General features: G+C 45.5%; 2 protein-coding genes across 5 annotated transcripts; one reads left to right on the forward strand and one right to left on the reverse strand.

Moving 5' to 3' along the window:
• The first annotated feature begins 3,144 nt into the window (after positions 1-3,144).
• On the forward strand, positions 3,145-13,011 carry Kctd6 (potassium channel tetramerization domain containing 6). Of its 4 annotated transcripts, XM_051139630.1 has the most exons (4): positions 3,145-3,228; positions 3,774-3,900; positions 9,654-9,725; positions 12,235-13,011. In XM_051139630.1, the coding sequence occupies exons 3-4, from the start codon at positions 9,699-9,701 to the stop codon at positions 12,919-12,921; spliced, it is 714 nt and encodes a 237-aa protein (XP_050995587.1). In that variant the 5' UTR covers positions 3,145-3,228; positions 3,774-3,900; positions 9,654-9,698; the 3' UTR covers positions 12,922-13,011. The 4 variants fall into 4 exon arrangements, with proteins under 4 accessions (XP_050995587.1, XP_050995593.1, XP_050995581.1 ...); XM_051139636.1 differs by lacking the exon at positions 3,774-3,900 and having other exon boundaries at positions 3,159-3,228; XM_051139624.1 differs by lacking the exon at positions 3,145-3,228 and having other exon boundaries at positions 3,457-3,900.
• Positions 13,012-14,663: 1,652 nt separating this feature from the next.
• Acox2 (acyl-CoA oxidase 2) lies at positions 14,664-49,019 on the reverse strand. Its single transcript, XM_051139669.1, has 15 exons — positions 48,863-49,019; positions 46,523-46,768; positions 45,814-45,976; positions 45,443-45,594; positions 44,976-45,083; positions 42,158-42,277; positions 41,582-41,697; positions 40,919-41,091; positions 38,987-39,149; positions 36,459-36,649; positions 34,768-34,947; positions 32,016-32,121; positions 29,574-29,791; positions 21,113-21,245; positions 14,664-14,998 (listed from the first exon to the last, which is right to left on the reverse strand). Exons 2-15 carry the CDS (start codon positions 46,680-46,682, stop codon positions 14,936-14,938), a joined length of 2,046 nt encoding a protein of 681 aa, XP_050995626.1. The 5' UTR covers positions 46,683-46,768; positions 48,863-49,019; the 3' UTR covers positions 14,664-14,935.
• Positions 49,020-70,544: the final 21,525 nt, after the last annotated feature.

The raw sequence follows: 70,544 nt of genomic DNA on the forward strand, positions 1-70,544 counted from the left end.
AGAAACCCCCAGCCTTAGAGAAGCCGCTCAGCTGCACACAACCATTTCTTAATTTTAGAGTCTCAGTTTACTTGGATAGGCAAACCACATAAGGATAAAATAATATATAGAAACAGGCCTATCTCTTTCATAACTATAGAAGCAAAAATCCTAGATAAAATATTGCCCAACAGAGTCTGGCAGTGTATTGAAGAAATAACACACCATGAAGAATTCATGGATGGCTTAACAGCAATTCAAGACCAGAACTCATTGCTTAGCATCCAGAGAGCAAAGCAAATGCCTCCTAACTCTACAAAGATTTCTCTGCCAGAACTGACAGCCACCACCATACTTACTGGTGACATGTTAGAAGCAAAAGAACAAGATAGTGGTGCCTGCTGTCATGGATGGTACTCAGCTTAGCATGGGTGACTTTGATCAGCATAAAAAGGAAAGCAATCAGATGTAAAAGGTTGGTTGGGAGCTCTGGCCGGCCATTACTTTTGGACTCTGGTTATTTATACAGAACAGCTAAACACACCTCTAGTCTTACTAAAAAAAAAGAGTTAAGCTTGCTGAACAAAACGTTACTATACAAAAATCAAAGTCACTTCACTAAATTATAAAATTGAAAATGCAATTTATAATATCTATATAACCTTTAGGACAAGAATTATCAGACCTACCCAGGTGTAGTGGTACACGCCTTTAATCCCAGCACTCAGGGGCAGGAAGATCTCTGTGAGTCTGAAGCCAGCCTGGTTTACTTGGTGATAACCTTGTCCTTAAACAAAACAAAACAAAACAAAACAAAAAACCCAGGCCAGCCATGGTGGTGCACACTTGTAATCCCAGCACTTGGGAGGCAGAGGCAGGTAGATCTCTGTGAGTTCAAGGCCAGCCTGGTCTATAAGGTGAGTCTAGGTCAGCCAGAGCTATACAGAGAAACCCTGTCTCAGGAAAAAAAAGTTTGTATGGTCCTGATACCTTAGTACTAATCCTTAGTACCTTAGTGCTAATGCTTAGTACCACAATGACAAACATCCATACTCATTGTATTTTTCTGACTGTAAATCCAATATCTACATGTTTTAGAAAAGAAATAAAATTCAGAAGAATATTAAGAAGTAATAAGCAGGGACTGGAGAGGTGGCTCAACAGTTATGAGCACTGGCTCCTCTTCCAGGGGACCAGGGTTCTATTCATAGCACCCACATGGTAGCTAACCACACTGTCTATAAGGCCCATTCCAGGGGATGCAGCACCCTCTTATGGCCTCCTTCAGCATTGGGGGTATCACAGCTTAGTACCGTTACATACGTGACAAGCAAAACAGCCATAGGCATATAACATTTGGGAAAAATGGGGGGGGGGGCGGGCTGGAGAGATGGCTCAGTGGTTAAGAGCACTGGCTGCTCATCCAAAGGTCCTGAGTTCAGTTCCCAGCTCACAACCATCTGTAATGAGATCTGATGCCCTCTTCTATCTGATGCTCTCTTCTGTCATGCAGTCATACGTGCAATAGGATGCTTATATACATAAATAAATACATCTTAAAAAAAAAAAAAGAGGCTGAAAAAAGAGGCCAGACGTGGTAGTGCACACTTTTAATGCCAGGATTCAGGAGGCAGAGGCAGGTGGATTGCTGTGAGTTTGAGGCCAGCCTGGTCTACAGAGCAAGTCAAGGATAGCCAGGGTTACACAAGAAATCCTGTTTCGAAAAACCAAAATAAATAAATAAATAAAATAAACAAACAAAAAGAATAAGTCACTGACATTTGTATTTTATTACCTTGGAACACCATGTTCAATGGTTTATGCTTCAAATTTTTGTCTATGTATACACATTTAAGAAAACATTAGAGGGGGTGGAGGTGTGGGGTGTGTGTGTGTGTGTGTGTGTGTGTGTGTGTGTGTGTGTGTGTAGGTGGTGGCACACATCTTTAATCCCAGCACTTGGGAGGCAGAAGCAATGGGATCTCTGAGTTTGAGGGCAGCCTGGTCTACAGAGTGAATTCCAGGACAGCCAGGGCTACACACAGAGAAACAAACCCTGTCTTGAAAAACCAAAACAAAAACAAAAAACTACAAAAAGAAAGAAAAAAACCAACATTAGTATATTGCATATATTATTTTGTGTAATGCTCTGCAGAGGCATTTCCCTTAGTTTGTATGCTCACTTAGTGCACATGTTAGTGTAGCCCTCCACTATGCTGAAATCCGCGTTACTTATTTAACCTATCAATTTGGTTTTGGGAGAAAAATAGATTAAATGACGATTATATTTATAAAACCTAGATTGCAGAACCATCTTACAAACATTTAGATGTGCAAACCAGGTAACTTTCTGTTTTGTTCTTTTGAGACAGAGTCTCATTATGCAACCGCAGCTGGCCTAGAGCTCAGCTATGTAGGCCAGAGTAACCTAGAGCTCACAAGAGACCTGCCTGCCTCTGCCTTTAAGTGCTGGGATTAGGGATTTGTACCGTAATCGCGATCCAGCTAGCTAAATGTATATGGCTCTTGAACTCATCTATCCCTGGAAGTCAATTACCTCTGCAGCCTTGGCCTCCTTCCTGAAGTGGGGACAGGACCCTTGCTCCTCAGAGGTTCTACACAGGATGTTAGCTCTGCCCTTCTGACTGGCTGCTCTTCGCTGCCCAAAAGGCCGTGAAGGTGGTCCCTCAAAGCCATTAATTACAGAACGGCCTCCCTATCATATAAGGCCAGGAGGGGCTCTGGCCATTGACAGATGACTCGCTCGGTCTGAGTAGCTGATGTGCTCCCCAAACCCAGCACTCGATGAGGGCTATCAACTGAGCGAAAACAGCCAAGAAGAAACAGCAGCCCTGAGTACCACAGCCCGGGTGAAGGGGCGGGGTTAGGGCGGGGCTGTGCGGGGCGTGGTTAGGGACGCGTCCAGGGGCGGGGCTTCGGGACTGCAGCAGAGCCCGCCTGACCACGCCGTCCCGGCAGCGCCCAGAGTGCCCGCCGCCGTCCGGCTCCCCGGCCCCTGCCACGCGCCGCCGATAGGAGGCGTCCGCGCTCTCGGCGCCGCGACTCTGCTGAGAAGGCGCCGCCCGCGCCGGGCAGCTGGAGCCGCAACTCCGGGCGCCGGCTCAGTCGTCCCTGCCGCCACCGCCACCTCCACCGCCGCTGCCGCCGCCGGGCGCGGGCTCGCTCGTCCCCGCGCTCGCGCTCTCGGGCCGCCGGCGTCTCCGGCCCGGTGGACTCCGCGCTCGCGTAGTGAGTGGGGCGGGAGCGGGGCCTGCGGGGCCGGGGCTGCGGGAAGTCGGGCTGAGGAGAACGGCGGGAGGCGGCCGCGCGTCCGGGGTCTGGCACTAGCCCGCGCCGGGGCCTGGGCGGGGAGGGGGGACTCCGGGCACGCGCGGCCGCCGCGGGCTTCGGGTGCGGGGCTCGGTGCGCGTGGCCGGCGGGGCTCGGCTTGCAGGGAAGCGCGGAGTGCGCGGCCCGGCCCGGGACCCGCGGGCTCTGCGGGGAAAGGGCTGCTTTTGGGGGAATGGCGCTTGTTAGCCGCCACTGCCCTAGTTTAAAGCTCTGCCTTGGAGGTTTTCTGCACAGATTGCAGCTTTCTGTTGGGATTTTTTGGAATGTCACGGCGTTTTAGTGCTGGGTGTCAGAGGTGATCCCTTGGTGAGGTCGTGGGGAGCCCCTGCAGCACTTGCTGGGCGATGGCAGTGGAGGCTGTGTCTCGGGGGTGGGACGGGAAAACGAAACGTGACTGAGATCCTGTTTGGATATTCTGCTGAAGTTGTCATGTTTCTGTTCAGTACACCAGTTCCACACAGCAAGTTGATAAACCTGGTTGTGGGATTTCGTGATACAAGAGAGATATAGACCTGGGGTGACCTGGTTTGCCTAAGACTGTTTGGGATAGCACAAGCATCTGTTTCCAAGGTACGCCCCTTGGTGGGCTCATCTTTTTTGCTGTAGCAAATATTCTAGTACTGGGAGTAGTGCTGGGGGCAGCAGAGGCCTAAACCCAGAAGTGTTTTCAAAAGAGCAGAGGTCTAGGTGGGCAGGTAGGGTGGAAGAGTGACCCTTTAGATGAAAACCAGGAGCCCCACGGATTCTTGGTTCTTTGTAATGCCATATATGGAAAGATAGCCGTAGATGATGCCATCCATAAGTTTTGTGCTTCGAAATTTCTAAAAGCACATTTTAGGTGAAACAGTGTCACATAAAGCCATCTTATGGTCACTCCTATGAATCCATCGTTGTATCTTGGATTTTAATAGTTGGGGTCTGTTTTAAATGGAACTGCGTATGCTTGTGTTTTGCTTTATTTTGGAGGAGACAACCTGAGTCATGCTTTCTAGAAGTTCCGAGAGCTCACGGGTCCGTTGTGTCTGTGAGCTCTGGACCCCTTTTACCTTTAGTGTTTCCAAACCCCGTTGCTGTGGAAAGTCCTGGAAAGGGAGAGTCCGGGCGGATTGAGAGTACAGACTGGCTGGCCTTCACCACCATGTTTGCCCACTGTGTCTGACTTCATACTCAGATTTTGTTTATGCTGTCAGGAGTAAAGAGCGATTTACTCAGGTTCTTTGCTGGGAGGCTGCATGTGAGTTCAGAGCTCCCTTCCTCATCACGGGCCCTGTCAGCCAGTTTTACCTCTAGGGTGTTTAAATGGTGTGATAACTTTTGACAAGGTCACGATACCACAAATTAGTGGAAACTGAAGGGAAGTGGAATTTTACGGTCTTTACTCTGACAGCACTTTAGTTGGAGTGTGTATTCTTCTGATTCGATACTTTAGAAGATTCATAATTTCTTGTGAGACTTCTACTTTTTGCTTACAATTCCTTTCTTCTAGCCCACATGGTTGAGAGAAGGAGAGAGAGAAAAAAAACTCTCTGGCTTAGTTAGCGGTATTTTAGCTTTATAGTCCTATTATCCTTGTGCACGCTTGGCTTTTACTTGTGCTGGCCTGTATGTGGATGTTACTCAGAAGATGCCTGTAGATGCCACCGAACCAATTACTATAAAAAGGATTTCACTTTCAAACTCCCACGTTCCCAAGAACAGAGAGACTCAGTACAAAGGCGGTTTGGAAGGTAAGTATAGGAGGAGAGAGGATCCCTGGCAAGGAAGGGACTACCGTTGTGTTTACACCACAGCATCTTGGCTGTGATGTGGGAGGAGGACCTTTGCTCTGCCGGGGCTTCTGAGTCTCTAGCAGAAATAAGTCTGGAATATTTGTGCTGTTTAATGCGGCTTTGCCGTGGTAAGGAAGGTTCTCACATATTAAGTTGTTAACTTACTGGATTGTGCATTCTTCAGGTTTAGTAGGTCAGTAAATCTGTCCTTGCCTTCCAGGCCTCTGGAAATTCTTCAGGATATGTTTTTCTTAACTACCTGCTAGCATATTGTCAGAGATTTTTTTTGTTTTGTTTTGTTTTTGTTTTTCAAGACAGCGTCTCTCTGTGTTAGCCTTGGCTGTGCTGGACTCCCTTTGTAGACCACGCTAGCGTCGCACTCACAGCAGTCTACCTGCCTCTGCTTCCAGAGTGCTGGGATTAAAGGCGTGCGCCACCACGGCTGGTTGTCACAGTTTATATCAGTTCCAATGACCTTTGAAACTCAACATTAGGGTGGAGGGACTTCAGGGTTTCCTGACAGCCCTCTTTGTTTTGTTTTGTTTTTCGAGATAGGGTTTCACTGTGTAGCCCTGGCTGTCCTGGACCAGCTTTGTATACCAGGTTGACCTCGAACTCACACAGATCCACCTACTGCTGCTTCCCATGTGCTGGGACTAAAGGGTGTGCGCTACCATGCCCAGCTACCTTACAGTCTTTAGGACGGTAATTTTATTTGTATCAAAAGTCAGATATTTTCAGGTGAACCGATTTTACAAAGTCAGAAAGCTTTCTTTGAACTTTATAATCATTGTTTGGATGTAGTCACTGCCGTAAGAATGATCTTTAGCAAGAGAAGGTCACATATAGGGATATCCCGTTAGAGGAATTTTTATGAGCAATGTCTCACAGGTTTTATGAAATATTACATGTTTCTTTGCCTTCCCTTCAAGTGAAATAGTCCTGTTTGATGCCCACTTGAGGGCCGTCTGTTGCCTGGCTTGTGGTTGTTCGAACTTCTCATTAGGCCCTCCACTGGAGATTGTGCCGGATGGGAGAGAAGATGAAAAGGAAATGAATTGTGAGCACCCTTGGGAAAGAGTTCAGAGACTAAAGCTATTCTGGAAATTCTTTTTGTTTTATTGCATCCATCTCTGAGATGTCAGTGATGGTTATCAGTTCAGAATTCCCTGCTGTTGGATGACCAAGAATCTTGCCCCCTCCCTTACTCTAGATTTGTGTAGAGACACTTCTCTGCAGATGTTTATAAGCAGTGTGCACTGATCAACTTTAAATCATCAAGGCTACTTTTTCCCTTTTTGATTTTTATTAGTGAACAATTTATTACTATTTGTAGATGGTTTAGTTAGTGACTAGTTTTTTATTTTGATATAGCTAACATAACTATAAGGCCTTGAGGCACTTTTTAAGAAACCTGGACTTGCCTGACCGTGCTGATGGTGCCTTTAGTCCCAACACTCGGAAGGCAGAGGCAAACTATCTCTTGAGTGCTGAGATTGAGGCCAGCCTGGTGTACAAAGCGAGTTCCAGGACAGCTAATGCTACACAGAGAAACCCTATATCGAAAAACAAAACAAACAAGAAAGAAACCTGGGCTTGGATCGTGGAGCTAATGTGATAGTTAATGTGCACATCATGGCATGTATGCCCCCAGCCCCCAAACCTACACACAAATAAATAAACAATTGAAAAAAATGTGCATTCTCATGACTGCTTTCCTAAATTAAGCTTGAGGTTATATGTTCATAGCCAGACCTTGGCTTTTGCTGTGAAAGAGATTCAGAAACATCTAAATTTTTTGTTGTTGTTGTTGTTTTAATGATTATACAAGAAGTTATGTTGTTTTGATTTAGACATGAAGACATAAACATGAAAGGCTAATACTGGCATTAGAGAGCGACACTGGTGTCTGATTTGTGTGTGTGTGTGTGTGTGTGTGTGTGTGTGTGTGTTTTGGGCTTCCATTCTTCATTAGCCATTTGAAGTTCATGAACTAGAGTAATTTCTGTCACTTAAGGTGGTCCAGCAGAGCCGGGCATGGTGGCGCACGCCTTTAACCCCAGCACTCAGGAGGCAGAGGCAGTTCAAGGCCAGCCTGGTCTACAAAGTGAGTCTAGGACAACCAAGGCTACACAGAGAAACCCTGTCTTGAAAAACTAAGAGAGAGAGAGAGAGAGAGAGAGAGAGAGAGAGAGAGAAGAGAGAGAGAGAGAAGCGAGAGAGAGAGAGAGAGAGAGAGAGAGAAGAGAGAGAGAAGAGAGAGAGAGAGAAGAGAGAGAGAAGAGAGAGAGAGAAGAGAGAGGAGAGAGAGAGAGAGAGAGAGAGAGAGAGAGAGAAGAGAGAAGAGAGAGGAGAGAGAGAGAGAGAGAGAGAGAGAGAGAGAGAGAGAGAGAGAGAGACAGACAGCACCGTTATTCACACTACTGAGTAGGTCCCTGCCTTTTTTATTTAGTGGTAGAGATTGTACAGACTCATGACTAGTTTTGGTCAAATTGTAAATAAAAAGTGCTATGTGCATAGGGTTAATAGTTGGCTACGGGGAGTCTAAAGTTGAGAAATCTAGACTAGCAATCAGCAAACACAAAGTTCTTGTTAGGTGCCCCCCAGATGTCTTGTGGTCCACTCTGCCTCCTGATTTTGTAACTCTAAATGGTGGTGGGGGTGTGCTTACCAGCAGACAAGCGGTCCCGCCCCCGCCTGTTTAAAATTGTTGCTTGAGTCTACAGCCCCTTCCCTGGTTGTCTGTGTTTCCTTTCAGTATTGCACTGAGTGAGCTCCTCCCTGAAGTTCTCTCCGTTTTCCCATGTGGAGTCTTGGTCTCTTCCTCCTGAGGGCCCCACCAGTCCTCAGCACTTAGCACTGTTTGGACTTGAGTTGTTGTGTGTTGCCTTCCTTTGTAGACTGTAGCTCCCCGAGGGTCAGGGCTGCACTTGCACATTCCTGTGTATCTGTGTTTTGCATAGATCACTGTCATTGGCCGGTGATAGTGAACCGAACATAAATTTTGGTTGAATGATTATTGGGAAAGAATACTTTGAGTATAGGGAAATGCCTTTTAACTGCCCCCATCAATGATTTGTTGTTACCAGTAATGGGACCTACAAATTGGTAAAGCTCATTTCTTCCATTTGCATCAGATGGGGTTTGTGGAGGAAGTCAGAGGAGTGAGAAGGTACCCCAACAGCTCTGTTCTCACGTTTGTTCCGTCTCACTGTAGTATGGAGGCCTGTCCGTCCGCACCCAGCTGCCTGCGAGGAAAGAATGACAGCTGACTCTGTCTTCTTGGGTCCACACTTTAGCTTGCTTGCTTTGAAGAATCTGTAAAGGTGGAGAAATAGCTGCTGCAGGCTCTGATTTCAGCCCCTGCTGGGCTATGCAAATGTTCTCTACATGCCTGAGTGACCTTTTGAGAAAGAGCCTTTGTGATCTTCTGTAGCCAGGGCTTGTCCTTGTTCTGGAAATGGGGGCCAGATGCCTCTAAAAGTGGGGAAAATGGGTCTTCAAAGACCACACACGGAGCTGGTGGTTCTCCTGGGTGAGCACCGACAGGTCTGTGCTTCTCAGCTTCTGTGCTAGCGGTTTTGAAATCTGCTCTGCCGTTTGCTTTGCAAGTTGATTGGGGAACAGAGTGTGTGAGAGGGAACTAATGAAGGCAGGTCATCGGCTGGGCATCTGCTGGCGTGCCCTCGAATTGTAGATAAACACAGATTGAAGCCTGCATCATCAGTGCACGGGCATTTGCCAGTGGCCTGGAACTGGCTCTCCATGGTGCTGGCTGAGTGACCCTAAGCCCCGTAAGGCTCTTTTTGTCCCAAATTGTGCCTTAGCAGTTTGCCACTTGAATTAGTTTATGTTTGTTTTGATTAATGGACAAAGAGAAATACTTCATTATTAAACGCCTGATTTTTTTTTTAATAAGATAATAATATTCTGGTGTGTTTCTCCTGGAAAGTGACTTACCTTTGAAGCTCATGGTTTTAAATGCTTATACTGAGATGCTTTGTTTATACAGCTGGCTTGCTGACCCAAAAGAATTTCTCCCCTTTCCCTTAAGTGACCTTTTTGGTAAAGACAAAAAATTGATTATGAAGGTTGTAGACCTAATCATACTGCTCTCTGAAAATGTAAAAATTACATCTCCAGAGAAGAGTGGCAAACTTGTAATTTTTTAAAAATAACATTTATTCTGTTTGTGTGGGTGCATGTGACTGAGTGTGGAGGTAACAGGACAACGTGTGGAAGTCAGTTTTCTCTTTCCACCATGAGGGTCCCAGGGATCAGGCCCAGGCTGTCAGGCAAGCGGCTCTGCCCACTGAACCATCTTGCCAGCCTAGAGTCATAGAACCTGGATGATCTCTTGCTCTTGCTTTCAGTATAGGCTAGCTCTGTGCCTGGTGGGCTCCCGAGGTGAGGACAGCATGGCATGGCTTTCTTCCCACGTCTGCTCCCCTTGGCCACGTATGAACAGTTTTTGTGAGATTTGACCTACTATGTTGGGCAGAACAGCCTTTATTCTCCTTTGTCATGGTTCTGTGTTTGTTTTTCTTCTTTCAGAGGTCTCCTGGCTCCTGGGCTCCTGAAGACGCAGTGCTGGAGCAGATGGATAATGGAGACTGGGGCTATATGGTGAGTGGTCCCGCAGCACTTTGAAGGCTGGCTCAGGTAGTTTTGATGTCTTTCTCTTCTCGCGTTCATAGGCTTATCTTACAATGATGGAAACTGTGAATTAGGGTTAGATGTACTCAAGGTACCTTTTTTTTTTTTTAACTTGACACTTTTGTGGAAGACTAATGCATATTCTCCCCCAAAATTTTTTTTTTAAAAAATTGTGTTGGGGAAGCAGTGAGTGCAGTGCTCTTGGAGGCCAGAAGAGGGCATTTGATCCCCTGGAGCCACCCAAATGGAGCTCAGGCCCACTGCACTCTCCTGGCCCCCCTAATAACTATTTATAATCACTAACTTCAGGTACACCATGATGGCTTTGGTCTTTGGTATATGTTGTTTTTTAAATTCTCTGATCACGGAGTGGTGATGTGTAAAGGGCTTATAGACTGTTGTAGTAAAGGGCTTAGTGATTTGAAAGCATTTCTTCTCACATGCGGTTTTCTTTTTCTTTCTTTCTTTTTTTTTTAAAATTGTTTTTTGAGAGAGGGTCTCTCTGTGTAGCCTTGGCTGTCCTAGACTTGCCTTGTAGACCAGGCTGGCCTCAAACTCTCAGTGATCCGCCTGCCTCTGCCTGCCGAGTGCTGGATTACAGGCGTGTGCCACCACGCCCAGCTACATGCAGTTTTCTTTTCTTTTTCTTTTTTTGTTTTGTTTTGTTTTGGGGTTTCGAGATAGGATGTGTGTGTGTGTGTGTGTGTGTGTGTGTGTGTGTGTGTGTGTGTGTGTTTGTGTGTGTTTTGGTTTTTCAAGACAGGGTTTCTCTGTAATCTTGACTGTGATGGACTTGCTCTGTAGAGCAGGCTGACCACGAACTCACAGAGAGCCACCTGACTCTGCCTCCCTGAGTGCTGGGATTACCGGTATGCGCCACCATGCCAGGCTCATATGAAATTTTCATATTCTTCTTTATCTGGTAAATATTTTGCTTTCTTAGTACCTGAAGACCATTTTTGTTGTTGTTGTTGTTGTTTTTCCTTAGTAGGATTTCGAAAGCCAAAGGTGTGTTATTTTGAGAAGTTTGCTTCTCAGAATAAAAGTTAGATTGCGATATTAATGTTATGAAAGTGAATACACAAGCAGATTATGCCATTCGAAGCTGCTACCAGCCCTTTTGTATGTGGTAGTTTGGGGCTACAGGTGAGCTAGACTGTTCACCAAACCACATATTTTAATTTAGTCTTTAGAACTTACCTTCTGGGCACGCTGGCATGGGCTTGTAATGTCTGCCCTTGAGAGGGAAAGGCAGGAGGTATGTGAGTTTCTGGGCTGCCTTATCTGCATAGTAAGATGCTGTCTCAACAACAACTATAAAAACTGGGGTAGAGGGGGGAGGGGACTCTTGATTCCATGAAAAAAATTACTAAGATTGATTATAAACACATTTTCTTTTTTAAAAAATATTTTTTTGGGCCTGGAGAGATGGCTCAGCAGGTAAGAGCGCATATGCTCTGGCAGAAGACCAGGGTTTGGTTCCCAGCACCTACCCGCTGGCTTACAACCATTGCAACTCCCAATTCCTAGATCCATACCTTTGGCCTGCATGAGGTACACCTACATACATGCAGGCAAAACACTCACACATAAAGTGAATAGATGAATATTATATATACACAATATACATATATGTGTATGTACATCTCACAGTTGGGTGATGGTGCACACCTGTGGTCTTAGCACTGTCTGCACAGACGAGCAGAGGGCCAGGAGGGTCAGGAATTCTGGACTGTCCTTTGCTATACAGTGAGTGTGAGGCCAGCCTAAGAAATAGGACAAAGTGAAATACTGTCTCCCCTTAAAAAAAAAAAGAGATCTAATGACTATTTCTTTGAGGAGAAAACCCCAAAGAAAATCCCAAAATTAATTGTTGTTACATTATCAGATTTTTTCTAGTTTATGTTAAATTAAAAAAAAAAAAACAAAACCTGACCTGAGTGAGGTGATGCACACCTTTGGTTCCAGCACTCTGGGAGGCAGAGGCAGGCGGATCTCTGTGAGTTTGAGGCCAGCCTGCTCTACAGAGTGAGTCCAGGACAGCCAGGGCTACACAGAGAAACACTGTTTTGAAAAACAAAACAAGTAAACCACAACAAAAAAACAAAAACAAAAACTGAAGGTCTTTCCAGGTGTGGCAGCACACACCTTTAATCCCTACACAAGGGAAGTAGCAGCAGGCAGATCTCACCCAAAACCTCTTCAGATTCTGGACTTGATTGTACGACACTAGAAGTCACACCTGGCAGGCTTAAAGTAAACTTTTAAAGGACTGGATTTAATCTATTTGAAATCAAATGCCAAACCTCTTCTCATGGGTGAGTTTTACCATGGAAAGTAAAGCCATTTTGCACCCTGAAGCTGCCAAATATATTAGCTTGAAGGAGTCTTAGGTTTTGCTTGTTAGTATTGATTTCTTAGTTGTTGAAGTTAAGATTTTAAACTTTTGAGTGACTGATTTTTTTTTTTTAAATTTCAGATGACTGACCCAGTCACATTAAATGTAGGTGGACACTTGTACACAACGTCTCTTACCACATTGACACGCTACCCAGATTCCATGCTTGGAGCTATGTTTGGGGGGGACTTCCCCACAGCCCGAGACCCTCAAGGCAATTACTTCATTGATCGAGATGGACCCCTTTTCCGCTATGTCCTCAACTTCTTACGAACTTCAGAATTGACCCTCCCCCTGGATTTTAAGGAATTTGACCTGCTTCGGAAAGAAGCTGATTTTTATCAGATTGAACCCTTGATTCAGTGTCTCAATGACCCTAAGCCTTTGTATCCTATGGATACTTTTGAAGAAGTTGTAGAGCTGTCTAGTACTCGGAAGCTTTCTAAATATTCCAATCCTGTGGCCGTCATCATAACCCAATTAACCATCACCACCAAGGTCCATTCCTTATTAGAAGGCATCTCAAATTATTTCACCAAGTGGAATAAGCACATGATGGACACCAGAGACTGCCAGGTGTCCTTCACCTTTGGACCGTGCGATTATCACCAGGAAGTCTCCCTCCGGGTCCACCTGATGGAATACATTACAAAGCAAGGTTTCACAATCCGAAACACTCGGGTGCATCACATGAGCGAGCGGGCCAATGAGAACACAGTTGAGCACAACTGGACTTTCTGTCGACTGGCCCGGAAGACAGATGACTGATGGCTTGTCCTCAGGGAACTTCCTGCAAGCTCACGTTTTAGGACATGGAAAAGACTGTTGTTATTTTTTTTTTTTTTTAAATCAAAGTATGGGTCCCTCTTTTTTTTTTTTTTTTTTTTAAATATTTGTATTTATTTGAAGGCATTGAGGACCAGAAGGAAGTTTCGTGTGTTAAGCAGTCTCTGCCCTGTTTTGTTCTTAAGTATGCATGTGCCTGTTCAGAGTCTCCAGAAACCTTTTTATAAAAAGAGATCTGAAAATTATTATGGTATATAATCTACCCTTAACAGTGCTAAAATGATTTCTGATAACGTGGTCCCTAACTCAACCGGAAGGCTAAAAATACAGAAATGAAAGATCAAACAGAGTGTTCATGATGTCTTTGAGAAAAATCAGAGTATCATATAGGGTGACCTAGTTTCCAGACCAGTAGGCAGAACTGTAGTGCTAAAGGAAAACTGGCCAGTTATCTTGAGGTACTTGCTAAGGACTGCTCTCTACAGGTTAGACAACTGTCTCTTTCTATGCATATAAATCAAGCAACCAAATATCTGTAGCCATGGAAATGTCTGACTAGAAATATTTATATTGGATTCTCAATACAAAATGTCCCTGTGGTAGAAATCTTATGCCTGGTACAGTTTCACTCCGAAGTGTACTGTCTACCAGGAAAGAAAAATCTAATAAAAGTGGAATATGAACATTAAGGGTTGTATTTATTGCTATTTAGGGAAAAATCATATTCTTCATTGAAAATATGCATTGTTTATGTCCCAGTTAAACCGCTCATAGCACATTTGTAGTTGACAGGACTCAGTGGAAGCCAGCTGTGTCACCAGAGATAAGCAGTTTTGTCTAAAGAGTGCAAAACTGTTTTCAGATAGGATTTACAGGGACTGTCTCAGCTCTGAATATGACTCATTCCAGCTTGTGCTGCACACAGGGACAAAATGAGTATAGCCATTTTATCCATGTGTATTGTCTAGCTTGCAAATGTACGTTATCAACAAACGTAAGTTCAGTTCTAGGAAATAGATTGCAGTGAAGGCTTGGAAACACGTGGGGAAATGGGTGTGTGTTTGCTTATTTCACTGTCATCTGGGTTCAGGGGCTGATGTGTCTCTGCCTGAAAGTCACTCACAGGAAGGACTGTGTAAATTATGAGACACTTTCTAGTTTGTGAGCATTGCATGGCGACTTCCCTGTTTTAGGGGAATCGTGGACCTCTGTGGTTTTGGCTCTAGGGCAGGCAAGGCACCCTTTTCTGCTTCTCTGTGATTCTCCAAGATTCTCCTTTTGGAAGGAAGATGAAAATATTTACTTATATGTCTCTTTGAAAATTTGAGATTTGAGCTGGGCGTGGTGGCGAACGCCTTGAATCCCAGCACTCTGGAGGCAGAGACAGTTCAAGGCCAGCCTGTTCTAGGACAACCAAGGTTACACAGAGAAACCCTGTTTCGAAAAACCAAAAAAAGAAAGAAAAAAACATTTAAGATTTGATAAATTACACCCCAGCTCCAACCATAGAAACCCCAAATTACCTCATCTTCAAACACCTTAGCCGGGTGGTGGTGGTGCATGCCTTTAATCCCAGCACTTGGGAGGCAAAGGCAGATGGATTGCTGTGAATTCGAGGTCTACAAAGTGAGTCCAGGACAGTCAAGGCTACACACAGAGAAACCTTGTCTCCAACGACCAAAACACCACCATCAAAAAACTGGGATACCTTAATGATATTAGTAGGTTGCTATGGTTTCAGTATATTGATGAACTAGTAAGAAGAGGTTTATTAGCTTTTGCTGTATTTAAAGCAAAACGCTAGCATTTAGCCAAATACGTGCTACAAATGGACAAGGGGAAACATACTCAAGAATAGAATAATATGAATATTCATGTACCAATTTCTAACTGAGTTGAACAAACATCACTCTGCCCTTTGCTTTAAATTTAATTCTGTATGTGCATCCTGCCATAGTACCACCATGGTGCTTCTTCGTCCTCGTTATCTGCCTTTTCACAGCTTGGGTTTCCAGCCTTGTAGCAGTGGTCGGATATATTTCTCATAGGCAGGGTTCTCCTGTATTTATGAGAAGCACATTATTAAGAGAACACTTTTAGAATTAATGACTTCGCTTTCAAATTAAATACTTCACTTTAAAAAAGTCACATTACCTAAGAGTCTTAATTTTTCAAATTATTTTTGAAATTCATTTTGTGTGAACATATGGTGAACCCTTTGCCAAGCAGTACCCTTTCTTAGGCAGATTTTAAACTGTGCGTGCAGGTGGCTGGTTAAAACAACGGGCAGTTTGTTCTTCACTTTGGGAATTTAACACAAACAAAAGCCTTCACTATTTGAGGCACTTTGAAATTGAACGTGAACCATAAGGCAAGGAACCAGAAAGTAGAATCAGAATAGGCTTACCCATCAGTCCGTCTTCCCTTCCTTCCTTCCTTCCTTCCTTCCTTCCTTCCTTCCTCCCTTCCTTCCTCCCTCCCTCCCTCTTTCTTTTCTTTCTTTCTTTCTTTCTTTCTTTCTTTCTTTCATAGTCAACTTCCAAGTGTATTTCTTTTCCTTTCCTTTCTTTTCTCCTATGGATATATCAAGTTTCACCAAGACTAGGCACCTCGCCGGACATGGTGGCGCACACTTGGAAGGCAGAGGCAGGTGGATTGCTCTGAGTTCAAGGCCAGCCCAGTCTACAAAGTGAGTCCAGGACAGCCAAGGCTACACAGAGAAACTCTGTCTTGGGGAAAAACCAGAAGAAAAAAAAAGACTAGGCACCTCCCTTCATATTAAGGTTGGGCAAGTGAACCCAGTATGAGGAAAAGGGTCCCCAAAGCAGGTAAAAGTGTCAGAGACAACCCCTGCTCACCCTGTTATGAGTCCCAAAAGAAGACTAAGCAACACAACTGTAACGTGTGCAGAGGGCCTTGGTCAGTCCCATGCAGGCTCCCTGGTTGTTGGTTCAGTCTCTGTGAGGCCCTATGAGCCCAAGTTAGTTGATTCTGTGGGTTTTCTTGTGGTGTCTTTGACCCCTCTGCCTCCTACAATCCTTCTCCCTCTTCAGCAGGATTCCCTGGCTCTGCCTACTGTTTGGCTGTGGGTCTCTGCATCTGTTTCCATCAGTTGCTGGATAAAGCCTCTCTGATGACAATTGGGCTAGGCACCAATCTATGAGTATAGCAGAATGTCATTAGGCATTATTTCCCTATCTTTTTTTTTTTCCCCCTAGTTGTGTTTGGTTCTACTTAGGTCTCTGGGCTATTGAGCCTCTGGGTCCTGGCCCTCTCCAGGCACTGTTAAGACTGGGTTCCCTCTCATATCATGGGTCTCATACTGGACTAGTCATTGGTTAGCCAGTCCCACAAATTCTGTGCCACCTTTACTCCAGTACATCTTGTAAGCAGGGCAGATTGTAGGTCGAAGGTTATGTGGCTGGGCTGCTATCCCTCAGGCTCTATATGCCCTATTGCTAGGAGTCTTAGCTAGGGTCACCTTGCTAGAATCCTGGGAGTTTCCATTGCACTAGGTTTCTAGCTCGTCTCCGAGATGCTCCCCAATTCCAGTTGTCTCCCAATATTCTCACTCAGGATGATTTTTTCCTAGTTCTATTTATTTGCCTGCAGATTATTATGTCTAACATGTTTCTAACAGCTGAGTAATACTCCATTGTGTCAATGTACCACATTTTCTTTATCCATTCTTCATCTAAGGGCATTTAAGTTGTTTCCAGTTTTGAATAAAGCTGCTATGAACATAGTTGAACAAATGTCCTCGTGGTATGATGGAGGGTCTTTTGGGTATATGCCCAGGAGTGGTACAGCTGAGTCTTGAGATAGAACTATTCACAGTTTTCTGAGAATCCACCAAACTGATTTCCAAAGTGGTTGTACAAGTTTGTGCTCCCAACAGCAATGGAGTGGTGTTCCACATCCTCGCTGGCATGAGTTGTTACTTGTGGTTTTGAACTTAGCCATTCTGACAGGTGTAAGATGGAATCTCAGAGTTGTTTTTATTTGTATTTCCCTGATGACTACGGATGTCAAACATTTCTTTGATTCTTGGCCTTTTGAGATTCCTCTGTTGAGGATTCTCTGTTAAGATCTATACCTCATTTTTTTTTTAAACTTGTATTATTTGGTTTGTTGATAGCTAGTTTCTTGAGTTCTTTATATATTTTGAATATTAGCCCTCTGTCAGATGTGTGATTACTGAAGATCTCTTCCCATTCTGTAGGCTGCTGTTTTGTCCTATTGGCAGTGTACTTTGCCTCACAGAAGCTTTTCAGTTTCATGAAGTCCCACTTATTAATTGTTGATCTTTAGAGCCTAAGCTGTTGCTGTTTGTTCAGGAAGTTGTCTCCTGTGACAGTGAGTTCAAGGCTCTTCCCCACCTTTTCTTCTAACAGATTTAGTGTGTCTGGTTTTATGTTTAGGTCTTTAATCCACTTGGACTTTAGTTTTGTGCAGGGTGATAAATATGGATCTATTTGCATTTTTCTACTTGCAGACATCCAATTAGAAGAGCACCATTGTTGAAGATGCTTCCTTTTTTCCATTGTATGGATTCGCTTCTTTGTCAAAAATCAAGTGCCAATAGGTGTGTGGGTTTATTTCTGGGTCTTTGAGTTGATATATTGATCAGCCTGTCTGTTTTTATGCCAATATCATGTAGTTTTTATTTCCATTGCTCTGTAGTACAGCTTAAAATCAGAGATGGAGATACCTCTGGAATTTTTTATTGTGCAGGATTGTCTTGGCTATCCTGGTGTTTTTTGTTTTTCCACATGAAATTGAATAATGTTCTTTCAAGATTTGTAAAGAATTGTGTTGGAATTTTGATGGGGATTGTATTGAATCTGTAGATTGCTTTTGGTAAGATGGCCATTTTTACTATGTTAATCCTACCGATCCACGAGCATGGGAGATCTTTCCATCTTCTGCTATCTTTTCCAATTTCTTTCTTCAAAGACTTGAAGTTCTTGTCATACAGGTCTGTCACTTGCTTGGTGAGAGTTAAACCAAGATACTTCATCTTATTCGTGGCTATTGTGAAGGGTGTTGTTCATCTTGTTTATCATTTGTATATAGGAGGGCTACTGATTTTTTTTCCCTTTGGTTAATTTTGTATCCAGCCACTTTGCTGAAGGTGTTTACCACCTTTAGGAGTTCCATGGTAGAATGTTTGGGGTCACTGATCTATACTTTCATATCATGTGCAAATGGCAATACCTTGACTTCTTCTTTTCCAACTTGTATCCCCTTGGTCTCCTTTAGTTGCCTTATTGCTCTAGCTAGAGCTCCAAGTACTACATTGAAGAGATATGAAGAGAGAGTAGACAGCCTTATCTTGTTCCTGATTTTAGTGGCCTTATTTCCTAATGCAAGGTCTGAGTTCTTTTCTGCATAGCTAAGCCCCAGTCTTCCATACTACCTTCTTGTTTATTTCCCTTTGCCTGTCTACAGAAAACTATGAGGTCCTTATCACAGGTCTACACCTCTGTTATCCACTGTTTATTCAAAACCAGCATACCAGCATTGTACAGTAAATGTTCTTCAAATGACTGAACCAGTTGTGTTTCACACTTCTCACTGTTCCTTGGGATAGTGAGTTTTAACAGTAGAGCTTTTGAGGGGTGTGGCGATGTACACATGTAATCCTGGCATTTGGGAGATAGGAATTCAAGGCCTGCTTGGACTACCCAAGACCATCAAACACTTAAAGGGTTCTTGGTTTGAAATGACCCCTGATGATTCTTTCTTGCTTCCATAGGGAAATGCATGGCTGTGATTTCATGTGAGGAGGGAGAGCTGCTCATGGAAATTTTCTAGATCAGTTAGAAATTCAAAAGCAGACATCGCAGAGTACACTAGGGGAGCGTGTTATTCTGTTTAGGGAGAAAGCTCAGCCCAGCCTGCCCCAGACAGAGATACTCTGTGGAGCTAAGACTGAGCTTAGCACACAGCACTTTATTTCTGGCAGAACACCAGTGAATATATATTCCCACATGTGCTTTTGTGTCCATAGGGCATGCTTCAACATAGCTGCTGTTTTAACTTATTTAAAATACCTGTAATGTGCTTATTTCTATTGTAAAAATGTCTGCTGCACTTCAGAATTTGGCCACTCAAAAAATAGCCTTTACTATCCAGATGAGACCTGATAGGCTGTGATCATATGGTGGGGGAGGAGGTCTCCTACTGTCACAGGTCTAGGGGAGGGGAATAGGGTGAAAGAGGGAGGGAGGGGGGAACAGGAAGATACAAGTGAGGGGATAACAATCAGGATGTAATCTGAAGAAATTATTTTAAATAAAGAAAGAAAAAAGAAAAAATACTCTAAAAAAAAAAAAAACCAAAAAAGCAAAAAATAGCCTTTAAAAATGTTGGTGCTTGCCTTTAATCTCAGCACTCAGAGGCAGAGGCAGGCAGATCCCTGTGAGTTCGAGGGCAGCCTGGTCTACAAAACGAGGCCAGGACAGCCAGGATTGCAAGAGAAACCCTGTCTCAAAAAAATCAAAAAACCAAACACCAAACATCCCCCCCAAAAAAGTTGGTGCTTTTCAAAGGAGTTGGAAGTGTAAGATCGTGTGGCTAAATATTTGCAGTCAACCAAGTATCATTTTAATTAAGTGGAGTCAAAGTCATTTCTAACTTCACATCCCTAAACTGCTGTGCATGAAAGAGCCACCCCGTTGCACGGTCACTCTTAACAAGGCAGTATAAGGCAGCTGATGAGTGTGTGTGGCATCTGCATGGACGGCTGCTTTCGTGTCATGTAGTCATCAGAAGCTCTATCATCTGTCCAGTGGGAGGAAGTAGAGTCAGAGTAGCGCAATGAAGTATGTCATGATTTTACAGAATCAGTCCGCGTGGAGACTTAGTCACGTCTCTCGTTTCTTCTACAAAGCTGCTACCGTTTCCAAATTAAAGTCTTCTAAGAATGAAGAAAACATGGTAGCCCGCTATGCTCTTTACTGACCGTGAGGCATCTATGGAGTGTTTCCTGTGCTGCCAATGAACAGGTCCGAGCTGTGTCTCTGCCTTTGCTGACTGGTGAGCAGGGAGAGAGGGATGGTTCTATGGAGTACCAAAGAACACGGGTCTCTTTTGAGAGCAATGGAAGCAGGCTGGGTTGGGAAGGACTGCTTTGCTTTTAGGCAAGGATTTAAACATTAGCAAAGACAGGTCTGACCACTAGAAAAGTAATGTACTAGAAGCAGCTTACCTGTAAGGAGCAGCAAACATGTAAGTCATTAATATTTCCTGGAGCTAAAACCATATCAGCTTGTGGGTGGGTGATGCTTGACTGAAATGGACTGGCCTTCTATCTGGCAGCCATCCTGAGGTTATGGCTTTAGGTAATAATGTTATGCTAAGCTCTGGTATGTGCAGAATAAAACCTGTCAGGAGTCAGTCTAACAACACTTGACTAAGTGTGAGTGAACTAAAGGTAAATTTTCACCATCTGACAGACATTTGTTTATAAATTCTAACATACCCAGTGCTGTGAAACAATATGTGTGTGTGTGTGTGTGTGTGTGTGTGTGTGTGTGTGTGTGCATGTGCCTATAGAGACAGACTCCGTGTTGGGATTATCTGTGTCAAATCTGCTATTGAGTATGGGCTTCCTAAATCTGAAGTACAGTACCCATTGCTTTTCATAAATTTGCCCAGTGAGGCTGGGCTAACAGGAGTTCTCGTGTTCTGTCTGAGGACAGTCTTATGATGCCCGTGGGATGTACGGGCTTTTCCTGCCCACTGATGGCAGTACCTCAAATTTCCCATCGCCTCGGAATGTGCACTTTTATCTACATAAAACAGAGCTAAAAGGCTAAAGACAAGATGGTTTGAGCACTGCTGTGATTTATCTTCATTTTGTTAATGTAAAAGCCAGCTTGCTGCCATGTGTGTGTGCCTTTGGGTACATCAAGCCATGATTTTGAAATGAGCTTGTCTCCTAATGCCCGGTCCATGTTTTGAGCTGTGCATTTTGCTGATTTCAGTTCCTGCCAGGCTGTACCTCTGGTTTCTTTTACGTATTCTCTGAAAGGATTTTAAATAGATGTGCTATACCAAGTGATTTTTCAAGCTAAGCAGAATCGATTACAGCGGGGGAAACATGGAGATGTATTTACGGCACGTGTCTGCTGTCCTACATAATTTATAGTGGGTTTCACGCAACTACCTGAGTATTGGCTGGCGACTTCTGAGCCCACTCAAACAGACGTTCGTAGACATGTCCGTCATAACAGCCGAGGGCCGAGTTTAAACAATGATCCGTGAAGTCAAAAGCATCAGTTAACAAGACAGCATCCTTCCTGAGAGAGGAAACAAACTGTGAGCACTTCACCTTACTCTTAGGAGTCTAATCAACCCACAGGAAGTAATTAGAAGTTGCATCACTACCCACTATTTGACAATTTATCTTTATTATTTGGGCTTTATTTAGTTTTGGTTTTTTGTTTGTTTTACCAGTTGTATATGCACAAGATAAAAAAAATCAGAGTATCCCATACCTGTAATTCCAGCACTTGGGGAAGCAGAGACAAGGGGATCTCTATGAGTTCAAGGCCAGCTTGGTCTACAAGTGAGTCCAAGACAGCCAAAGCTACGCAGAGAAACCCTGTCTCAACTCCCCCAACACCCCCCAAAAAAACCAAAACAGAGAGAGAGAGAGACAGACAGACAGACAGTCAGACAGTCAGACAGACAACTCAGTCATAGAGTAGGTACCAAACAGGTATTCTTTTTTTCTTTTGTTTTTTTCGAGACAGGGTTTCTTGTTGAGACAAGGTAGCCTTGGCTGTCCTGGACTCACATTGTAGACCAGGCTGGCCTCAAACTCACACTGATCTGCCTGCCTCTGCCTCCTGAGTGCTGGGATTAAGGGAGTGGGGCACCCTCCCCATCCCCAGCTAAAGGAGAGGGTAATTTTCTAAAGTTGCCACTTACTAGAGGTCTGGGGATGTAGCTCAGTTAGTAGAGTGCTTGTCTAAGATGTGTAGGCTTTGATTCCAAGCACTGCTTAAAACCAGGCGCAGTGGCACGGGTCTCTACCAGTGGAAAGCAAGTTCAAGGTCATTCTTGGTTACAGAGCAAGTTTGAGGCCAGCCTGGGCTACATGGGATCCTATCTCAAAAGCAAATGAATAATTAGGGTGCATCATGACCATTTTCATAAGAAATAAAAAAATTAGGGTATGACCTGAAAACAAACCATCTTCTGAGAAAGATACAGAAAAGGGAAATAATTAAAACTCTCATTTCTGAAATGCGTCTGAGCCTGCTAATTCAATAGACGCAGAAGCCAGCATCACAGGGCGTGCACAAGTCCAAGCCAGATAAGGTCTCACTGTGCAGTTCTGGCTGGTCTAGCACTCATGTAGCTCTGGCTGGGCTGTGCAGTGCATGTGGAGGCCAGAGAACAAGTGTAGGAGACAGCAGTCCTTCCACATGTGGGTCTTAGGGATCAAACTCACATCATCAGCCTAGGGATTGAACTCAATGTTGTCGGTCTGGACTTCAAGTACCTTTGTCCATCAAGCCATCTTGCTGGCCTTTAATTCTGTTTTGACGATAACTGATGCTAATAATGATTAAAAAGAGCTAATGAGCTGGTCTTTTTGTTTAGTGTCCCTTATGACCCTGTAGTGTCTCATTTCTCTCTGTAGTCAGCTGAAATTCCATGATCCATTGTATTCTCTTCCTAAAAATCGATTCAGCAGTTTTTCTTCCTCTGTCATGCTGCCTTAGCCCAGTTTGCTCCTTGTTTTCTGCCACCACTGATGTGATAACATGGGGCTGGGGGGACTAGCCTACACTGCTGTCCTAAGAGCTCAGGTGAGGCGAGCCACAGCCTAGCAGTCATGCTCCGTTGCTCTGGGTTACTGATTCCTTCACACTCCCTTCCATCTTCAGGTCTGCAGCACCCACCTCCTCCTCCCTTACCAGAGTGACTTCGCATCCTATGTCACCGATCAAGTGGAAGTCATAGGGGCTCGCCATAGGTTCCCACCTTGGAGCACTGTACACAGAGCCCTCTCTTAGCTCCAGCCAACTTCTCCTGCTCCAAGTCTACCCATTCTTTGGTTTACTACATGCTTTCTGCCCTTGCCTACCGGAAAGCATTACTCCACATACTTTTCCTTCCTGTATAGTGTCCAAACCCCTTGAGGTCACTCCATCAGTATAGAAGCTCACTGCCATCTCTCTTAAGACATGCTTTAGAGAGATGGAGACATGGCTCAGGGGTTAATGACACTCGCTGCTCTTGTAGAAGACGCTGGCTTGGCCGATGGCACTCGGACGCTGGCTCACACCTGTCTGTAGCTCCTCAGGCATTGCATACATGTGGTGCATGTAAGCAGGCATACCCATAAAATTAAAAAGTGAAACTTAAGCTGGGTGGTGGTGGTGCATGCTTTTTAATCCCGGCACTTTGGGGCTGAGGCAAAGGCAGGCAGATCTCTTGCGTTTAAAGCTAGATTGGTCTTCAGAGCAAGTTCCAGGACAGCCAAGGCTACACAGAGAAACCTTGTCTCTAAAACCCAAAACAACCGACAGACCAAACAAATAACATTAAATTTAAAAACAAGCTTTTGGTTCCCCTCCTTTCCGTTATCTGCTCCAGATCTTGGCTCCTCTTTTAACTGAATTTGGGAGTATTTTGTTTGCTTCTCTCCAGTTTTCCTGCTCTTTCTGGAGAGTCCTGGATTCATTTTGGCTTTTCCCACCAGCCCTTCACCGAAATACCTCTTCTTAGGTCCCCTTCTGCCTTTGCAGGGTCCTAACGCTTCTCGTTCACTCACTCCTTGATGATATCATGTCATCTCTCTTCTGGCTTTAAATATCAGCCACATGCCAGTGACTTCCAAATTTATCCCTCCTGTGTCACCTGCTGACTGGTTTCTATGCTAGATTTCTTTCTTTCATTTAAAAAAAGATTTATTTATCATGCATACAGTGCTCTGCCTGCATGTACTCCTGCACGCCAGAAGAGGGCATCATATCACATTATAGATGGTTGCTAGCCACCGTGTGGTTGCTGGGAATTGAACTCAGGACCTCTGGAGGCGCTGCATGAATCCCAAAACAAACTCCTGATCTTGTGTATCTTAGCTGAAACTGGCCATCCTATAGTCTTTCCCTTTATGATAAATGGCCTGACTTCCTCCTCTTACCTTGTCCCATATTCCTCTTTTATTTCCAAAGCATGTCCAATCATCACCCACTTCCCACCCCATTGGTCAGTGCTTCACATGGTCCAATCCACACTCATCTCTCAGCTGGATTATTGCATTAGCTTCCAGACCCAGCTCCTTGCTGCTAGTTATTGGTTAATTTATTTATAATGATTCATTTGGGGGCTGCAGGTTAAAACCTATGCCATATGCACACTGAGCAAGGAAGTGTTCTACCTCAAGAGCTGTACTTTCAGCCTCTGATATATATATATATATACATACAGTGCTGGGAGATGGCTCAGTTGATAAAGGGCTTGAGGACCTAAGTTTGATTCCCAGAATTTATATAGGAGGAAAAGGGCTAGGTGTGGTGCTGAGCATTTATAGCCTTAGGCTAGGCAGGCAGAGAGAGGCAGATCGCTGGGCCTCCCTGACCAGTTCATCCAGCCTGCTTGTGAGTTCTGGGCCTAGGAGAAACACTGTCTCAAAACACAGCACAACACAACAAACAAACAAAAAACCCCATTGGTGCTTGAGAAGGACACCCAAAGTCGTCCTTTGGCTCCGGTCTCCACATGTACACACACATACAAAACAAAACAAACAACACAGAAACAAACAAAAACCCACAAACCAAAACATGCATGAATTCATACAAACAAACACACACACACACACACACACACACACACACACACACACATACACATACACACACAGTCAGGTTATTTCAGGTTATAATAATTGCTGTGCACTAAACCTTCCCATTCTCACACAGAGTAAAAGCCCAAATCTTTAAAGTCTTTACAGTTTTACACCCCAACCTCTCTTGCTTCACCTTGCACCCGTGCTCTGCAGCCTTTGTTGTATCCGCCACCTTACCATGCTTCCTACTTCTGTGGCCATGTTTCTTCTGGCCTCAGGGTAGACAAACCAGGCGGTCTAGTTTTGTACCTTTGTGCCTTTCTACACTGTGCTCAGCTTGGCTGATGTTTTTTTCCTCCCCGGTAGCCACATGATTTCTCTAGGTCCTGTGTTCTCAGGCCTTTCCTTAAGGTCACCCTCCTGGACAGGCCTTCTTTGATCTGTTTAATTGCTGGAAGGTCTGAAGCTATCACTCACAGGTAGAACACTTGCCTAGCAAGTTCAAGGCCATGGGTGTGATTCCCCAGCACCACACAAAAACTGGAGCAAGAACATTTGAAACTGCAATGCACCCTCTGTACCCCCCACAGTCCTTCCCTTATTCCTGTTTGTGTGTGTGTATGTGTGTATGTGTGTGTGTGTGTATGCACGCACTTGAGTGTGTCTATACTCTGCTTGTAGACACTGTGGAAATTTTCTTTTCTTTTCTTTTCTTTTTTTTTTTGAGACAGGGTTTCTCTGTGTAGCCCTGGCTGTCCTGGACTTGCTTTGTAGACCAAGCTGGCCTCGAACTCACAGCGATCCACTTGCCTCTGCCTCCCAAGTGCTGGGATTAAAGGCATGTGCTACCACACCTGGTTCACTGTGGAACTTTTCAACCTGAAACTATCATTTGAAGTAAATTTTCATGAAATATTTTATTGATATTTTGCCACCTTTTGGTTTTCTTTGTCTTTTTTTTTTTTTTCTCTTGAACTGTCTTTCACATGATAGACTGTAAATATTGGTTTTCTTTAAAATACGTTTAAAGATTTTTTTATTGTTGGTCCTCTTTTTAAAAACCATTGTACTTTTTTGTCTCTGACTTTCTCTGAGGTTGCCACAACTCCATCTTGGACACAGGATTTAGCTCCATCCCACTTCCTGGTGCCCCTTTTCTTCTTGAACTGTACATTTGTATTTTAAAAAAAGATTTACTTATAGCACTCAGGAGGCAAAGGCAGGTGGATTGCTGTGAGTTCGAGGCCAGCCTAGTCTATAAAGTGAGTCCAGGACAGGCAAGGCTACACAGAGAAACCCTGTCTTGAAAAAAACATTATTTATTTAATATGTACACAGTGTTCTAACTCCATGTATGCCTGCACACCAGAACTCATGATAGATGGTTATGAGCCACCATGTGGTTGCTGAGAATTGAATTTAAGAGCAACCAGTGCTCTTAACTTCTGAGCCGTCTCTCCATCCCCTACATTTGTATTTTTACTTGCCTAGCCTGCTCCTTTTTATTATAGATTTACATAAGAATGAACATTAATAACCACATGACAGAGTCACTATTAGGCTGTTTTGAAATTTCCTCTGCCAATGCCATTAATCAAAACTCTTCAATTTAGCTTCAGGCAGACTTTTTAAACAAGAGGTAAAACTAGCCACATTCTTTGCCAAAATATCACAAGAACAATCTTCAGGCCACAAATTCAAATTCTTCTCCTCTGGAGCCTCTTGAACTAGGTCCCCACAATTCAAGTCACCCTTGGCACTACTATCTGCCATGTTTCTACTAAGATGGTCCATTAAAGCACAATTAAAACATCCCACTGCTTTTCTAATCCAAGGTCCTAAGGTCCACATTCCTCCAAACAAAAGTATGGTCAAGCCTACCAACTTCTTTTTTAGTTAGGGTTTTGTTGTTAACCATGGCAACTCTTATAAAGGAAAACATTTAAGTGGGCTGGCTTACTGTTCAGAGGTTCAGTCCATTATGACCATGGTGGGAAGAAAAGGCAGGTAAGCATGGTACTAGAATTCCACACCTAGATTTGTAGGCAGCAGGAAGAGACTTAGCCACTGAGCCTGGGCTTCAGCTTCTGAGACCTCAAAGCCCACACACCCACAGTGGCGCAACAAAGCCACACCTACTCCAACAAGGCCACACCTCCTAATAATGCCACTCCCTGTGGACCGAACATTCAAACACTGAGTCAATGGGAGCCATTCGTATTCAAACAACCCCAAAGGGCTAAGGATGTAGTCCCTCAGTTGGTAGAGTACTTGCCTAGCATGCACCAAGTCCTGGGTTCAAACTGCAGCACTGTCTAAAAACTGGGTGTGTTGGCTGATGCTGGTATTCCAGCACCAGGAAGATGAGGGCAGGATGGTCAGAGGTTCAAAGCTATCCTTGGCTGTATAGCAAGTTCAAAGCCAGTATGGCCTACATGAGACCCTGTCCCAAACCAAGTATATATTTGATGTATTTTTTGTTTGTTTGTTTTTGTTTTTTGTTTTTTCAAGGCAGGGTCTATTTGATGTTTTTACTGACGTTGTAGTAGGGCTCCAGAAATGAATGTGTGTGTTCTGTCTGCCACCTTTACTCAGCAGTCCCTCAGTGGAGGTGTTTAGCACAACTTAGAGTGCTAAGACTGAGCTGGGTCCATTCATTGGCCTCAGGCTAAGAGCTAGTTTTGGTGTCTCTTAGACTACTATCCTGCCCTTGATTTGTCACCCCTGAAATCTGAGCAGTTAGTGCCTAATCCAGTCAGAGAACTGTGATGCTGATTTGATAAGTGCATGGAATCTATTTCATGCTTAGTTACCCTGCAGTAAGAAAGGAAACTTAGGACCCATAATGTAAGCAAATCAATTTGTGGTTTCCAGGCGTGTGTTGGCAGCTTCCGTCTCTGGAGCTAAGGCAAGCACTTAGAAAAGCAGAGGCCAGATTAACACACACACACACACACACACACACACACACATCCTGCACCATGATTATGAGGTATTAAGGGTCTTATATGTCTGGTCATCACAAGCCAAGACCAGGTGCCTCTTTTTTTCATGTGTTTAAAAAATGCTAATAATAATCAGAAAGCTAGAAAGTTAGGCCAACTTGGGCTTGAACTGTGTAGCACAAATTACACCCTCAATGGTCCCATACTGGACCTTCTGCATAACCCTCATGTAATTCTATTAGGCACACTTCTGACCAGTGTTTGTTTACATTATTACTTATTTACTTTGGTGGAGATACCATGCTATGTGTTTGGAGGTCAGAGGATAACTATGGAAGCTGGTGCTGGCCTTCTATCATGTGGCATCAAAGTCAGATTGTTGGGTGTGGTCCGGCGCCTGTGAGCCTAGCGCTCTGCCCTGTATTTGATGGTTTAGTTGAAGAAACATTTATTAGTCACTAGCTATTGGTCAGGTGCTGATATGTAGCCATAAGGGCTTGTTAGTACTTTATTTTAGAAACAAAAAAGCATATGGCTGAATATTTTTAACCTCTTATGAAAACCTATACAAACTAAAAAAATCTGTTACTGATAACGAGAGCTAATGGAGGTCCCAGGGGAAAAGTCACTTCCCTCCACATATAATAGGCATCATATTTTTTGCCCAGCAAGGTTTCAAAAATGTTGTGTTCTCAAGTTACCCTGGTTTTTGTTTGTTTGTTTGTTTGTTATACTGACATTAGTAAATAATTCATAGTGTTTAATACCTGTTCCTTCCAGTAGTCTGCTCAGGCCAGACTTTGATGTGTTCTTAAAGCAAGATTTACTTTACGTATAAAATAACAGGATGAATGCCACTAGCATTCATAGCTCTAATTTGTACAGGACCAGCTCTACATTTGAAAAGTATCTATTATTGCTTTACAAATCAGTATATAAATTACTCAGTCTAAGCACGTCGTCTTTCTCTTTGTTTTGTTGTTTTGTTTTGTATTTTTGAGACAGGGTTTCTCAATGTAACAGCCCTGGCTATCCTGGACTCACTTTGTAGACCAGGCTGGCCGTGAACTCACACAGATCTGCCTGCCTCTGCCTCCTGAGTGCCTTTAATCAAAGGCATGCGCCACCATGCCTGAATTAAACAAGTCATCTTGAAGCTAAGGGAGTATCAAAATACATTTATTAAACTTGGTAAGGATATATTAAGACATATTCAACAAAGACATGAGTATGCATAACATATACATAAACACCCTTTAGATGTTAACACACAAGTACAGAATGAATGCTCGGTGGTCAGACAGCTCCGTGTGTCACTGACTCTCCTCCCTCGTCATGTATGGGCACAAGTTCACTTGCACAAGCCTGAACTTCCTCAGTGGTACAGGGAGGGTGAGTCCAATTCAAAGGCTTCGCGGATCACATGAGATGATGCGTATGACAGCACACAGATACTAAATGCTGGTTATTATTTAAATCAGTATTATTATTGTGCCCATATGTAGCAGCCTTGATTTTATTCACGTTCCTTAGACACTGCTCCTTGCCAGTGCTGAAGAGTCAACTGAGGTACTAATTTATTTATTTTTGTTGTTATTGGTTTTTTGAGACAGGGTTTCTCTGTGTAGCCCTGGCTGTCCTGAAACTCTCTCTGTAGCCCAGGCTGGCCTCGAACTCCATAACTTATTCTTAAGCACTTTAGTTTCTAATTTTCTTTCAGTTCCTCTAATGTTTCTTTCATTAAAGCCCCAGCGCTCTCTGTGGGTATAACTGTGCTAAGTGTCAGCCTGTCCAGACCCCAAGTTTGCAAAGTCTTAGAGAGACAGCAACCTATGCACCAGGCTCTAGTGTAATTTCAAGGCCCAGTCACTCACCGGATCAAGGGAAGTAGGTCCAGGAAGGCTGCTCTTGCCATGTCCACTTGGGCCCCAGACAGGAAGCCATCATGCAGAAAGTGACCCGAGTCGGTCAGAATACCGTGTAAGGCATGAAGGCCACAGAGGCGTCGGAGCACATGCTGGATCGCTGGTTCAGTTTCCAGTTTCTCCACAGCTTCCTTAAAAGTCCTCACAGTGATGCAGTAGCAGTGAGCCTACGACAGAAAGGCACACAGGCTACCAACTCTCATCCGCAGCTACACGGATCATTCTGGAAACTTGGCGAGATGGCTGGAGTAAGTGTATCTTCTAGAGAACTGGCGGTTACTTTTTGACTTGTTCACTCCAGGTCCGAATGAACATTTTTGGTAGTGTGAATATGGTGTGTGTGTGTGTGTGTGTGTGTGTGTGTGTGCGCGCGTGTGTGTATTGGGGGCTGGCAGAGTGTGAAACTGGGCTTTTAGATTTGAGCCAAGGTTTCTCTGTGTAGCCTTGGCTGCCCTAGACTCACTTTGTAGACCAGGCTGGCCTCGAACTCACAGCGATCTGCCTGCCTCTGCCTCTCGAGTGCTGGGATTAAAGGCGTGCGCCACCACGCCTGGCTCCGCTCTTAACCACTTAGTATAGAGTACTGGTCAAGTGACTACAGTGACCACTGCCACCAAACGTCTGCCCTTCGGATTCCTTTCCTGGGCTTCCCTCTCCCCTCACCCCAAAAACTACAGGATGAATGCCTGTCCTGTGGGGAGGCCTTCAGGACACTATGGGTTGTTAAATGATTTGACTGTGAGGCTGGTGCAGTAGGAGATGTGAGCTCTCTGTGGGTATAATTGTGCTAAGTGTCAGCCTGTCCAGACCCCAAGGGAGTGAGAGGACGCATCAAGCCTTTGTGGCACATGGCAAAGGAAGGAGTCTTGGCTCAGCCATTTCCCTCCTCTGAGCTGTCTGTCCTCTGCCTTAGACAAGATTCTGTTAGCTTCCCGTATGTTAACTGATGGAGCCCTGGCAAGCAGCACCTGCTGCATTTAAGGTCAAAGCGTAGGTTTAGAAGACAGACGAGTGACCATTGGGCAGGTGTGGCTCCTTTCCTGGGATCTGTGAAGAGTACACAGTCTTGGCCAGCCCTCTGCTTGGTAGGGTCTCAGCACAGCGGGCAGTAGACTGAGTGGAGCTCAGTTGCCCAGAAATTGAGGACCTCAGAGTCATGCCAGCCCTGGTGTCTGTGGCTGAATGTTGGGTCACCAGGTGGCACTCATGTTCAGTCTGCCTGACAGCCTGGCCTCGTGCCTCTGCGGGTTACTTGCCAGGACTCTGGTTCTGAGAGTGGCCGTTTCAAGGCTGGTTCAGAGGAGCCTCGGGAGTGGGAATGAACTTTAGTCTTGCAGTGATTGGTAGAGGAGACATCCCAGCTGCCCCAGCTTGGAGGCATTCTCACGTCTTCCCCAGCCCATGCCTTTGAGTCCTGTGCTCTTCTATACCGTAGTATTTCTGCATCTTCCCAGGTCTCCCAATAACCCCCACCATGCGCATGGAAGGGCCACCCTCCTCAGGACCAATGACCAGACTGTCTCTGTCTCCCTCTGATTGGCTTCCAGCTCTTTCCTCCTACCCCACCTCCCCCATAACATGCCTGATTCTTCTAGAATGAAACTCTGATTACTCCTCCTAAACTTGGCAGTCTCCCTCATGCAAGGAAAAGAAGAACCAGGCCCTGGCCTTGCCACCCTCCTCCTCCTCCTGCTCCTCCTCCTCTCCCTGCTCTGTCTGCCTCACCTTGGTTCAATTCTGCTTTGGCATCCCCTCAGGAAGCTCTGCATTGCCTCCCAGGCACCAGGCCTCTCCTTCCTGCTGTGTTACCTGCTGCTCTCTTTGCTGGGAAACCTCTCCCAAGCTGCCACCACCCTCAGACAGCCAACTGCTGCTCGACGACTTAGCCCCGTGCACCCCTTTCTTCTGGAAAGTCCTTTGGGCTCTGTGGGGAGTGTCACCAGCAGCCATTTCCCACCCCCTTGTAGTGCTTCACTGATTATAGCTGTTTGTAAGCAGCGTCTTTGATGTTTAGTATCCAGGGTTGGCGCAGAGCGGATGCTCAAATATTTTCCGGCCGATGGTGAACTACGCACAAACATAAAGGATAATGGAAATCGGATCAGACATCCTAGGATTGCCTGTGGGGCTAAGGGGAGACTTGACCTGGTTTTGTGTCTGGGAGATGCTATTTGAGCAACCTGAAGCAAATCCAGGAGCAACGCCTCATTACCTTTTTCCTAAGAGCTGCCAGCAAGCTGCTTTCGAGTTAAGACCTTTAATTAAAATTCTCTGAACTACAGCCTTGGATGTGAGCTGAGGGTAGTCCCTGGGGAGCAGGGGCGGGAAGGACAGGAACTAGAGTTTTCTTAGCATGGTGGCCTGCCTGGGAAAGCAAAGCATGCCCCTCACCTTAGCAGCCTGAAGGTGTATGACAGCAGTCTGGTTCCAGGCGTCATGCTGGTCAAGCCCCGATCTCATGAGGGACTGTGTATGGTGTACCGCATCCTTTATAAGCCTGGAAACCAAAGAGAAGAGCTGCAGTGCTCTGAAGGGGCCGGAAGGAGAACTGATGGGCTGCTGGGGTCCCCCAAGAATAGAAATGATCTCACTGACCTCTGACGTGCCATAAAGCTAACGGCTGCATAAGCATCTCATTAAGGGCAAGAGTCCCAATTTACAGTGGGGGAAAACTGAGTCCCAGAGAGGTTAATTAACTTGTTCAGGGTCACTCAGCTAGTAAGGAATAGGACTAAGATTTTTCCTTTTCTTTGCTGTGACAGGATATTGCTGTATAGCCCAGAGTGACCTAGAATTTTCTATCCTCCTGCTATAGCCTCCCGAGATTTTTTTCCCTCCCTTAGGACTTCAGATAATTTCAGGCTGTTCTGTCGACTGGCTTCTTATGGCCAAACAAGGAGAATGTTTGTTTTTGTTTCTGTTTTTTGTTTTTTTGTTTTTCTTCAAAGGCTAATTCTGTTGCAAGTCCTACCTGAGATAGCTAACTACAAAAGCAGACACCCCACCCACCCCTCCCCCGCACCCCACCCGCCCCTCCCCTGCCCCACCCACATCCACCTTGTCCTCTGAGTTGCTGACTTAGTCATTTGCCAGGAGACTAACCTTCGGTCTGATTTCCACTCCCCTTGTGTCCATCTGACCCTTGGAATATGGGTGTAAAGCAAACTGTTTATTAAGCAACATTTACTCAGCTTCTCAGGGAAATGTTAAGCAGACTGCGTTCCAAGCAGGGAGAGGCAGAGTAGCATTTTAATTCCCCAGCCATCTGTCTTTCCCTTCCCCAGCCTTTCCAGCTCTGTGTGCCCTGAGTGTTTACCACGCAGGGTCATTGGTAGATCCCCACTTCTGAACACAGTGCCTGCAGACTGTAAGCATTTAAAAGGGATTGTGGAGTGAATAAGCAAATGTCTCAAGTTTCCTGTGCTCCTAAAATAGCTGCTACCCTGCCGGGGAGGCAGCTTGGAACCTAAGCCTTCTTTCTCTTCGTGATAGAAATGTTTTCTCTAGGTTTTGGCATTCTGGTCTGGGGCAGAGTTCAAAAGTTCCCTTCCAGGTAGTTGATCTCTTCAGTGATGGTGGTTGTATCTGAGTGCCTCCCTTCCCAGCTTCTAGAGCATTCAGTCATTTCTGACACAGTCAGTATTTGGTGATATTTATTAAATGACAGAATGTGAAAGTTCTTTTGTTGTTATTGTTTTTCTCATAGAATTCATATTGTGGCTTGGAGAGATGACTCAGCAATTAAGAGCAGGGGCTGCTCTTCCAGAGGACCCAAGTTCAACTCCCAAGACCTGCAAGGCAGCTCACAAGTTTCTGTAACTCTAGTTCCAGGAAATCCAGTGCCCACTTCTGGCATCCATGGGCACTGTATGTATGCCCATAGTGCACAGATATGCATGCAGACAAGCACTCATACACATAGAATGAAGATAAATAATAGAAAAAGGATTCACGTTTTAAGTGAGGCATAGTAACACACACCTTTCCTCCCAGCACTCTGGAGGCAGAGCCAGGTGGATCTCCGTGAGTTTGAGGATAGCCCAGTCTATACAGTAAGTGCCAGGACCGCCAGGAATACATAGTGAGACCCTTATGAAAGTACACAATAACGAATGATACGTGTTCTTTTTAGAAAGATTTATGTATTTTTGTGTATTTGCACTTCTGTGGGCTTATGCGTACTACATGTGTGCCGGTGCCTGTGGAAGCCGGAAGAGGGAGTCAGGTCCCCTGGAACTACAGTTATATTGTAGGCAGTTGTAAACTACCCTGTGTGGGAGCTGGGAATCCAACCTGAGTCCTCGGCTTGAACAGTAGCCTCTCTTAATTGTTGAACCATCCCTCTAGCTCTGAGTCCTTGGTTTTGATCATGTTCCTTGGACTCTAGTGGACCCTGAATACAAAACCCAGTTCTATCCTCAGGTATAATAACACTTTCAAAAATTACTTCTATTGCTTATTATCTATTTAATGTGTGTGCTATATATGTGTGCTGTATGTGCATGCGTGTGTGCAAGTAGGGGTGTGTGTGTGTGTGTGTGTGTGTGTGTGTGTGTGTGTGTGTTGGGGGTACATGTACTTGCATGGAGTCCAGGAGGATGTCAGAGACCCTCCTTTACCGCTCTCTGCTGTATTCCCTTGAGTCAGGGTCTCTCAGTGTACATGGAGCTAGGCTGGTAACCAGCAGCACTGGCATTACAAGGACTAACTGTGCCTGGCAATTTTCCATTGGTGCTGTCTGAAAATCACTTTTAGATTGTGGGATAGTTCAGACTTAAAGAACTACTTTACTTGTTTTGGTTTACATAAAATTTCATTTACAGTGATTTGCGTGCATTTGTTATATTGGCAATCACCATAGGAACCTAAAGGTTTAAGAAAATCCTCTCACTCGCCAGAGAGGTGATACACTTGTACCACCGTGACTAGGATAAAGACATGATGGCAGTCGATGGCTGAGAGTGAGGTATCCCTTCTTCAACACCCACAGCGATGGGAGCTGAGAGGTCTGGAGAGGCCAGGGATGGCAGTAGTGTGTAGAAAACTGTCCACTAGTGTCCACCCAGCTTGTCCTAAAGGTCCTAGTGTGGAAAGAAGGTCACCCTTGGCTAGGATGCTGACTTACCAGGCAGCACTGGCTTACCTGGCAGACACATGTGCCCAGGCTGTGGTATAGACGTCTGGTCTGAGAAAGTCTGCTGCTGTCTGTGCTGGGCACTGGGCTGGCCCTGGTGTGACAAGGTACATGACAGACTGAGGGAGAGGCTTCTGCGGCGTGGGGCCTCGGGACACCTGAGCCTGAAGGTAGCTCTTCATCAGAAACCTGGGGGATGAAAGCAGAGACAGACGAGGCAGTGTGAGACTCTGTGGGACTCTCACCTCATCTGCTCTCACTCCCAGGGGCATGCATTTTCATGCTGTGTGCCACTAGGGAGAGCCAGGGCTCCAGGCCTCTGCCCAGACTCTTGTCCATTCCTCACTTCAACCGCCATTCCCCCATCTTCTGTAGAATCCTCAGTGAGATGTACCCAAAGGGCTAGTTTCTGTAACAGGTGATAGGGGCTGCAGAGCTGGGCCCGGCTCCCTTCGGTCCTAAACACACACCCCTGTGAGGCTGTGCAAACAGAATCTTCACCATCAGGAGCTTCTGATGTGGCACGTAGGATGTAAGTACAGTGTGGCCTTCTCAAACAGTCCTGAGGAAGAATGATGGCAACTCCAGCTGCTGCTGTGTGAAGTGACCCAGTGGTTTAGGCTCTGTGCTCCGACAACCCCGGGCTCTCATTGGCTCCTTTAAGACCACTGTGATGCTCTAGGATTCTCTTTGCCTCCCTGTGCCTCAGTTTCTCCATGATGATGGGAATGATACTACTTGTCTAACAGGCGGGTGTGTAGAACCGAAGGAGATACTTGTGAATTTCTCATCAGGTGCAGGGTACAGGCTGTCTAATGTACGTGATTATATTATTCCTATAACTTGAAAAAGAAAAGCCCAATAAACACTATATGTTGTACTTGCCAGTAAACTCCTTTCTCCTTGGGTATTGAGGTATCTGTTTTGTTTAGTCACCAGAGAATAAATGAGTCCGAGAGCATCAACCATCAGAGATAGCTGGCAAGAAACTGCCTATTTGGAGGAGGCCGGTATGGCTTCCTCCTGCCTCTCAGAGTGGAGCCCTTTTGTGTTTACTCTTGGCTGAGCCTGGAATACCTCAGAGAGCAAGGCAGGAAAGTGCCTGCTCTCAGGGAGATCCTGATTGAGCTAAGAAGTAGAGCTAAAAAACTAAGCAAAAAAGTTGTAGACAATTATGGACTGATAACTTCTAAAGGACGCATGTGGGTTTAGGTGGCAGGGGCCAAGGGCTCCATGGAATGCTGGGTGTGGCCAGCAGAGGCAGGAGGACCTGAGAAGATTGGATAAGGAGGCAGCATCTGGGCCAAAGTGACTTAAAGAGTGCAGCGTCTACAGTGACATTTTCCTTCAAGTACAGGAAAGCTGACGGATCATTTTAAGCAAGGCAAAGATGTGGTTTTTCTCTAATGCTTTGAAAAGAGCTCTCTGGTTGTCTATGGGGAAGTGGGGAACATGAAAGAAGCAAGAGTCCAGGAGGGAGCCTGATGCTGTTATTTGGGTAAGGCCTGGCTGGGAACAGCAGGAAACCTGGGGGACATGGCGGATTAGGGGCATCCTAGCATTTCAACAGCACGCAAATGGTACGTTTCCAAAGCTTACTTCCTCCATGGGCATCAGACAGAAGCCTTAATCTAAACGCAAGCTTAGAGGGTGGGGGAAAGCAAGGGTAGGGCAGAGGTCTGGAAAACTCTGGACTTTACCTGGCCACTTGCAGGTAGAGCACCGTGTTCTCACCCTCATAGGTGCAAGAAGCTGTTACTTCAGTGACCAATGTCGGCAGACCGCTCAGCTTTGAGTAGCCATGACCACCGCAGGCCCTGCGACATATCTCTGCTCCCTGGGTGCAGGAGTCTGAGAACATGGCCTTCATACCGGTGCTCAGTGCATGGAGCTGCAAGAATAAAGTAGCAGAAGGGTCCTGTGGTGCCATCCAGGCTTGCCACTTAGTACCTGCTGCATGCTGACCGTGGCTGTGAGGTTGGTGCCAGTCTTGGCTTGCTGCTTCGGTGGGTGGCGGGCAAAACTAATAGTCGAGAGGCTAAGGCTTGTACAAAGTCACACAGTTAGGTAGTGTGGCCATGGAGCTGTAGGAATGAAGGAAAATCTGTCCTAGCAGTGTCTTCAGGATCTTCAGAAGAGGGACCTTCCTGGATTGGGCCCACCATCTTATAAGAGTCATGGGAGCTTGCCAGCAGGCAGAAGTTTAGAAAGTGGCCAAAGAAGGCTTATGTTTACCATCTGCCAATCTCTCAGGCTGAAAGACAGTGCCATGGCCTGACTGTCTACCCACACTCATATGCTGAACTCTAAAGCCCACAGCAATGGAGTCAGAAGGCAGAATTTTGGCAAGGATTAGGTCATTGGGTGAAACTTTCACGAGGTGTGTTAGTGGCTGCCGTGGCTGGAATGTCTTCTCCAAAACTTGTGTTGAAATACAAACTGCACCATTTCTGCCATTGAAATCGTGTGTGTGTGTGTGTGTGTGTGTGTGTGTGTGTGTGTGTGTGTGTGCACGCACGTTCACGCACATGCCTGCACACAGACACCCACAGTGTGGACATCAGAGGACACTAGCAGGAGTAAATTTTCTGTATCTACTACGTGGGTTCTAGGGATTGAAGTCAGGTCATCAGGCTTGGCAGCAAGCACCTTTACCATCTGAGCCATGTTGCTGGCCCTATAGCTGCCATCTTAACTGTTTTAAGAGGTGATTGGGCCAGCTGTGGTGGTGCACGCCTTTACTCCTAGCACTCAGGAGGCAGAGGCAGGTGAATCTCTGTGAATTTAAGGCCAGCCTGGCCTACAAAGTGAGTTCAGGACAGCAAAGGCTACACAGAGAAACCTTGTCTCAAAAAAAAAAAAAAGGTGATTGATCCATGAGGGTCCCTGGGTCATGGATAGGTTAATGCTGTTGTGGGACTGAGTTCTGTATTGTGGAAGCTGCTTTGTTATAAACCCAAGTCCCCCCTTTCAGGGTCCTCCTACCTTTTCTCTTGTCATATGACGTCCTCTGCCATGTTACTACACAACAGGGAGGCCCTTACCAAACAGCAGCACCATGACAGGGGCTGGGTATCTCCAGAAGAGTGAGAAGTTAATTTCTGTTGTGTGTAAGCCACTGAGTTTATAGAGGTTCACTAGAGCACCTGAAAAGATTGGCAGAAGGTGCCAGACAGCAGCCCGGTTTAAGGTTTTGGTTCTTGAAAGTCCCTATCCATCCTTGGGAGGAAGGCCTTCTTTTCTCTTCTGCTTCAGTTTCCTTACTTGGAGACTGAGAACAGAAATGGTGTGTACTATGGGAAGGGTTAATAGAGCAATGCTTTAAAAGCACAGTGCCTCCAAGAAGAGACTTGATACCCTATGAGCACATACAGGGGGAGGAAGTGCCCCTCAGTCACAGTCATAGAGGAGGGGAGTAAGGAGAAAATGGGAGGGAGGGAGGAATGGGAGGATACAAGGGATAGGATAACCATTAAGATGTAATATGAATAAATTAATAAAAAAAAAAAAAACCCAAAAAGCAAACCAAGGTTTAATACTGTCGGATAAAGGCAAATTGCCACTGGTAATTAAAAGGTCTTGTTCTTGGAAAGAATTTTCTTGTATATTAAGTAAAGATGATTTAGAAACCTTACCAAATTAAAAACAAAATAAAACAAAAAACATTAAAAAAAAAAAAAAAAAGCACAGCGCCTACCCCGACTGAAGGTGTATGTGAGTCACTGCCTCACTGGAGACCTGAGAGTATTGGATCGATGTGCAGCTTGGACCACGATGCTCTCTCTGGGCCTGCTATGTTTTGGGATTTTTGAAAAGAGGCAGAGCATAGCAGAGCCTGTGAGGTGTGTATACTGTGGTAGAGGACTCTGGGAAGCCTTGGCTGTTGAACACATGGATGGTTCTGTTATGTTTGTGGCCAGCAGGAATAAATCAAGTTAGTTCTGGTCACATTGTGCTATCAAATGAGTTCAAATGACTTTGTGTGGAGCTGTTTTGGTTTCTGTCACACACAAGGGATTGTGGTTCTGTGTCCTCTACACTCACATTACCTCTAACGTTGCTGGAGCTCTCTAGGGGTCAGGTGTTTGTGGACTGCCATATTGTGGTTCTTTTACCCTGAGATGCCCTGGGACATTGGGAGGCTGGGGGGCCCATGGGAGGCAGGCTGTATCATTTCCCAACAACTGGAGCAGCACGCCAGCAGCAGCTCCCAGCAAATAGAATGTACCTCAGGCAGGGGGCTGAAGTCTCTCTCCAGAATGGCACTATAGGAACTGTGGAAGAATTCCAAGAGGCTGGTGGCCAGGAAATGGAAGGCGTAGCTCATGGCGAGCTGAGGAAGGAGCTTCTGCTGCTGTGTCTGGTAGTCCAGGATTTTTGCTTCTGGGTCACTGAGAGGGGGAAAAGAAGGAAAAGGTTTAGAAGTTTCCTCCAAGCCATCTTTCCATATTCCCGACACTGCCAAAGCCATAAAAAGGGACCATTGCAAGGCTGACACGAGGCAACCATGTTTTAAGCCTCATCTACCACCAGCATCCACACATTTTCCTGTATAAACATCCGTAGCATGTACGCCCCATTATCGTATTTGAAAATCTGAAAGGCTCTGAACTCCAAATCATCTGGACCCAAAGACCAAGTGAAGGGATGTGGACCTGTCCCACTGATGACCAGAATTCATGACCTTTCACTGCCTTCATGTGCTTGCTGTGTTGTAGGAAATGCATTGAGCTGAACAACCCTTAAGGTATGAACTTGGGCCCAAATGAACATAAAAAAGGATCAGTGTCTTCCATGTCCATTCACAGGTGTGTCCACAGGTGCTTGACCATGTCCAGCATGCAGAGGCCTGAGCAATGGGATTGGGAGAGTATGGGATTGAGTATGAGAAGTCTCTCAAAGCTGATGGGAGCTTGGAGTCTCTCTGGGCAACAGCTTCTCCTCCTCACACCGATGCACTTGTAGTCAGCTTTAGGACACCTCTACTGCCCAGATAGAGCAGCAATAGTGTCACCACCTTCTTCCGAGTTCCTAGTCCTCCAGGGAAGATGCCATGGGCCTGGGATTCAAAAGCCCAAGCCATGTACACTAAAGCTGTTTCTGGTTTCCAGAGGAAAGGCTTCTGAGATTCAAGCTTGGTAGCCTTGCCATATTTAACCCTTACCACCACCCTGAAACTCTGCCTGTTACCACTATTTTACAGACATAGAAGCTGAGGAAGAAACAAGCACCCAGGTCTGCCTGGCATCTAGTCGTCAGTGTGTTTAGGGCAGGCTGGTGCCCACGGCATGAAATGACACCAGGTCCCAGGGCTAGGTGTTCTCAGGCTCAATCCTGGTGACCTCGCTGTGCACAGGTAGGACACACACGGTGGGAGGGCCTCATCAAACCCAGGGCCAGTCAGCAGGCCTGGGGTGAAAGTTCTCTGCAGCAACACAAGCCATTAGGCTGTGAAATGTTCTGCCCCTGCATCCTGTTCTCACTGTAGTCTGCTGCATCTTAAGAGTGTGTGTCCATTTGGGACATATCGTAAAAGACTGTTGTTCCCATGAAATTTAAATTACCTAGTGTATATTCTCTGTGGAAACACACACACACACTCTCTCTCAGATGTCATATAGCAGCACTTGCCATGTTATGCCATGGAGTGGAGAAAATGGGAGCCAGATGTACAGACAGTGAAAAGAAAGGGTCTAGACTTAGCTTTCTCACAGCCAGGCCTCATGAAGTCTAAGGCAGTTAGCTTTTGCTACCCACAACCAGACACCAACCAACCGGCCTTGACAACCAACTGGCAGAGCCAAACTCACTAGCTAGTCACAGCCATGTAGGACAAAGTGGAACTCAGCAAGCAGCCTGAGTCACAGCAGATGGTACAGAGCGGAAGGCATGGTCACGCAGAGGCTGATGGGGCCAACACACGGGGTTAGGCCAGACAGTCTGACGGTGGAGTAGAGGGAACCAGAGACCCCGTCAGGACTGCGTGCACGTGTGTGTGTGTGTGTGTGCACATGCGCGTGAGTGCATGTGTGCATGCCTGCATGCGTATGTGTGCCCTGCTCCCCAACACCATGGTTCTGGCAGAAGTAGTGCCAGTGCAGACACTGTGGTACTGAATGTCAACCATGTCTGCCAGGGCCATCATTTGTGTGTTCCTTGCCTAGGCCGAAGACGGGACTGGTGGCGGATGACTGAGTAGCGCACAGCGATGACACAAGACTTCTGGAGGTTGGGTAGGATTCCTTTTAACAGCAGCCACACCCGTGTCACTAACATGGGAAGATAATTGATCTGTGCTGTCCCGAGCCTCCGGTAGGTACCATCTGGCAAGACCTGTATACGACAGAGATGGGTGCTGGGTTGGAGCCGAGGCTCCCCGGGTGTATGCCCATGAGCCTCCATCCCTGCAGGCATCCCACCTGCGCTCACCTGAAGCAGATGAGTGCTTCAGGAGCTGGTGCAGCTCGCCCGCTGACACATGAAGATGCTTTCATGAAGCACCCCAGAAATCCCTCCCTTTTACACCTAAAAAGGTTGGCTAACTGGGACTTCTGCCTCCATCTGGGGTCATGTCTGTTCTGTAACTGTAGGAAAGGGATGTGCTTCCCCTCAGCTCCTTCCCTTGCTCTGGATCCCATGTGCTAAGTATTTACACATGGGGAGCTTTAGCTTAACGTGGCAAGAGTTTCCCAACACCACTGTGCTCCTAAGCTCGGTTTGATCCTGATCTGTGGGATTCCTGAGCCTCTTTCGGGAGAAGTGAGTTTATGGTCCAAACACAGCTTTTCTGAGGCAGACTCAGAGCCCATCCCAGGCATCTAACCTCTCCAAAGCGACTGAGCATGTTCTCTCTGGGAACCCTCACGTGGTTCAATCTCAGGAAGCCGTTGTCTATGTGTTCCAAGCCCATCTTGGGCCCTATGTCCCCAACTGTGATTCCTAGAAGAGGGGTAGAGATAAGAATGCCAGTCAAAAGCTGGGCGTGGTGGCACACGCCTTTAATCTCAGCACTCGGGAGGCAGAGGCAGGCGGATCACTGTGAGTTTGAGGCTAGCCTGGTCTACAAAGTGAGTCCAGGACAACTGAGGCTACACAAAGAAACTGTCTCAAAAAAAAAAAAAAAAAAAAAAGAATGCCTGTCAATTAAGTGCATGCAATACGCCAGGCTCGCTCACTCATTCACATGCACGCATACCATGGTACGCAGGCAGCAGGTAAGCAAGCTGAAGGCAGATGCTGAGTCTTGTACCAAACAGTTAGATATTAGTTCTGTGACCTGGATCCCTTCTAGCCAGGGACAACATGCCCAAGAATCTTCTGTGCATCTCTTGGGGACCCAGGACTGGGTAGGTTGGTGGGACCACCTTGGCTAGGTTCTCAAGAAAGCAGCAGGGCTTACCAGGTAGTGGGGTGTGGTCGTGTAGGCTCCGGATAGGCACAATGAAGGCGTGCATGCCATGCTGGGTTCCTGAGCAGATCAACTGGGCTAGGACCACAGCGTGGGTGACAGACCGTCCCACTGAGGCAGAAAGGTGAGAGGCCCATCACAAGAAGCCTTATGTACCATGTCTTGCCCTCCCCCGCCCCCACCTGCTGAGCTTGGGGTCGCTGATAGACATCTTTGGGTTCTTGGAAAGTCACTGACAGGAGTTGTCAGGAAGAACCTAGCTAGAACAAGAGTAATGGTGACTTGGCAAAGGAGTTTGAAGTGAGCAAACTTTTTTTTTTTTTTTTTCAAGACAGGGTCTCTCTGTGTAGCCTTGGCTGTCCTGGACTCTCTTTGTAGACCAGGCTGGCCTCGAACTCACAAAGATCTACCTGCCTCTGCCTCCTGAGTGCTGAGTTTAAAGGTGTGTGCCACCACGCCTGGCCGCAAACTTTTAAAGATTTTCTGTACCCCAGCGCAACAGCTAATGGACCGCTCTTCTGTCAGCCCCGTTGTGAGCACAGCCATCCCACCAAACCCAGCTAGAGCCCTGCTCCTGGCTGAGGTTTCCTACTTCTTGCAGGGCAGGTAAGAGGAGTCTTATTTTCCAGATAGGGAAACTGAGGCTCAGAGTACAGAGTGACACACTGAAGGTTGCTGGCCTGGATGGGAAGAGCTGGAATTTAACCCCATCAGCCTGATATTAAAGTGGGTTTCTTTTCCCTGCAAATTTGATATTGACCAGTCATTCCCTTTTGTCCTCTTCTCCCTCTTCTTCCCATCTCCTCTTTCTTCTCTCCTCTTCCCAGCCTTACTTTCCCCCTTGCTCTGCTTTGATTGAATTCGCATAATATAGTCATTCAATTTCCACACCAGGGATTTTCACACTGGGTCTCCAAATGCTACAGTGGAGTCCTTAGAAATGACTTCTCAAAGGTGCCCTTGGCAGGACCCTGTCTTGGAGCTCAGAATGGATGGTGTGGCTGGCACCTGGTGTCCATGAGATTGGAGTTAGTCTGAATATGAAGTGGAAGGGGCAGGGGAGACGCTTGCCACCGACTAGTCACAGAGCATGTGCTCTGGCAGGTGGCAAACCTATCAGTAACTTTGGAGGTTAGAACGTATGATGTTGTACGGAGCCCCTGCAACAGGGTTAGGTGGTGAATGTATATGGTATATTGTGTGTGTGCACAAGTATGTCTGGGGGACAGCATATGTACTCTATACATGCCTGAGCGTCTGTGATGGGGCAGTGTGCATATTTTTGTGTACATGTTCCTGCACGAAGGCAGCGTGTATGTGTTGTGTACTTATGTGTGCCACTGTGTGTGTGTGTGTGTGGTGTGTGTGCACAGGTGTGTCTGTATGAGAGCAGTGTGTGTGTTGTGAACATACATGTCTGTTGGGGTAGTAAGTTTATGTTTACATCTATATGGTGTGTAGTTAAGAGTTTTGGTCCTTCAAAAAACCCAGTTATGGAGTCGGGCGTGGTGGCATGCTTTTAATCTCAGCACACAGAGGCAGGTGGATCTCTGTGAGTCTGAGGCCAGCCTGGTCTACAAAGTGGGTCCAGGACAACAGAAAAACCATGTCTTGAAAAACCAAAACCAAAAACAAAAAACCCAACCCCCCCCCCAAAAAAAAGGAAAGAAAGAAAGAAACAAACAAACAAACAAAACCCAGTTATATGAATATGTTTCTGTTTTAATCCCAGAGGTGGGATATGGGGCTGCTTCAGATTGTCCGCAGCTGCTAACTATGATTTGCCTCGTGCTGTAGGAGGGTGTGATTTTTGCCAGCTGTAGACAGTTTATGTTTGGAATTCTGGGGACTCTTGAGAGTATATAAACATGAGAGCCCTGAGAGGGCCTGTGGTAGCTGCTACTCCTTCTGCTGCTACTTTTGCTATTGCTAGGTTGCTCATTGGAGATTTTCTGACTACAGATATTGGACTTGCCCCAAGGAACTTGATGCCCCTAGTCAGCAGGAAGCACTCTAACGGCGTTTACATCCCCCTTCCCCTCGAATCTTTCTTGCCTACCTAGTGTTGGGAGGTTAGAAGGGACTGGGGTAGAGAAGGGTGGTAGATATAGGTACACAAATAAAGTAACCAAAAGACCAGGCTATAACAGTGTCTATGTATTGGCAGTGTGTACATGTACATGTTGTCAATGTTTGTGTGGTGGGGCAGTGTGTGTGTGTGTGTGTGTGTGTGTGTGTGTGTGTTATGTAATGTACCTGTGTGTCTATGTAAATAGCTTGTGTTGTGTATATCTGTGACTACGAGAGGCAGTATATATTTATGTTTGTCATATGCTTGCATATCTGTGGGGGTAGTGTTTATGTTGCATGCATGCACACGTGTGTTGTGTGGGGACAATGACCATGTGGTATGTTCTTGACCTTATTGCCTACAAGGTGAGTGCATTTCCTTAACAAAGCTCCCTTGGGACCTTCCAGTCACTTACTAAGGAAATTCTTCTTTTTGTTTTTTGAGACAGGGTTTCCCTGTGTAGCCTTAGTTTTCCTAGACTTGCTTTGTAGACTAGGCTGGCCTCAAACTCACAGAGATCCGCCTGCCTCTGCCTCTCCAAGTTCTCAGATTACAGGCGTGTGCCTCTGTGCCCAGCTATTAAGGAAACTAACATCGCACCGATTTCAGCTGATTTCAAGGTGAGGTGCCCAGAACAGGAAGTCAACCTGAAGTTTGGTAAGCATCACAGTCAGTGCTACTTAGCTCTAGCTTTATCTTCCTCACGGAGAGACAGGAAGTAGGAAGGAGGGTACTCACAGTCCCCAGGCCACCACTTGGTGGAAGTCATTGTCGGGCTGTGTATCACAAACTCCTGGGTGGCTGCATCATAGGTGGCTTCAGTCTCCAGGCCCTGCAGGTAGGTCCCTTGGGATCAAGGAGGAGAGTTAGACTGTTGGGCCAAGTGGGGGGTGGCTTCTAGGTGGGCCTGGGCTCAGTGTGGAATGAGGCCAGCTCCTGACTGTACTCACTCACTGGCCTTTCTCCCTTTTATCTGTGGGCTGTGGGAGGACATAGGGATGCACACTGATATTTCCAAATGGACCGACTTTGCCCCTCGGATGACTCATACAGTGGGATGAATACACATTAGAGAAAGGCAGTCCTCGAGACCCTTGGCTGCCATCTGCTGGGATGTTTTCAATTTAGCATGCCCATGTATGAGCTATGAACGGGCCTTCCAGAGTTTTGCCGTCTGAACCCTGCATGCAGCAGCTCTGGCTCACCATGTCCCAGCTCTGTCTGGGCATATGTTGTGATGATTTGGAAGTTTCTGCCAAGTGGGTCCCATTTAGCAATCTGCTCCTCCGAGCCCAAGCTTCTGAGAGCATTCATGGCAATACCGTGTAAGCCTAAGTTGATGTATCCAGAAAGGACTCTGTGGGGGTGAGATGAAATAGGTGAGCAGTCTGTGGGAGACAGGCCCATCAGCCTTCAGCTGGGGAGGGAGCAGGAGGGGGAGGGGGCAGGGGGTGCAGGAGGGAAGGGGCATCTGGCATCCTAGTGTTCCAGGAAGCCCTCCGTTGCTGAGGGGAGTGGCTCATGGGGCTGGGGGTGACAGGCAAGCCTCTCTGGTGGGGCTGCCCCTGAGGAGTACCTTGCAGCATAGCTCTGCTCAGGACCACCTTCTGACCAGCCCAGACGCCTGGCCAGCATCTCTAGGTGGACTCTCTTTCGAACTGCATCCTCGTATTTCTCATGCTGGGTCATGAAGTAAACGTTCCTCAAGTTGAACACTGGGTCATCTTGGATGATGCTTTCTGTGGCAGAGAGAACAGGGACCTTTGGTGGCTCGGATGGGTTCCTGACTACTTCGAAATGTCTCGTCCACTTGCCTCATGGAGTTGGAAAGGAAGAAGGGAGAAATGTGCTTTCTGCACTCCAGCAGAGCTATGCTCTGGTGGAGCCAGGACCAGTGTGTGGATCTTCTGCTGCCCGGGTGCATGGTGTCAAGGACCAGTCTGTTAGTTGAAAAAGGGAGTAGGGTTATAGATGGTAGAATGGGTGGCTCAGAATGCATAAAGCTCTGGGTTTAATTCACAACACTGGTTTCCCAGGTACGGTGACCTATACCTTCAATCCCAGCACTTGGGAGGTGGAGGCAGGAGGATAGGATGTTCTGTATCATCCTTGGCTACCTAGTAGTTTGAGGCCAGCCTGGGGTCCATGAGGCCCCGTCTCAAAACAGCAAGCGATGACAACAGAAAGGACCGTTAGTTAAAGGGAGAGTAGAGAATTAGTTAACAGACTGCTCAAGAAAAGGATGTAGGTTCAAAGCCAGCTCTTGGCTTCCTGCCTCTGCTTACCAACTCTCCTCCTCAGCGCAGTGTTTTGGACGCCTCCATCGAGGATGTTGGTGAGCAGCTCCACACTGAAGGGCGGTAAGTGCCGTTCACTGTCTATGTCAGGGTGCACTTGCCTGCTCCAGGTGTCCCCCAGCGATACTCGGTGCACTGGGCTCCCCATCTTGGATCTGCCTGGTGTCTCAGGAGGGACACTTCTGGCCTGGCTGCCTTGAGGGTCTGCTCTGAGCACAGGGAGGTGCCAAGAACCTGTGTGTAAAAGGTATTAACCCAGGGCAGTGTCAGCCAACGCGTTTCTATGTGAATGACACCACAGTCCCACCCTGTCTTCGTGGCTACTGCCTGTGGTCCACACATTGTTCGTGAGTGAAGGCAGTCAGTGTTGCTCTGTCTGCAGTCGCCAAGGTCGGGATGGTTTGACCACAAAGTTCCCGTTCCACCGTCTGTAGCTTGTGTCATAGCATGCCTGGGATAGTCTTCGTGAAAAGTCAGTGGGAGCCATGTGGAAGAGGACAAGAACCGTCCTAGAAAGGTTGAGTGAGTGACTACTACCAGAGGAGGCTGGAAGCTGGCTGCAGGCCGACACAAAGCACGTAACTTGTCCATACCGTACCTTACTAGGAGACTCGCTGCTGGAACCCTGTGGTCCCACTCGCCCCATTTAGCTCAATCTCCGTGATACCTAATGAGCACCGTGGAGTGGAGCCTGATGGCATAGGCCTGATGGCCCATCTATTGTGGAGGCAGAGGTAGGAAGGTCCTAAGACCTCAAAATAGTGATCGCATGCTGGAGGAGTGCTTGCCTAGCACACACAGGCCCTGGGTTCCACTCCCATACTGTAGAAGAAAGAGGATGGAGGGAGGAGGAGGAAGAAGAGGAACCCCGTAAAAAGAAGAAAGCCACCGGGTGTGGTGGCACACGCCTTTAATCCCAGCACTTGGGAGGCAGAGGCAGGTGGATCTCTGTGAGTTCGAGGCCAGCCTGGTCTACAAAGAGAGTTCTAGGACAGCCAGGCCTATTTCACAGAGAAACCCTTGGGAAACAACAACAACAACAACAAAACAAAATAAAACAAAACAAAAAACCAAAAATGAAGAAGGTAGTGGTGGTGGTGGAAGAGGAGGAAGAGGAGGAGGAGGAGGAGGAAGAGGAACAGGAAGGGGAGGACAAGGTTTGCTCTCTTCTTGTCAAATGCCGCTCTGGATCCCCTGTGTTCTCCATAGTCAAGGTGGGCCCTGCCTCCTCCACACCAAGACATCCCATCCCCCACAGTGAATCAACCACTAGACTCACCCATTCGCCTTCTTTGAGCCCCATAACCCCACCTATTCCTTGCCATCTCCTTGGCCACCACTCAGCCACCTTCACCTCTCACCGGGCCTCAGTGTCTCTGGTCACTTTTCCTTTTCCTGCCTGACTGTCAATGGATCCTCAGGGCCCAGAAGGGAGTCAGTTTGTGGAAAGGAATCTTGGCATGACTATAGGCTTCTCATCAGCTCGCCTGCCTCCTCACCTTAGTCCAACGCCCCTCTCCTCCTGACTTTTACCCTTCTTGTTTTTTCTGGTCGAAGTTCAGCTCCCCAATGTTCCTAGTGAGCTCCAGTCTCGAGGAACCTACAGACAGCAGCATTCTGGTGAGACTGGGAGGGGCATTGTGTCTCCTTGGTCCCAGAGCCTGGCTGTCATCCTTCCCTGCTGTCTGTCACCTGCTCTCCTTTCCTTTCATCGCATGAACCTGACAGTCATTTCATAGAGATGACAGGACTGGGGTTAAGGGGTACCCTTGTCACGCCACAGCCACAAGCAGGCTTCTGAAAGTGGGGCTGTGGGGTACTGACAAGGGACCTAGCATGTTACAGGGAGTCCTTTGCCTGCCTTCCTTGTGAGGCTGCCTAGCTGCCTCCTCCTCTTGCCTCCTCTCTATCAGATGCCCTCACCTCCTGGCTGTTTCCCAGCCCTCAGGCCTCCTCCCACGGCCAGCCTTTGCTAGGACTTGGTCCCTGCCTGCACACCCTTTCCTTAAATGTCACCAGGGCTTCTACTGTCTCACTTTAGTGTCAGCTGTCAGTGAGGCTCCCCTGCACCTCCTTTAACACCCCAAGCTCCCTGCCTAGGTAGGCGATCCCCTCTTTCTGTCTTACCTTTCTAACAGGCAGGACAAGTCATTTATTACATGTCTGTTACTGCAGTGACCAGCTTCTCCCACCAAAGCCATGTAAATCAGAGCGAAAGGAAGAAGGCCCTGCTCAGAGCCATTAGGGATGCCTGGGCTCTTTACTGACTGTACTTTTGGTAGGGCCTGTCAGTTCTCTGGCTGGCCTGGAACTAAGCCCTTGACTCACCTCTGTCCTGGAGCAGCTCTGTAGGCCTGGGCTGGCTGCTTCCTTGTAGGCCCTAGTCTTCAGGCTGTTGGCCCCGCCCCTTTCTCCTCCCTGCGTGTGCTGTGACAAGTGCTGGGTGCTCTGGTAGGATTCAGCCTCCAGTCTCAGAGCTAGAGATCCCTCTGAGAGGCTAGGACGGAAAGCTGCGTGTCCTGGTGGTGTTTCCACAGTGAAATCCTGGACCTGTCCTGCCTGCAGAGAGCCAAGTTAGTCACATCACTGGGAGCTGCCAGCTCTGTGGCTGAGGGTTCCTGCAGTATGTTATATAGGGTTCTGAGGGGAACCAGGTCTCCATGAGTAAGACTGAGAGCTTTTTTTATGTCTACCTACCCTTTTCATGCTGTGAGTGAAGAACCATGTACCCAGGTTGTGAAATAAACAAACCAACAGCCTGAGACCTTTGAACCAGGCCTCAGGTCACAAAGATGAAATCTTATACCATTTGTACAATATTGAGAAAGAAGTCACAGGCCTCCGATCGAACTTCTGAAGCTTCATGACCTTGGTGTCTTCCACTCCCCGTGTGTGGTCATATGTGTGCATGTTCATACACACAATGTGTATACGTGTGTGGGTGTGTGCATGCACGCACCAGTAAGAGCACACTAAGAGACCTCACAGATCCCCTGTGATCGCTAAGGTAGTGGCCACTTTGCTCTGCAGAAAGAAGCAGTCCCCTGTGACCCATGGTCACCTAACCTGTCATACTGGGGCCATGTGGCTGGACCCCTGGCTGTCCCTCATGGCTGTTGGTGGTAGCAACCCATGGATGATAGTTTTAGGTTAAGTAGTTTTAGCCAGGGCTAGTGGGGATGGCTCAACATGGTGAAGGTGCTTGCTGCACAAGGCTGAAGGCCTGAGTTTGATCCGTGTGTCCCACGTGCATGGAGAGAATTGACTGGAAAGTTGTGCTGTAACATCCACAAGTACACCATGGCACAAGCTAACTGATGCCCTCCCCCCTCTCTGTGTTACACACACACACACACACACACACACACACACAGCAGATGGTTATCTGGCCTCTGCAAGCATTTGTGCCAACCTGTGGGAGCTGGTTCTTTTCCTCTCCCCTGAGTCCTGGGGATTGAACTCAGGCTGTCAGGCGTGGCTACCAGTACTTTCCCACCACGCTGATTTCCATAGCGGCATTCCCACTGGCAATAGATGAGGGTCCCCTCACCTCCACATCCTGAACGTCACTGGCTGTCACTTATTTTACTGATCTTGACCGTTTTGATTGGTTTAAGATGAAATCTCAAAGCAGTTTTGATTTGCCTTTCCCTGATGACTAAGGATATTGAACATTTCTCTAAATGTTTCTCAGCCATTTGAGTTTCCTCTTTTGAGAATTCTCTCTTCTCTGTGCTCCATTTCTTTCTTTCTTTCTTTCTTTCTTTCTTTCTTTCTTTCTTTCTTTCTTTCTTTCTTTTGAGACAAGGTTTCTCTGTGTAGCCTTGGCTGTCCTGGACTAGCTTTGTAGATCAGACTGGCCTTGAACTCACAGCGATCCACCTGCCTCTGCCTCCCAAGTGCTGGGACTGTGCTTCATTTTTTTTTTTTTTTTTTTTTAGCAGTATTTTGGTTTGGTTTTTTTTTTTTTTTTTTTTTTTTGATGTCCAGTTTTTAAAGTTCTTTATATAATTTGGCTTTTAGCCCTCTATTGTATATGTAGTTGGTAAAACTAATTTCCCATTCTGTAGCTTTGTCAGAATGATGGCATCCTTTGCCATACAGAAGCTCTGCAGTTTCCTGGGGTACCCTTTGTTTTGCTGTTCTTAGTGTCTGTGCTATTGGTGTTCTGTTCTATTTTGATTTTTGGAGGGTTCGATTTTAGCTCACAGTTGGAGGGGATACAGTTCACAGCGGCAGGAGCTTAAGGCAGCTGGTTCACGTATCCATAATTAGGAAGCAGGGAAGGACAAAGCTTGTGCCCAGCTGCCTTCCTCCCTTTTCTGCAGCCCAGGACCCACAGCCCAGGGTGATGCTTCCACTGTTGTTCAGGGTGGGTTTCCCACCGTAACTCGGCTCTCAAGCTGACCCTTCACTGGAGCATCCAGAGGCTAACCTAGTCTAGATAATCTCTCACTCACAGGGCATTCTAGATGTTGCAAAGTTAAACAATTAACATTACCCTCACAGTTTAATACTATTGTCAAATATTTGTCAAAAGTCATCAGTGAAGCCAGGCACAGTGGCGCACGCCTTTAATCCCAGCACTCTGGAGGCAGATGCAGGTGAATCTCTGTGGGTTTCAGGCTAGTCTGCTCTACAAAGGGAGTCCAGGACAGCCAAGGCTACACAGAGAGACCCTCTCTCAACCACCCACCCCCCCAAAAAATCATCAGTGAGCAACAGACCCTAAGGTTCTTTTTTGTATGGTTTCACTTTGTAGTTCACCCTCCCATTACAGGTGTGTGCCACCACATCTGCTGACTTTGATTTCTGATTCAGTGTGCTTACTTGTTACTAGTCTGTACAGATTTTTCTGTTTACTCATGCCTCAGCCTTGGTATGTTGTTTCCATAAATATCTGCATGGCTTGTCGGTTGTCAGACTTGTTGGACTGCATTTGTTTGTCACATTTACTCTATGACTCCTTTATTTCTGAGTTTACTTATTTGGAGTTTCTCTTTTCTTAATCTGGTCAAGGTTGTCAATTTTGTCTGTCATCTCAAAGAAGCAACTTTTAGTTTTTGCTTATCTTTTTTTTCCCTAGATTTTATTTATTTCAGTTCTCACACTTTTTTATTTCCCCCTTTTACAAATTTTGGGCTGAATTTGTTGTTCTTTTTCTCATTCCCTGAGGAGTAAAGTTACAAATTTGAGATTTTTACTTTTTCCTGAGATTTTCTTCTTTTCTGATATAGGTGCATGTTGCTGAATACTTCAGTCTTAGAACTGTTTGTTTGTTTCAGATATTATTTTGTATTTTGTATGTCTGTTTTCACTTATCTCAAGATATTTTTGAAATTCTCTTTTAATTTCTTCTTCGAGTCCTTAGCTGTTCAGCATCACACTGCTCACTTCCCACACTCTGATGGGTTTTTTGAGAATCCCTGCTAGTTACCTCTAGTTTCATTGTGCATAGAAAAGATATTTGTTACAGTGTCAAACTTTTCCAATTTATCAAGATTTGGTGTGCGTGCACTTGTGTGAGAATGTGTGTAAACAGGATCTCGCTATTCTGCTAAGGAGGCCCTAAATTTTTTAATCTTCTTGCCTCAGTCCCTCAAGGGGTAGAATTAAAGGCCCGTATGTCCATGACTTATTTTTTTTTTCCAGCCTAAGAGTTTACTTTTTAAAAAAATCATGGAAAATCAACAGTAAAACTTCATAAAAGACAAAGGATCCTAATAAAACATTAGGCCAGTTATTTCAGACATGTCTATTTTGATTTGTAGGCTCCTCTGTACCTCTGTACCACTCTCCATAGCAGTCATCCTCACTAACAGGGTGGGATTTTTTTTTTTCCAGTTTCTTCTCACTGGACTTTTATTGGCCTATCATAAAAAGTCCACCTGGAGGATGATGATATCTTTTTCTTTTTTGCAATTGCATTATGAATTAAATTTTTTTCAGATTTTTAAAATGTATCTGATGGCCATGACTATTTCTTTTTTTCTTCCCCCACCGCCCCCCGAGACAGGGTTTCTCTGTGTAGCCTTGGTTGGTCTAGACTCTCTTAGTAGACGAGGCTGGCCTAAAACTCACAGAGATCCACCTACCTCTGCCTCCAGAGTGCTGGGATTAAAGGCATGCACCACCATGTCCAGCAGCCATGACCTTCCTGGAAATGTGTGTGTGTGTGTGTGTGTGTGTGTGTGTAGTGTGTGTGTGTTGGTTGCTATGCTGTATTTGTTAAGTTCCTTTGGTCTAAATTCCAACTTACACATATTCTTATTGATTTTCTGTCTAGACAATTTGCCCATTGTTGATAGGAGAGTAATAAAGTCCCCAACTGTTACTGTATTGTAATTTCTCTTAGGATCTATGACTGTTTCCTTTATATATTTAGGTGTTTCAGTGTTAAGTAAATATATTTTACAATTGTTACTGATGTGCTGGGCTTAACTGAAACTCCAATAAACACTAGGAGCCTATACAGATGCAAACACACAGGGTCTTTTAATTTTTCAGCTTAAGCTGGACCCACAGTATTCCTGACACAGCGGATCCAGTGTGAGTCCTGAGTACAACTAGGAAAGAACTTTTTATAGATTGTGGTAAACCAGAAAGCAGGTAAGTGGGTTTCTAGTTTGGCAAGCAGCCTATTGATTATTCCTCGAACTAATTGGTATTCATTCAGTGCAAGTCCAGTATCAACTCATGAATAATTAACTTCTAAGGATTAACTCTTGAGAAATCTGGAGGAGCGTCTGAACTTTTAGTTCTTTCTTGTTTTCCAGCTGATTGGTTATTCTGTATCTCTGTGCCAAGTGTTTCTTCGTGGGTTCTTCTAGATCCAGAGTTCAAGAGTAGGTCACCCAAATACAGAAATGAAAATTTTAAGCAAAATGGAGTTACTTTGGTTCATAATTCCCTCCTCTGACTAGTTCCTTGAAGGCCCAATCGTGGCGTCTCTTGAACTCATTGTCTTCACTACACGTGTTTTGGAGGGAATGGCGGTGGGTTCGGGTTACCACCAGCTGGATAGCCCCCAGTCATTCCTTCATAAAGGAGACTAATTTGTTCAAAATACAGGGTCCGATGGTCAGAAGTATCATCAAAATGAAGAGGGGGCCAAACAAGGTTGAAGTTAGCCAAGGGGAATTATTGAACCAAGACTCAAACTATCCTTGTTTGGCCTTACATTTATTTATTTATTTTTTTCTAGCTACATTTTTTTTTTAAACCTTAGCAAGAGACTCTTTAACAATGCCTGAATGATCTATGTCAAAGCGACATTCTTCACCGAGGGCAGCACACAGGCCTCCCTCCTGCACAGTTAACAGGTCTAAATACCTCTTCTGTTCTGAAGAACCTCCTCTGCCAATGAGGTTAAAGACTCTTGTAGGTGAGATAGAGGCTTTTTAAGATTTTGTATGTCTGCATCTATTGCTGCAGACAACAACAACAACAACACAACAACAACAACAACAACAACAACAACAACAATAATCCTGATTCTGAAAAGCCAGAGCTGAGATTTCCATTTCTGCTCCTGCCGGTCCCAATCCCAATCCCAGGAGAACAGACAAAGCAACAATAATGATAGCTTCTCTTTTTTGGTTGGGGTAGAGGGGGTCCCTACCCCATCAGAGCTCTGTTCACATCTTGGTCTGAGTGATACGTCATTCTGGGGACCAGCTGTGCCAGAACACAGGAGTATGATGGGTGATTGCTTAAGGACTCCTAGACGAACACACGGAGTCAATATAGAGGCAGCAAGTATGAATCACTAGCTAACATTGACAGGGTCCGGAGCCATAGAACAGAATAACTGCTGGCGGGGATTGGGGGGGGGGAGGCTGCCTATACAGAGTCCTTGTCCTCACACAGCTTACAGAGCAAGTCTCTTTGTCCTTGATGAACCCGTCTACAATTTTGTTGGACAGATGTTAAGGTGGTATTTCCCATAATTGCAATTCCCTCATAATATGGATGCTTTGGAGAGTAACATAACCAACATGCAGAAGTAGCATGGTCTTGTAGCATTGAGTACCTGGTAAACTTGGACCATCAACAACCAGAGTGAATCCGTAGCCTCCATTTGTTGCCTGTTGGGATAACTGCTATTTATCTGTACCGTTGACAGGTGTGGCTTTAGGGTGGCCTTAAAATAAATGTAAGGCCCCAAGGAGGAAGAGGAGTCATTTGTCTCCCATGCCGGAGAGCTGCCCTTGAACTAAGCATTTCAGCCTACCAAGTGGGGCAAGGGATGCAGTTATTCTCTTCTGTAATTCCTTCCTGCTGACATTAGGGGCGCTGTTATCAGAACCTAGGAAGGCTGAAAAGCTAGTCAAAAGGCTAGGTAATAGGGCACTTACAGTTGAAGAGACAGGAAGCAGTCATATCTGCGGGACTGGTTTATATCAGCTTCCAGTAGGTCTATGTTTCAACAGTTTGTAATCCACAGGCAGTCTCTGGATGGAGTCTGTAGCCAGGTAAAAGTCTGCAGACACAAATATGGACTAGGGACAGAAGTTAAGATTGTGTCTATAAGACAGCCAGAGTAGGCTATATCTTTGAAAAGTACACATTTTTCTTTTCTTTTTTAATAAAAATATATTTTATTAATTTATTTATATTGCATCTCAATTGTTATCCCATCCCTTGTATCCTCCCATTCCTCCCTCCCTCCCATTTTCCCCTTACTCCCCTCCTCTATGACTGTGACTGAGGGGGACCTCCTCCCCTTTTATATGATCATAGGCTATCAAGTCTCTTCTTGGTAGCCTGTTATCCTTCCTCTGAGTGCCACCAGGCCTCCCCATCCTGGGGACATGGTCAAATATGAGGCACCATAGTTCGTGTGAAAGTCAGTCCCCACTTTCCACTCAACTATGGAGAATGTCCTGTCCATTGGGTAGATCTGGGTAGGGGTTCGAAGTTTACTGCGTGTATTGTCCTTGGCTGGTGCCTTAGTTTGAGCAGGACCCCTGGGCCCAGATCTGCCCATCATAATGTTCTTCTTGTAGGTTTCTAGGACCCTCTGAAAACAGTTATTTTTTAAAAGAAGATTTATCAATATTACTTCATATTTAACTTATAATTTACAGAAGTTTCCTTTAAGTCACTAGTAATCTGCATTGACTGTAAGTGACATAAAATAATACAAATGGGTCTTTTTACTTTTTTTGTGACATATTTAAAAAACTGCAGTTTTCTTAATTGGCTCAAAAGGTCCTTTGACCTTCCCTAAAGGTCGAGAAACTCTTAAGTTCTTTATTAGACTGTCTAAGATTGTAAGAGTAATTTTTATTCTTGTGGCTCAATGTTTTCTAGGAGGCTTACTGCCTCCTTCTGCTAACCTAGGCTTAGTCCTGGAAGCTTCTAGCCTCCATACAATCTAACCTAGGCCTAGAATGTTTTCAGCCTATGAGCCTTCTGCTTAATAAACTCACCCAGTCTTATTGTTTCTGAGCTCAGAGCTGGCTGGTTTAACTCAGCTGTTCTGGCTCAAACTCCTCTCCTAGCTGACTTAATTTGGCTTTTCTCTCAGCCCAGCATTATTCAGCTTGGCCTTAGACTAACTTGACCTTCATTTGGGATTAAAGGCATGGACCACCGTGCCTGGATCTACCTGATATTTGCTCATACCAGGCTGGCCTTGAGCTCAGATCTGTTTGCCTTGTCTCCTGGATTAAAGGCATGTTTATATTCTAGCCGGATCACACAGGCAGAAGATCTTTGAATGTGATCTCTTGCCAGAAAAATCATGTTCTGAATTAACGTTCTTTTACACAAGTTCATTATTTTAAAATACCCAATAAACTTGAAAATGTTTTATATAGCCTTATACATTTAAGCATTTTATCAAAGTACCTTTTAAAAGAGTGAAGTCACAGTATAACCATAATTTTTATCAGTCAAAAACCAGATTTTTTTTAATAGTGTAAACAATTATCTTTAAAATTAGTATCTTAACTTCAGAATCACCCATTTTTTAAAGTCTGCAATATAGCAGTCTGTTAATTTGCACAGTATAATCTTAACACACACACACTGGCTGGAGGTGGTGCAGCTTTAATACTTTTATTTAAAAAACACATTGTTTTAAATCTTATCTTTTTATAAGTTTACAGAACAAGAATTACTTAAAAGTACCGTTGAAGACCTGTTTTTTAAAGTTGGCTCATTTTACTTGCAGTTTAGAATTTAAGCTAACCTTTTGTTACAGATGTTAATGATTTTTGATCATCTCTAATAACCAAGATGTAGTTTCTAGCGTGTAGCAAAAACAAGGCACTTTGATCCCTTGCGAGAGCTAGAGCTTGTTTATTACACCGCCGCTCCCGGCTTCTGAATTTGCAAACCCTGTTCACAGGATGAGCCTCGCCCTGTTTGAGTAGCTCCTGCGTCCAGGTGGCAGGGGCACAGCCCAAGCCGGCAGTTTTTCCACCAGCTTGCACTTTAGCCCTTTTATTCCGAGCAGGTCAGAGATGCCGCCTCCTCTGTGGGAGCGCCCTGCAGGCTCTCTAGCTGCATTCCCGATTCAGCCCTAAAAGTCTTGAGCTCCACAGGGTGCACCTCCCTGTACCTTAGGAGCGCTGCGGTGGGGCGCTCAACAAAAGCTCCCTTGCCTCAGATGCCTCCACAGTCGTCTGAGCGGCGCCAACTGATTTCAACCCAAGGCCGGCGTAGTGCGAGCTGTGTTTTAGCTCGCAGGGCAAGCTCGTTGGCAACCCTGAGGGCTGAATGGCGAATGGCGTTGTGTGAGAGCCCTCGGTTTCCTCTGCCCTGGGATTCAGCTAGTGCCCAGCCCTGCCCAAGTGTTCCGCCCCATGCCTGCCATCTGAACAAGGAAAGGCAGTCTCCAGGCTGTGGTTGCCGCAGGACCTGGATCCCAAACACACATGGCTCGCCTGCGCACACCCGAAGGTCCACCCCATGCGCAGCTGCCGTACCAAGTTCTGTTGTGGAAGAAAGAGCTAGGGGAGTCAGTGTTAGAGTCCCGTCCATCTCAGTCACAGAAAAAGTAAACAGCCAAAGACAGGACAAAAGAGCAGACAAATACAGAAAACCAAACAAGAAATTGCGCCAGCGAGGAGGACACTCAGAAGCCTGAAAGCTGAAAGCAGCAAGCGAGTGCCTCAGTCTGCGCCTGCTCCGAAGCCTGAAAACACTGAAAATAGGACAGCTGCAACCTGCCACGGGAGCCACCGGCTCTGTCCTTTCACACAGATCAGAAGACTGTGGGACCTCTGGTCCCCTCTGGAGCCAAGAACGTCTCTCGGCCCCCTGTGGTCACAGCTACCCGGCGCATCCGCTGCAACTGTTTCTGACCACACACAGATCCAGAATGAGAACGCAGCATTCAGAAGCAGACAAACACAAACACTCACCCCGCTCCCAGATCCTCCGATCAGAGGTCCTAGTGGACTTGGGGTTCCCGGTCAAGGCACCAAAAATGATGTGCTGAGCTTAAATGAAACCCCAATAAAACACTAGGAGCCAATTCGGATGCAAACACACAAGGGTCTTTTAATTTCTCAGCTTAAGCTGGACCCACAGTATTCCTGACGCAGTGGATCAGGTGTGAGCCCCGAGTACGAGTAGGAAAGAACTTTTTATAGATTGTGGTAAGCGAGAAAGCAGGTAAGTGGGTTTCTAGTTTGGCAAGCAGCCTATTATTTCTTGAACTAATTGATATTCGTCCCGTACAAATCCGGTATCAACCCAGGAATAATTAACTTCTAAGGAATAACTCTGGAGAATTCTGAGGAAGTGTTTTTAGTACTTTCTTATTTTCTAGCTGATTGGTTATTCTATATTTTTTTTTACCAAGTGTTTCTTTGTGGGTTTTTCTAGATCCTCAGAGCTCAAGAGTAGGTCACCCAAATATAGAAATGAAAGTTTTAAGCAAAGTGGAGTTACTTTGATCCATCATTACATACTTTCAATGAACTGACCCATTGTCTCTCTGTACTTTTTGTTTTGTTTTGTTTTGTTTGAGACAGCTGTTCTGTGTCACCTCGGTTGTCCTGGACTCTGTAGACCAGACTGGCTGGCCTCAAACTCACAGAGATCTGCCTGCCTCTGTCTCCCAAGTGCTGGAATTACAGGCGTGAGCCACCAAGCCTGCTTCTCTTTAAAATGTTTATTTGTTTGCTCATTTTTGTTTTTTGAGACAGGGTTTCTCTGTGTAACAGCCTTGGCTGTCCTAGAACTCACTCATCAGGCTGGCCTCAAACTCACAACAGAGATCCATCTGCCTCTCCTTCCTGAGTGTGCGCCACCACTGCCCAGCTTCTCTTTACAATCTTTGATTCAGTCGATTTTATCTGATAGAAGCTCAGCTACCTCTCGTTTCTTTTGGTTCCTGTTAGCCCAGAATGTCTTTTTTCTAGGCTCTTATTTTTAATCTGTTGTAGTACAAGAATAGTTGCAGGAACCACTCCAGCGCCAATCTCACTGAGATATTGATGGCTTATTTCAACGCCACACTCCAAGACTGACCACGGCCAGAGACATAGTGGAGCCAAACTGTGACATCAGCCTGTTTCTAAGGCACTCTTTTTATAAGAAAAATGGTAACCAGGTAACAGCCAGGTAGCCAGGTGGGAAGCAAGGGGAGGGTAGCATTACATCATTTTGATTAACTAAACACAAGAATAGGTTTTGTTCCAAATATATTGTATCCAGGTAGCTAGACAAAGCATTTTAAGCTGATTGGCTAGGATATAGGCTTAGGGACTTTCCAGATCCTCAACTTCAGGGAGAAAGGAACATAGCAGGGTATTGTGGTTTTGTTTAAGAAGGACGTATATCATTAATTCAAGCAGAACGTTCAACAAGTATTGAACTGTATATAAAAGGCTGTTCAAGCTCCCAGGCAGGTGGAGCCCGAGAACTGGAACTTAATTTTACCTTATAATCAACATGGAGACTTAAAAACAAAATGGCTCCTGTCATGCTAAAGACAAAAACGAGCATTAACAGAGGAGCTACGACAAATCTATGTGTCTATTTAAAGGTGAAGTAAGTCTCTTGTCGGTAGCATATAGTTGGATATTTCTAAGATTCATGCACCTACTCAATATCTTGGAGAAGTAAAGCCATTCATATTTAAGATGATTACTGAAAGGCTTGCTACAGTAATTTTGTAAATGTTTTTGTTGTTTTGTGGATCTTTTATTTCTCTTTTGGCCTTTGTTTTTCCTAGAAGATTTTCTGTGGTGCTATGGTTTTTAAAAAAAAAATTTTTTTTTTACTTTCACCTGCATGTGTGTATGAGTGCTGGGTGCTCACATGATGGTGGAGTTATAGGTAGCTGTGAGCCCCTAAAATTGGTGTTAGGAGCCAAACTCAAGAGCAGCAAGTGCTCTCTTAAACACTGGGCCATTTCTCCAGCTCCAGCGGGGTCCTTCTGTATCCGTCTTTTGTTGTTGTTTTTGTACTACAAGCTAGCTGTGGTCTCACTGTGTAGATGAAGCTAACCCTGAAGTCCTGATCTTCCTGCTACCACCTCCTGAGTGACAGGAGTACAGACTTCACCCAGAGCTGCTGGGATCTGGACCTGCTGGAAGCCGATGTAAACCAGTTCTGCAGATATGACTACTCTCTGTCTATTCAACTGGATCCGCTAAACAGATGCTTTTGATAAGTGCTCCATTAGCCTTTGACTAGCTCTTCAGCCTTTCTAGGCCCCAATAATGATAACAGCACCTCTAATGTCAGCAGGAAGAAGTTACAGAAGAGAGTGACTCCGCCCATTTTCCCAGTTTACAGGATGAGATGCTAAGTCAAGGGCAACTCTCTGCCATGAGGGACAAATGGCTTTAAAAAAAAAAAAGACTCTTAGTTCTGTTTAAACCAGTAAGTCATGTTTTGTGCTCCCCTCATATCAAGCAAAGGTTGGGCACCATCCGGCTAATCATGAGGGTGCAGTATCGGACCCTATAATAGGCCAACTCAGAGAAATAAATTTCAGGAAGACATATGATTGGGTCTTCAATGAACCTGTCAAAAGGGGGAATAGTAGGGACCAAAGCAACGCCATTTTGTGTTCAAGGCCTGAGAACTTGACCTGCCTCCGCCCACCGCCCCGCCCCCGCAGTCCCCTCTCCCCGCATTCCTCTCCTAGAGTTTCTAGGGAGAGCCGCAAACATACAACTAGTAACCATTCCTATAAGCTTGCACCCAGGGCCAACCAATCAGAGCCACAGGTCACAGTGACCAGAACAAACTAAAACTTCCCCACCTGTGGTCTGGCCCTGGTCCCCACGCTTAGCCCTGGTCTCCCAGCCAATCAGCTTAAAAGACAACATTTCTGTACCCCTCTGACCTATCACGTAAAAGCAAAGCTTGGCAATGGCTTAGAACAACCCGCCCCGCCCCCACTCCGCCTGCAGTTTTTCCTTTAAAAACCTTGTTCCCCTAGCACTAGGGGCTGCCATCTTCCCTCCTCACGAGGGGGCTGATGGTCCAGGCTCTGAGCTTAACCAATAAATGACACCCTGTGTGATTTATATGCAGCTGATTCGTAGTGGTGGTCTTTGGAGGGTTTCACACTTGGGCATTACAAGAGAAGTCAAGGCCACGTTGGCAGGATCTTCCCGGGGAAGCGTTGAGGGCAAGTCTCTCTGTGCTGACTCTCCTCTTTGCAAAATGTATTTAGTTAGAGTCCAACTTTTTGGGTCTCAGTGGCATCTTTGAACAAGATGACAGGTACCTTAGATTGTTTGTTTTTGTTTGTGTTCTATTTTTGAGGTAAGATTTCTCTGTATAGCCCTGGCTGTTCTGGAATTCACTCTGTAGACCAGGCTGGCCTCAAACTCACAGAGATCCACCGCCTCTACCTCCCAAGTACTGGGATCAAAGGCATGTGCCAACACCAACTGACTTGCAGAAACCTTTGAAAAATGCTAAATTGTTCCACCCAGTTGATCTTGGAATGCAAGGGTTAAAATATTGTCCCTTTTAGGCCTTCTGTCCAAATAGGTATAAGCCTCTAAATGTGGTCATTGAATACCCAGAACAGTTTTGTGTGTGTGGAGATATATAAATCTCCACAGATCCACAGATAGGATCTCCCTAGAAGCCTTTAAAAGATCCTGTGAGCTCCTCCTGGGGGACTGGGAGTGGGGGTGGGGGTGGTAGTGGGTGGGTGGGTGGGTGGGAAGGTAGGTCAACACCATTTTGTATGGATGATTGACCCCTGCATGCAGGCTGTTTCTTCAGAATAAAAGCTGTTTGTTTTTACATGCTTTTTGAGTCTGGGGTCTTCCTTCAGTGGTTTTCAGATCCTCACACTTTGTGTAATATTTTCAGACCTTCTGCTCTTTGGTAAGGCTTCCAAGCTTTATCTTTTCCATTTTAGAAAAAAGAAAAACCTAGCCATATAGAAATCATATTTTGTTTTACCAAAAAAAAAAAATCTTCATTTGCTGGACATAGTAGCACACCTTTAATCCCAGCACTCCAGAGGCAGAGGTAGGTGAATCTCTGTGAGTTTAAGGCCAGCCTGGTCTACAAAGCAAGTCTAGGACAGCCAAGGCTATTATGCAGAGAAACCCTGTCTTGAAAAACCTAAAAACAAAAGAAACAAGCAAACAAAATCTTCATTTTTACATCTTTTAAATATTTTCTTCTACATATTAGTTTCCTCTTACTTAATTTGTTCCCTTAACATCACAAGAAATAGTAACATTAACAAATATGTTTGCAAACCGGGCGTGGTGGTGCACGCCTTTAATCCCAGCACTTGGGAGGCAGAGGCAGGTGAATCACTGTGAGTTTGCGGCCAGCCTGGTCTACAAAGTGAGTCTAGGACAGCTAAGACTACACAGAGAAACCCTGTCTTGAAAAGACCAAAAACGAACAAACAAACAAACAAACAACAACAAAAACCAAATATGTTTGCCAGCTTCTTTAGAAACTACTCAGTGACACTGGACTGGGCTGAAAACATTAGTAAAAGTTGGCAAAAGTGTGGAACAAAGAAGTGGGGAGAACAACATTTTTTTTTCAGCCAGAACAAAGCAGCCTTTTTAGTCCTCTGGTGTGCTGACCGGACAGTAGCCCCTAAGAAGCCAGAAGGGATGAGGAAGTGTGCTCAGGGTGTATCCATGCTGTGTTTATTAACATTATTGTGACTGAGTGGTAATTTCTATTATCATACCTTCCAAATAGATAAGTTTAAGATTGTGGACAAGATAATGAAGATGGGGCGAAATTGAGGCGTGTACAAAATTGAGGGTTGGCAAAACTGAGGAGTGTGCACTGAGGACAGAGTGTTTTGGTGGTGCATGCCTTTAATCCTAGCACTCAGGACACAGAGGTAGGTGGATCTCTGTGAGGCCAGGCTGGTCTTCAAAGCAAGTCCAGGACAACTAGGACTGTTATACAGAGAAACCTGTCTCAAAAACAAAACAAAAACAAAAACAAAAACAAAAAATTGTGTATACAATGTTCTGCCTGCATGTGTGCCTTCCTTCCAGAAGAGGGCACCAGATCTCACTATGGATGACTGTAAGACATGTGGCTTATGGGAATTGAACGCAAGACCTCTGGAAGAGCTGCCAGTGCTCTTAACCTCTGACCCATTTCTCCAGCCTGAGGCCAGAGTGTTTGAAAAGTCAAGTGGGTCTGGAAAAGGGGAGAGAGACCAGACAAAAGTTTTTTTGTAGGCCTTAGTTGACTGTAGAAAATGAGTGAAGTCATGATTGTAGCGCCTTGGAAAATCACTACACCAGGGCAAATGGGCTTTGATTCAACCCTGCTAGAAGCCCCAACTCAGTCCTGAGAATTTTGGCACAGTGAGCAGTAAACAAGGGTTCCAGAGAACCCAGAGACTTACAGAGATGGCAGGGGGCATGAGGGTAAAGGATGGGGGTCGGATGGGGGAAGGATGGGGGACACGAGACTCACAGACTGACCAACACGGGACACTTACAGATAGACAGAGAGAAGACAAAAGCAGGACAGAAGCAGGAGTCTGGTAAGGACAGGAGCCCAGCAAGGAGATGCCAGCAGTAGGGAAGGCCAGCCTGGGTCACTAGCATCCCAACAAAATATTCGCTTGGGGAGAGAAAGGGGAAAGAGGATGGGGAGAGAAGAAGTCGCAGACGGATGAGACCTGAGCAACTCTTGGATTGAGGTAAAGAGAAAAATTAATGGCGGAACACACCAGAGTAGGATGTATTCATATGATTTGTTGTTGTTGTTTGTTTTTTAATCTTAGAGGGGGTTGTGTAGAAGGCACCAGAGAGTAAACAAAGGTTTGGATGCAGTTGTTATAAACCTCTTTAGTTAATCTCTTTAATCAGTCCTGAGTTTTGTCACAGTTTGTTAAATCACACAGAGAAGAGAGTAATAGACTGAATATTAGAAAGACTAACGTTGCTCATATTAAATTCGGCTTTGGACTCTGGAAATTTTATCTCTATACTCATCATTGCAGTTTTGGCATTAAATGTATGTCACTGACGTTTTTACATGTGCATAGCATAGAAATATTATATTTAATATTAAAATAATAAAATATAGTGTGCTTTAAAGAAGTAAAGATAGCTTTAGACTAGAATAATTTAAACATAGGTACCCCAACGTGGTGGTTCTAAAGTAGGGCATGTGGGTCCTAATAGAAGGGACCTAATATTGTCTTTACCAGAGTCTCATCAGAATCAAGATCCGCATTATTTTTATGCTAAAAAATAATCCAGTAAAAATTTAAATATCGCCACATGTGATGGTGCATGTCTTTAATCCCAGCACTTGGGAGGCAGAGGCTGGAGGATCACTATAAGTTTGAGGCCAGCCTGGTCTACAAAGTAAGTCCAGGACAGCCAAGGCTACACAGAGAAACCCTGTTTCAATTCCCAGCCCCCCCCCCCAAAGTTAAATATCTTTTACATTTAACAGGATTTAGAAAATACGGCAGTTCCCCTCTGGTGCAAGAGGGGATTTTTTTTTTTTATTAATATAGATTATCTTTGCTTTTTAGGGACTTACTGTGGAAAGTAATACTTTATTAGTGGCGGTGGTTTATTTATTAATCCAGAGCATGGAGGATCATAGGCTCAGTGAAATTTTGCACGATGTGCCATGCTTCTGTCTACTAAGGTAAGTTCTATGATTCTCATGCAGCTTAGCAGGACTATACAAAGTATGGTATGACTTCCTACTAGTAACGGAGTCTTCATTGGGAAGATTTTACCCAACTGGAATGCATCAACAGCATCTGGATCAAACCATAGGGTTTCGATTCCTTTCTTTAGTATGAGGCTCAAACGAGGTGAATAGTCAAGAAAACCTATCATTGTCAATAGAGAGTCAGGCATCAGTTTTCCCTCAATGGAAAAGAATTTTGACTTTAGGAATTATAATTAAGCCAGCACTATATTATAATAGTTTAATCAAATTTATATAAATATTTTAGTGTAAAATTTACGTAGTTACCTTTTAAAAAATCATTTATTTTAAATTCATGAGTGTTAGTGTTTTGCATGCATATATGTCTGTGCACCGCTTGCCTGCCTTGTGCCCTCTGTGTTTAGAAGATGGTGCTTGACCCCTGGAACTGGAGTTACAGATGGTTGTGAGCCACCATGGAGGTGCTGGGAATCAAACTCAGGCCCACTGGAAGAGCAGCCAGTGCTCTTAAGTTCCCAGCCATCTCTCTGGCCTCTATTAAATAGTTTTTTCTTTTTCCTTTCCTTTTCTTTCTTTTTTGTTTTATTATTATTTTTTTTAAGGCAGGTTTTCTCTGTATAGACTTGGCTGTCCTCGACTCCCTTTGTGGACCAGGCTGGTTTTGAACTCACAGAGATCTGCCTGCCTCTGCCTCCCTGAGTGCTGGGATTACAGGCATAGGCCACTATACCTAGCTATTAAATATTTTAAACTAGCTAGGCACTTTATATTTAGCACTTCTTTTTATTTTTGATTTAATGGATTTTGTTTATAAAACCTTGAAACCAATAATATTTTGAATTATAACTTAATAAACCATATTTGAAACACAGAATACATGAACACTATATTTCCAAGTATCTAACAGTTTTATGTACAGGCAAGGCATGGTAATAAACTTAAATATATGGTAAAAGAGAACTGTGTATCTATGAGGAGGTTATAGTTTTAAAATTAGGGGGTTGGAGAGATAGCTCAGTGGTTAAGAATGACTACTCTTACAGAGGACCTAGGTTCAATTCCCAGTACCCACATGGCAGTTTACAACCGTCTGTAACTCCATTTCATGTCATCTGATGCCCTTTTCTGACCTCTGTAGGCATAAGACCCAAACACTCATGCAAATACTAAAATAAAAAAATTAAAATATCTTATGTGTTTAAATGTAGACATAAATCCCCATATGTGCACTATATGTATACATCTTAAAAAAATAATAGAAATGATGGTATTAATGTACTTTTATATTGGCTATAGGCCTTTTAGCTTTTAGAGTGAAAATATGACATGGATTACATGAAATCTTTAGGAAGACATTAGACAGCTAGCCAGCACATTGAAGTAATATATAATATGACTGTGCTGAACTACTGAGAAGGGCAAAGGATAAAGTGCAGCATTTCATGTGGCAGGCAGTGTGGGCCTTCGCAAGAGTTCTGTTATAAAGGCGAGGTATGGCTGGGAGCCAGTTGTGGGGCGGAGTATGAAGGCAGAGTGGGGACAGAGCTTTGGATCTCAGGTATGTGGCTTTTGGAGGTAGGAAAAGTGAGTGAAGAGGCAGGGGCGAAGGGGTTTTGCAGGCTAGAGAAGTAGTTTAGGAATCTGAGGATTGAATATAGATTAGCTTTCAAAACCATGCAACTCAGGGAGGGGCATTTTCAGTGGGAGAAGCAAAGTGACGTTTCCTGCTTGCAGCCCAGGTCTAGACTAGGTGCCCACAAGGGAAGAGAGTTGTCTAGGGGAAAGGAGTAGGGGCCAGATAAAGACAGAGATGCTCTCAGAGGGGAGGAGAGTGTGCATGCATGTGAGTGGGTTCTAGTTTAAAGAAAGGACACTTGTGACCACCACGGAGAAGGTGGAACTCGTCTTATCTGATTAGAGCAGTGAGTTTGGCTATGGAGGTTTGGCTTGGGAAGAAACTCTCACTGACCATGGTGAGAAAAGTTTTTCTGGAGGACCAGTGGCCAGAGATGGGGTTTGGCTAGGGAGGAAGGCTTGAAGGTAGGAAACCGGGGCTGGAGAAACGGCTCAGAGGTTAAGAGCATTGACTACTCTTCCAGATGTCCTGAGTTCAATTCCCAGCAACCACATAGTGGCTCACAACCATCTACAATGTGATCTGATGCTCTCTTCTGGCTTGCAGGTGTACATGTAGGCAGAGCACTGTACACAGAATAAATAACAAACAAACATAAAAAAAAAAAAAAAAAAAAGAGAAAGTAGGAAACCTTGTGGTGGCACACGCCTTTAATCCCAGTACTTGGGAGGCAGAGGCAGGCAGAGCTCTGTGAGTTCAAGGCCAATCTGGTCTACAAGAGAAACCCTGTCTCGGAAAACAACAAAACAAAACAAAAAGTAGGAAGCCTTGCTCCATATTCCAGTGTGTTACTGTAAGAGCCCTTTGAACCCGGAAGTTGAATGTACCACCCTCTGGCCAGTGCTTGCTTTGGTCCAGGAGTACTGCAGCCATGCTGTGTCACAGTGGACTGCGAGACTTTGGCTGACTAGAACCTTTAAGTCTCAGGGTTGGTATATTTTTAGATGTCCATAGCTGGTTTAGAGGTTTGTTGGCGCAAGGCTGGGAGGAGGAATAGGAAAGAATTTTTCTTTCTTCACAGGCCAAAATGAAGACCATCTTCTTTCCTGCTCAGTAATGGAGTGTCCCCTAGAAGAAAGGGATGTCTCCCCAGATCCTCGTGCATGACAGTATGAGACCCTGAGAAACTGTACTTGGGGCTTTCTGAGGTCTTCTTGATGGGTGATCAAAGAGAAAGGGTTTCCAGAAGAAGATATAACATCTCAAAACTCACCCAAAGTTGAGTCAGCCAGTGGTGGTTGGTGAAGCTGTGCGGGCAAGGATGATATTCCTTGTTGGAGTCACTCAGAGGGGGAAGGATACAAAAAGTTGGCAGGGGAAAAGAGAAGGAAACCCCCATTGGAGAGGCCACACCCACCCCTGCTTCCTGTGTGGACCATCAAATGTAAAGTTGGTTGGTGGGAGGGAAACAGATGAGGGGTGAGCGATCTGACAGGGATACACGCTTTTATCTGGGAGTTAAACCTGCGGGACTGTGCAGTGTGAGACTCATGGCCTGCTGTCTGCTTACAGGTTGGATATTTGTAGGGCAGAAGTGAAGTGTGTGTGTGGGGTGAGGGAGGGGGCGGTGGTGAGTTAAAGAACACAGGTGATGGGTAACTGCCCTTCTCAGGGTTGGGATTTAACAAGGGTGTGTGTGTGGGGGAGAATCCAGGAAAAGGAGTTAGTTCCAGAAATACAAATTACTGTGATTTTTGGTTCCACCATCATGTAAACGAAATGGAGGAGCGTCACTAAATGGCACGGCCCCAGCTAACATAAAGGAATATTATCTCTGTGTAGGCAACCTTCACAGCAGATGCTCTTAATTGCGTTGGCATTCCTACCTCCACAGCTGATGAGAGGCTTGAAAGAGATTCTGGGCTGAGGGGCTCTTTCCTTTTTCTGTGTCCCCACAATTTCCCCTTCTGTCCTGCCTCAGAAGGCTGGGACAACAAGAAATATGAGGGAGTAAGGATGCTGGGACAAGGGGAGGTGATGATGTTGTTAACTTTATGGTCATAGCTTGTGCCCAACAAGCCAGGCTAGGTCCCTCGTCTTTGATAGCCAGTTAAGAGAGCCAGATCAATATTGGAAAGCATCAAAAGATTTATTCAGTGTGGCCTCACTGGGAAGATAGACAAAGATATATGGTGTGTCCCCCCGCCTCTCCCCCCCCCCCCCCCCCCCCGACAGACAGTCTGTCTTCCGGAGTCCCAGAGTGAGGTTTCAGGTTAAGTGGAGGGTCAGACCTACATGTATCTTAGCGGTTCTGGTCAAGTATGGCCCTGCCCATCACTGGGTCATCGCTCTTTTGGCTGTGCTCCTACAAGGTGGTCTGAGAAACTGTAAATCTCATTCTGGGAGAAAAGTTTCCCAGCTGGGCGTGGTGGTGCACACTTTTAATCCCAGCACTCGGGAGGCAGAGGCAGGTAGATTGCTGTGAGTTCAAGGCCAGTCTGGTCTACAAAAATTAGTCCAGGACAGACTGTTACACAGAGAAACCCTGTCTCAAAAAGCCAAAAAGAAAAAAGAAAGAAAGAAAGAAAAGTTTCCCTCTTGGCTGGTCCAGGCTTTAGGATTTCTGTTTCTCCAGTATGAGATTCCTGAGGGTCTACTGTTTCAGTAGTCTATCTAAATAGCTAAAGTAAGGGACACTGGAGACTCTTTGGGGTATCCTCTTTTCTTCCAGGCTAACTACATTTCTGCTTGGGCATCTACATCTTGAGGTGGATGGAAAATGTTTATGTCTGGAACAAATATAAACAATGCACTCAGAGTTAACCATTGGTATGAGTTCTCAGGAACGAGTTTGCTTTCAGTGACCTTTAGCAGGCTGACGTAAGGGACTTCAGTTTGTTGGTTTAAGATAGGGCCTTGCCATGAAGACTAAGTTGGCCTCAAACTTGAAATCCTCCATCTTCAGATTCCAAAACGCAATTACAGGCAAAATCCGCCAGGCTCAATGTGACTTCATTTCAATCCTGACTCCCTCCCATCCTGCCTCGCCTTTCCTTTCAACAATATTTTCTGAAGATATGGCTGACTATTTTGTGGGCTGTTTTCTGCTATGTGTGCTAAAGAGAGTAGTCACACAAACATAAAGCCAGGAAAAGGTTAGTGAACGCCAGTGGTTTGGGCGGCATCGTGTCAGCAAAGTGGTTTAAAGAAGCTTTATAGCTTCGATGGCATATGACAAGTAGCATTACTGCATAGAAAGATGATACACACTTCTCCATGGAGCCTTTACGGCTTGCTGCACGTAGGAAAAGACTGGCCGGATGGCCCTTGCTAAAGCTGTCAGGGAAGTCCATCCTTTTGGACATTGTGCCGTGATGTAATTATCTGCAGTTTACGATGGAGAACCAAACAATGGATTAGAAGAAAAAAAGTCACACACAAGAAAATCTCATAATTCAAGTGAGAGGATGACGCTGTGTGGGCTGCATTCATGGCGGTCCTGAGGCTGTGTGCTTACAGACACCTGTGAGCAGTTCATCCACGATTCCAAATGATCAGTATGCCGTTTTGGTGTATTTTGAGATGGCCCATGTGTTGAAGTTATTTTTATAAAACAGTGTTTGCTTTCTCTTAGCTTTTTTCTTAACACGGCTAAAACAGTCTGTTTTCTCCTAGCTTCTTTTTCAACCCGGCTATCACACAAAAAATTGAGACGCTTTTATATTTGTTTAAAATTAAGCTTCGCAACACAAACTTAAGCAGCTTATGTCTGTTCTTAACCCTTTATGTTACTTGTCTTACTCGCGGCAAACATGCCAGCAATACTTGGGCTTTGTAGCTTTTCTCGGAGCCAGCTCCTTCCTCCTGACATTTCTTGGACCTCTACCTGGGGCTGACTTCCCTACTTCCTCTTCTAACCCCTCATTCCCTGGCGGGCAGGAAGTCCCGCCCTATTCTCTCTTCTGCTCATCGATTGGCTGTAAGCTGCTTTATTGACATATCGGGGGACAATTGGGAGCAGAGTTTACTCAACATTTAGACAGTAAATTTTTAGAACAAAGCTTGTCAACCAGACATGGGGTGGGGGCGGAGGGAGGGAAGGGGCTACAGAGATCAGCATTTAAACTGCACAAAAACCTTATGCCCACAGCGTGCTTGCTCCTTTTTGTAGAATGTAGATGCTATCAATTTAGGTAGGGCCTCTTTTGTGGAAAAAAAAAATGGGTTGGGATTGAAGAAAATGAGGGTGTGTGCTGAGTAGCTCCTGAGAAAAACCTATTCCTGGCCAGCAACATCTGGACAGCACGC

Source organism: Acomys russatus, chromosome 3 (genome assembly GCF_903995435.1).
Source record: "Acomys russatus chromosome 3, mAcoRus1.1, whole genome shotgun sequence".
Lineage (NCBI taxonomy): Eukaryota > Metazoa > Chordata > Mammalia > Rodentia > Muridae > Acomys > Acomys russatus.

Bases quoted from the DNA above. Each gene is read 5' to 3' on its own strand.
- Acox2 (XM_051139669.1), bottom strand. From the start codon at position 46,682: ATGGGGAGCCCAGTGCACCGAGTATCGCTGGGGGACACCTGGAGCAGG. The intron at 39,150-40,918 runs GCAAGGAACACA...TCCCCCTCTCAG, and splicing joins CAGTCCCGTCTTCGGCCTAG to TGACCCAGAAGCAAAAATCC. The intron at 32,122-34,767 runs GTAAGCCAGTGC...TTTGGTTTCCAG, and splicing joins TGGGCACATGTGTCTGCCAG to GCTTATAAAGGATGCGGTAC.
- Kctd6 (XM_051139617.1), top strand. From the start codon at position 9,624: ATGGTTCTGTGTTTGTTTTTCTTCTTTCAGAGGTCTCCTGGCTCCTGG. The intron at 9,726-12,234 runs GTGAGTGGTCCC...TTTAAATTTCAG, and splicing joins ATGGAGACTGGGGCTATATG to ATGACTGACCCAGTCACATT.